The following is a 72,089-nucleotide window of genomic DNA, read 5'->3' on the forward strand; positions in this document are numbered from 1 at the left end:
AAAAGAAATAGAGTCGAAAATATTTTCGACGCGTTCCACTAGAAATCGAGCATGAAATTCGATAAGTGGTCGAGTCGCGTTTTCTGAAGATTACCGCACTCAGCTGCCCGCAGTTTCCTCAGTTCCATGGGGAAACTCAATTCAACTCAACTCAAGGAGTAACAAGCGACTATAAGTTTAGTTTGTTTATAGAATTGCTAGAAGTACTTGGCACTATTTGTATTTATGAATTACGCGACAATTTTACGAGTATGTTTGATTTTATTATGGGCCATTTCGGTTGATTTCGACCGAGGTGCCATTAAAAACATCGTAATGACTGTACTCAATGACGCCCTGCTTCATGTCAAGGAATTTCAAGTGGCATTCCAAGTGATAAATAAATAATTTCGAATATATTTTGTAGTTGATGTGGTTTTCATGTTCGGCTGTCTAGCAAATTTGAGACAGGTTCCAGAGTGAGTCACAGTCAAAGATAAGATAATATTCAAATATTAAAATGTGCTGCAAAGAAATTGGTATTATATCAGGTTGTTAGAAACAACTTCTATAGCATAAGAGAGGACATTTCTAATAAATAAATCAAAATTAATTCATTGAGTTGACGCAATTTTCCCTCCAGCGAAATTCATTCAAACAATTGCCCTTCTAAAAACGTAAATTTGTGCATTTAAAACTCTGTGATTCAATATTTTCTAGAGAAATAATATTCGATTCAGAAAAAGGAATTATTTAAAGAAATACTCGAATATTCTGTAGAATTGAAATGAACTATTCGTGGAATCATAAAAATGTATTAATATTGAGTAAAAGTAATACTCTGAAATTTATATTGAAATTAGCTAAATATTTCCTCATATTGTGATTTTGTTACCGATAAGGAAAATAATAAAATGTTATTTTAAGAATAGTAAGCAAAATAATACGCATTTCAAAAGATCTCACATTTTCCCCAATTTGTTGTATTGTATTCAAAAGAAAGAATATTTCTAGCCGTGGAGAAAAATCTAAATTATCCAAGATCTAATATTTATCTTTTCTTTTTTCCTTATATTTTTGAATATGCACACTTTATTTTTAACTAGTAAATATAATGTTTTAGTTTTATAATAACAGCCAGGAACGATAAGATATATAATTGCCTTCTGGCTTCTTGGAAATATTGATAATGTCGCTACAGTAATAATAACAATAATTTGCAGTTGTCCAATCTCCAACTACTTCCAACCATTCTCGCACAGAACTTTCCTCCACTCTTTGCCGTCTGCTCCTGGGTCGTATAAATAATTATTAATGTCGCTGTTCGCATTTCTCATGGTCTGCTTTGAGGACGTCTCACACTAGCAAAACGAAAATCGTTTCGAGTGGTTCTCTGGGTCCAGTAACTTAGTATTTTATACTTATTAAGATTATATGGTTAGCCACACACACACACTGCGCACACACATACAGCACTAAAGACACTAAGCACGACAAAAAGACATTAAACACGACAACGAAATAAAAAAACAAAACATTGGAAATTCCTTATCAGCACTTCCGCTTTTCGTGACCAATGTCTTGGCCTGTGCGTGTGTGTGTGTGTGTGTGCCGCACGTGCCTCCTTCTGAGTGTGTGTGTGTGTGTGTAGTATCAGTTTCGCACACACGCCTCGAGTTGGAGTCGTGAGTGTGGTCATGCAAAGGTTATAGAAATGGAAAAGCCAAGAAGCTTAGGCCAACATTGTGTATGAGTGTGTGTGTGCACCTGTCATTGGCATGGTGGTTGGCCCAAAAGACACGCCACACACAACACACAAGTCAACTATGTTGTAGCCAGTTTTGGTCTTGGCTATCCTGGTTATCCTTCATTATTCATAAATATGCAAATCGCACAAGTCGCAAGTCGCAAGTCGCAAAAGGAGTGTGTAATAAATTCTACAATGAAGGACGACTGCTTTTTGGCCACGTTAAGCATTTTTGGCATTTTGGCATTTGTGGCTTAGCGTGCCACATTTGTGCTCGCTCTGCTCACTGCTCTGCTCTGGGACATGTTTAACACTCAATCTGTGTGGCAACTCCCAGGCAATGGCAATGTGGCAAGAGAGGCGCATATGCCACATTACCTCCGAAACAAATTAAATCGTTTCGCATTCGAGTCGAACTGTGCAGGCAGCTCAAGCATAACCAGAAGCAATCGCAGCAGCAGCAGCAGCAGTAGAAGCAGATGAGGAAGGAGGAGGGGGAGAGAGAGGCTGAAGTCACAGAAGCAGCAGCAGCAATCACAGGACATATGCTCGATGCTCGTTAGGGGCTGATATGCGTGGCAAGCGGTGGGCGTTGCCGCACATACATACACTCAATTGTGTGTGTAATCTACGGAAACCACACACACACATTCAGAGATACACATATACACTCGCACAGACACACATATGTCTTGGGAATTTAATTTTGTGGCTGGCTTCTTCCCAGGATTGTCTGGACATAACGTGCGCCCGATTTAAAACAACATAAATCATAAATTTGCACCCCCTCAGCACAGCGCAGCTCCTTCGCCTCCCCCTCCACCCCTCTTGAAGCACTTCCATCTAATGCGCACAATCACAGCCAGAACACGATTTTCCAGGGAGGAGAGAATGCCTTGTGTTTGCCCAGCACAAAATGAGTTTCCTTTGACGAGTCCTCCACAAGAGCTGGTATCCTTTAGCTTGTCTACTGAGGTCCACAACTTGACTGCGCAAACAAGCGTATAAATTGAGTTGTAATTTTCTTACGAGAACATTGCCAGTGCTCTTCTGTTCCTTACTCTATGCATCCTTCTCTGTCTTCTCCACGTCGCCGGAAGTCTAGAAACTCCATGTTATTTAAATGATTCCACACATCGTTGTTGCCTTGGCAAATCATATTTCAGTTCCTGCTGTTCTCAGCACAATTCGACATGGTTTTTGGGTTTTCTGTTTAACATAATTGCAGTAAAGTCAAGGAAATTACCCAACTAGTTGCTAAACGAAGTCGCTGCACAAATTTTGGGAGTGTGGCATTTCAAGTTCCCGAGTTCCTTTGGATAGTTGTGGTTAATTTCGTTGTTTGTTTAGTTATTTTAAAAAAGGTTGATTCAGTAGAAATATTAAATACTTTCATACATTAAGCTTACATTCTTATATTAAAAAATAGTATTTTCCTATTCAAAATTATTGTATTTAAGTTAAGGAAATTACCCAACTAGTTGCTAAACGAAGTCGCTGCACAAATTTTGAGAGTGTGGCATCTCAAGTTCCTGAGTTCCTTTGGATAGTTGTGGCTAATTTCGTTGTTTGTTTAGTTATTTTATAAAGGGTTGATACAGTATAAATATCGAAAAGTATCATAACATTGCATATTGCGATGTAAGACTTATATTGTTATATTAAATTAAAGTATTTTCCTATTCAAAATTATTGTACCCAAGTCAAGGAAATATCTCGACTAATTTCTAATCGAATTCGCTGCACAAATTTTGAGAGTGTGTCATTTCAAGTTCCTGAGTTCCTTTGGATAGTTGTGGTTAATTTCGTTGTTTGTTTAGTTATTCTATAAAAGGTTCAGTGGAAATATTGAATACTTTCATACATTAGGCTTACATTCTTATATTATAATAGAGTATTTTCCTAATTATTGTGCCCAAGTCAAGGAAATCACCCAACTAGTTGCAAAACGAAGCCGCTGCACAAATTTTGACAGTGTGGCATATCAAGTTCCTGAGTTCCTTTGAATAGTTGTGGTTAATTTCGTTGTATGTTTAGTTATTCTATAAAAGGTTCACTAGAAATATTAAATACTATCATAACATTGCATAGTATTCTTATATTAAAAAAGAGTATTTTCCTATTCAAAATTATTGTACTTAAGTAAATTACCCAACTAGTTGCTAATCGAATTTGCTGCACAAATTTTGAGAGTGTGGCATATCAAGCTCCCGAGTTCCTTGGGACAGTTGCGGCTAATTTCGTTTTTCTTTTAATTTTATAAATGGTTGATTCAGTAAAAAATATCATATGTAGGTATAAGAGTTTAACTTTTCTTTCAGTGCAAATACGAAATGGTATCACAATAATCTATTTCCAAATATACAACATATTATTATATTATTAATGCAATTATTTCAAAAGAAATTCCAGGCTCGAAACATTCTTGTAGTGTACGAATTGACAATGTTTGAATTATGCATGCTTGGCACCTTCCTTGGAGCCTTTGAAGCCAATTTGATGTAGCGGATATTTGGGAATGTAATATTCCATGCGCTGATTGCGTCGCATTGCACACTCCTGATAATCCTTCCATTTGGAATACTTTTCGGGATCATGACACTCCTCGGATCTGCCTTCTTTGTAGATCTGTTGCCGGAGTGGATCCAACAAGGTTGGATGTTTATGCACCTCCGTATAGACATTGCGTCTCAGCCAATTTTGGACAGCCGGAACATTGTAGATTGTTGATCCCATGCAAACAGTCGAACGGGGACCACTGAAAATATGAAAAGAATAATTAATTAAAGGGCTTAAATTATATTTTTATAAAACATTAAGTTTTAAAACACTTTTGAGTTAAAGAATACTGTCTAAAAATTTCAAAACTCTACCTCTTACAATCTCAGAGTTCTAAGTCTTAATGTAAATGGACAGACAGACAGACAGACAAAGAATATCTAAAATTTGCTTTACTCACTCGGGATAGTAGTTGATGGATGCATTTGAATCGACGCGAATGCGTGGTATGGTGAACTGTGCATTGTTGAATCGTGTGTCGCCCCACAAATTGCCATAGGTGGCACCCCATACATGGTAAATCCAGTTGCCCATGTGATCCTTATGGAATTTCGGCACCGATATGGTAATCTCGTGACCCTTGGTGCCGCCAGTGTCAGTGCCATTGCCGCCAGTTCCACTGCCGCCTGCTCCACCGCCACCTGCTCCTGCATCTGTAGAATCATCGACTCCATTATCAGATGCTCCATCGGGAGGTTCATCCGTTTCCTCGCCTTCCCTCATCTGTGCCTGCGCCACAAATTCCATAAACTTGGTGGTCAGTGCCGGATGCACATGAACTCTCATCTTTTCTTTTGTCTTATCGAGCGTAGTGTTCTTTTGGACGACATTCAAGTTCTGATTGCTGGCCGCTGCATACAAATCTGGTTGCTTGCGCAAATCTTGAATGTGCACACCTGAAGGATGCGACTGAAGGGGCACAGCATCTGAGGACAACTCCAAGTGTGAGAGCTGAAAAAGAATTAAATAAAAAATAGATAATTAAGATAATTTACTTTAAGTGACTTACACTGACAACAATAAAGGCCGTGGCTAAAACATATATGAAATTTAGTTCAATCATATTTGGTTTACACTTAAAATTTGCGTTTGTTTTTTAATAGATAATCTCAGTACAAAAGTATACTTGTGATTTAAAATGTTTGATCTACTAAAATTGAACTCAACTGATTGTATAAAACTAGGTGTTATTTTACATATCTTACATTGAATGCTTTGCTTTGCTGACTTTATTATAAAACTTTCGAGATTTACAGTTTAATATTCGACTAATTGATGTACATAGGTGTTATTATGACGGTTAACGTGATCAAATGGTTTTCAATAATATTATATAATGAAAATATGTTTTTTTAGGTGCCAAAGATACTTGATGCTTACAGTGTTGAGTAACCTTCGCTTATCACTTTGTAGAACTTTTTTACCTTTTCTTATTTTCGTTAGCTATTAATTGATGTAATCCGCCAAGCTAATTAGCAATTCTCGTACAATGCAATTTCGCGCAACGATAGCTTAATAATGAGCTTACCAATCGAAAGCTTGAAGAGCATTACAAAAAAAATGTCCTTTGCTCAGTCTGCGCGAGCTTTCTGATGCAGAACTAATACAATTTTAACTAAGCCAATTTGCCAGGCCATCCACCAGCAACTGGCCAACTGGAGAGCAACTAAAGGTCTATCATCCAACAGGGTGGAGATGCAGTCAAAGTGGATGTGGAAACCACTTAAAGCCGCCAGAGAATGCAACTAAAATGCGTGCAAATTTGCTGGCCCTGGTGATGTAAATACAATAAAATTATGTGCACAATGTGAAATATATTATTTTATATACAATTGCGGTTTTTAATTAAAATACCCTGTAAATGGAGTTAGCTGGTTAGAGAAGCACTTTACATTCATTTGTTCCTCTATAAAAATATTAAAATTTTGGAAATTTGTATAATTACTGGATAATAGTTTTATCCAGTTATAGTTTTATGTTATTAAGAAATATTATATTTATAAAATGGTTGTATATAAATGTTCGATATTTATTTGATTTTTTCATTGAAGATAAATAGCAAACTTTTGCAATCTCATACCTAAAATAATAATAAAAAGTGTCAAATTCCACCTTAATTAATTTTGATTAATTTCCGTATTTTACAGGGTATCTATAGTCTGCCTTTCGCCATAATACTTTCACTGCTGCTTTCGTTGTGCCTCGAAATAGCAAAATGGCAGTTTACGCTTGTTTGGCATTTTGTGGCCACGCTGCTGCCATCGACTGCATGCCTCCTTTTCTCTTTCCCCCCCACACACATTCCTCCCCAGCCTTCTTTGCCACCCTCCCATTCGCCTTTGCACCTTTTACCTGCCCCAGCATCGAGTGGCATACTTGAGCATGTCTTTACATCTCTTTACGCTTGGCTATCGCTCAAAGTGCTCCACTTGCGGTGGGTGAATCTGGATACAAAATGGCAGCCTCTTTCAGGGTTGGGTACAGGGTATAGAGAGGGGGTAGAGTATGAGATTGAAGAGATGTCTAGGGTATTTGAAATGTGGAAGAAGTAAAACAGAGGGATAGAAAATTATAGTATTAATTATTTATGAAAAAAAAAAAACTTAAATTATAAACTTAAACTTAAATTATAAATGATATATTATAAAAAGAAATATAGATAAATTGTATGTAAAGTCTCTTAGTACATATGTATATAAAACATATTTTTAAGTTCTACAGTAAGAGTCATAACTGAATACAAGTAATTATGATTTAAACTAACTAAATAATATTAAGGCATATATATTCCTTGAAATAAATAGAACGAATATTTTACATTACTGAAACACAATATATGAAATTATTGTAATTATCAGAACACAGTTCAGAAAGAAAACCTGTGAACATTTAAGTAAAAAATGAGCAAACTTACAATTGAGATCCTTTTTAAGTGCTCAGAAAGTCAAGAGGATTTCTTCCAAAATCCTATCAGGTGAAGATAAAATAACACACACCATATATTATCAGAATAAAATCACAGAACACATGTTCGTCTTAAGACTAAACAGAGCCCAAGTACTCGGTAAAGTCCACAGAGTAAAGTTTGAATTCAATTATGCCTGAGCCGATAATAAGAAATTCTGAAGAAGGTCTGACATACTGAGATATAGTCAGGCAGACTAAGTGCAGACAAGAGAATAAGGGGCAAAATGAGGGAGTGTAGGGAGAGTAGGGAGAGTAGGGAACCCACATTGTAGAAGTAAGCTGTGAGCGAGCTCGTGTATCTTTTGTTTGTATTTTTAGACATTTATCTGGCTGGAGAATAACAACTTAGGATCTTGACTTTGTTTTGTCTGCTGGTCAGCTGAAAACATTCGCCACTAACTTGCTCGTTTACTCCCTTTTCCCGCTCCGCCCCTCTTCCTTAGCTTTATCTGCATCTGTTGTTGCGACTGCAGTTGTATCTGTATCTGTATCAGTTGCTGTCTGTATCTGTATCTGTATCTGTATCTGTATCTGTATCTGTATCTGTTGTTGGTGTCTGAAAATCGATCTGCAGACATGGAAATCGCGCAAAAGTCACGTAGTCAGCGAAACAGAACAGACAAGGGCCTAATAACCATATAGGGGCCATATAGACAACGTTAATGGGTCCAACGTGAGATTTATGCAGCGCAGCGCAGCGAAGAGCAGAGAAGAGCTCTCTTTAAACTCTCAAATTGCGATTTGATCGTTTCTTAAAAGGACTGAGGTCTGCCCACTGTACTGTGTGCCCACTGTACTTGAAATGTGTGTGTGTACCTGTGTTTGGCCGAGTGTAATCCAGTGAGCAATTAAAGTGTCACAAGTTCGGGACATGCAATATTTCACGACGCAATGCCCAAGATTATGAATATAAATGCAAATTAGGCACAGTTCGAGCAAGAAGAGGAAGAAGAAGCAGACTGGAGGAGGGGCAGCACCTCATTCGCCTGTCTGTTGTACTCAAGTGGGAGGGTGAAAAGTATGTAGAGGGTGCAGGTGGAGGGTTAGGGAGCGTGACAATCATTAAAAGTCAAGTCAACGTTGGTGCCTTCGTCGGTTGAACAATCACTGAAAATGACTAACGGTAACCACGATAGTCCACATCCGGGCCGCCGTAGCAATGTAGTGGCCAAAGAGGGGGGCAGAGCAGAGCAGAGAGTGCGGGGGTGGTTGATAGGGGTCAGCTTGTAAAGCTTTTACCTGTCGCCCAATGTACGTTGAAAGAAAATTACGCTCTTATCTCGCTTCCTGTCGTGACACAATTTTCTATCATAGCGAACTCAAGGACTCGAAGGACTCGCTGGACTCGCTGGACTCGTGTGTTCGCTATTTGCCTCGCCGCAAAAGACATAAAGTTATTATTGCTTTTAGCATTTGGAAGTCAGAGTTGGGAGTCGATGTCGGAGTTCTCTTGGATTCCAGCCCCAAAATGATAAATGTGTCCAGCGCACGTTTTGACCAACGTCATAATTTAGTCAACATTACATCATAGACTCGTCGCACAATATATATATATCGTATATTATATATACCTTAGCTGTGTATTGGCCTAGAAACTGAAAACCAACTTCAGACTTTCGAGACTTTCGAGGCTAAGACCCGGCAAATCTTGCATAATTAGATAGACCCGTCACATGCAAGCCCAAGGCGATTTTTATAGATTAGCGGGACAAACGAATAATTCTATGAATTTCATAAATACTAATTTGTTATTAAGTGTGCCTCCCCTTTCCCTCCCCCTCCCTTACAACATAACATATTTCACTAGTCTTCCATGTTCAACGTTGATGTAATGAGCAAGCGAATATCGAACTCAAAATCTACCGTACGTGACAAATTGAAAAAAGCGCATCAGTGAAGCGAAGTTAACTAGTGAGACCTGTGTGGAATCAAGCATAGAATATTGGACGACTTGGAACGACGACAGTTTTTTGTGTTGTGTTTTCTCTTCATTTTTTCCTTTTTGTTGTTGTTGTTGATGACTTCCTACGACAGCCACTAAAACCAGTGCAACAATAACAATGCTACTGCAAATGCTGCTCACTTTTACGAGAGTCAGTAAAAAACAAGTAAGTTGAAAAGGGTGCGAACGGGAATGTACGACTTGCAGATACTCTGCCACATGCTTGAATAGAAACTCGTATATTTAATAAATTTTTATAGATATTAAAATGGGAAGTTCTAATCTTTCTAGTAGACTGAAGAGAAGTTTTGAAACCAACTTCTTTTAACATTTTTATTTAATTCTAGATAAATGAATCATCTTAAATCTAACACTTACTTAATTACCATTATTTAGGTTATTTATTGTAAAATTTAAGTATGTTTTATATACAGTGAATCTAAAAATTTTATGCCTATTGAGCGACAGACATTGAAAAAGAAGAGTTGATTGCTTGATGCATTCATTCCATTATACCCTTTTGTATTTTTTCGTTTTTCAATAGGTATATGAACAGCGAGCAGCCATTTAGTAAAGTCTCTGAGTCTCTGAGCCAGACTCCCGCATCTCGAACTGATGTCAGCATGTCGTGCTGTTGCAACGTCAATGTCCCATGGTCAGCGACAGCAGCTCTGAGTGTTGTAAGTAATACTATCTAGACACGTGAAATGAGTTATCAACGCAACGTGCAAAACTCTCGTTTCAGCAGTGGTGAAAAAGTTATTTGCTGCGAAACAATTTCTACAGAATAAAAAATAAGTTTAGATTTTAGATATGGGTAATTCCATGGCGAAATTTGTCCCGTGCGAGACTATTTACAGTGCACTGCAGTGAAAATAACATAAGCTGAAACAATTTTAAAAATAAGTGAATGTTATTCTTAAAGCTCTAGATAAGCACTATATTTAGAGCTAAGATTAATTTTAGGAACTTTATCTGTTTTCCGATAAAATATATAATTTTAGTTGTGCAATTCAAATTTCATCTTAAGACATTTCAACATTCTTCGACCGATTGAAGCCTTGATGACACAATGCGGGCTGTACATTATAAAATCGAATAATGGGTGCTAATTATTAACTGCAGAATGACAAATCTTGAGTTTAGAACCGCAGCGTTAGAACCGCAGGATTAAGATTACGCTTTATGCAGGTTGCATATGTGATATATTGATATTCTTGCACAAATATGTGCAACCAATGTAGTCTCCGAATCTAAAAATATGATGGTTTCAAGCGAGATCTTGACCACTGTGCGTTGTCAAGAAAGCTACTGCTACTCACAGCTATACTCCAGATTTATGTGCATCGCAATGTTGTGAGTAGTCGGCTGAGAGATACCCTGTATCTAATAATAATTATTATTATATTGATCATAAAAGTCAATTATAATGTCTAATAGTCTATCTATATAAAATATGTTTAAATTCGAAAAATAATATAAATATATATAAATAAATTATTTGCAAATTTAAATAGTGGCATTTTATATCTGGAAGAATTATTGGAAATTTCTTATTGTTAGTCACGATTCACAGAATTTATTTTAGAGTGTAAATTTGGATAGCTGCCGTTATTAAGAAAAATGAAAATTAACTGAAGTCACCCTTTTAGTGATACGTTCCTTGTAAGGGGTATTAAAACTGATTACCATGACGCAGATCAGAAATATTCACTGACTGTTGTCGTTACGTTTACTGTTATTGCTGTTACTCTTGTTATTGTTTCCATTTTTAAACATTTTTTTGCACGCTCTGACCACGAGAATGGAGAACTGTCGACGTTGTTGTTGTTGTTGACGTTGTTGTTGCTGCTGCTGTGATTTCTGGTTGCCATTGTCACCCGACAGTCCCCAATTACCGCACACAGATGCTGTGGTCGCTTGGTCCCTATCCCTCTAGCTCCTTTCCCCTTAGCTGCTGCTGCTGCCCCTGGTAAAATGTCTATGCCTGAAGCACTCGCTCTTATGGCTCATAACTTTTCAGTTAATGAAGACATAAAACTCAGCATTGGAAGCTGCTGCCGCTGCTGCTGCTGTTGTTGCTGCTGTGGCAATAAAGCGACAGCAGAAACGAACTTGCCTGAGGTTTGTGCTATTGTTGTGTGTATGTGTGTGTGTGTTTGTTTGTTTGTTTGCTGTTGGCAGTCACAAGAAAGTTGCAGAGCACTGTGCAAGCAAGATACTCAGTGTCTGGCGTTATGTCAATGCTTTGCTATATATGTTATGTATGGTATATATTTGTTGGTATCTGTTATGTATCTGCCGAGTAAGATAAAGCGAGCAAGCGAAGAGAGCGAGGAGGCTGCTGATACGTATGTATATATATATATATGTATATGTGTATCCCTCTTATGTGCACATACCTTTTACCTATACTGAAACACGCCATTTTGAAGCAACGCTGCCAGTGTCGCTGCTGCTGCTGCCGCTGCCGCTGTCTCTGTCTCTGCCGACGTCGCTGCCTTGCTCGGCTGTCGCTATCAGCGCACATCAATGGACCAACGACAGTGGCGACATTTTGGAGCACATTACGCGCTGGTCAAAGTGTGCGAGCAGCACAGACAGCGCTGTGCGAGTGGGATGGCTGCATAGTGAAGAGATAAAAGAGAGCGCACTTGCAAAATGAGCAGCACCAGCAGCAGCAGAGCGTCAGCGTTTTGCGGCGACACAGAGATAGAGAGATATGATAACAGCAGACAGCAGGCGAGTCTATGCCACGCCTATCTGCGCTGTTTGCTGCGGGTTGCCGTCGGTAAAACGGGACATAGACATTTGATTAACTTGCGGCCAACCTAAACCCCTATCAAGGACTCGTTTGGCCGCAAGCATTGTCCTTGGTGAGGCCAACACAGTCACCGTCATCGTCATCGTCGTCGCCATCGTCGTCGTCGTCGTCTGCGTTGGCATTGCAACAGTTTGCGTCGTCGTTTGGCCTCTTAACACACTTCATTAATCAAAAAACACCAAAGGGCCAGCAAAAAAGTGCCTGCAAGCTCGTAAGCAATTCTAAATTCGCCGCATAACGGCGAATTGCGTGCAATGAATAACTGACAACAACTCTCTCTCACACTCACTCGCTTGCTCTCTCGCTCACGGCTGTCCATCGCAAAGCTCCACCTACCGTCGTAAAGCGCAGACGCGCAAAGCACACGCGCACTCAGCCAGCCAGCATGTGAGAGAGCGAGAGAGGCAACTTCGGGTCTCGGGTCTGGGAGCTCTGCGGCTGCCAACTGCGCTGGGTGCCAGTCGATGACGATGACAAACGAATGACAGACACTCTCATCGCTTCGCTTCGCACCGCTTCTGTTGTTGCTGTCGCTGTTGCTGTTGTTGTTGCTCTTGTTTTTGAGAGAGATAATGAACAAGAGATAAGAGACGACAGGCAGTGAGAACACACACAAGCGATGGCGATGGCTCTATAACAACAACAACAATAATAACTACAACCATCTGAATGCCCGCCAGTCAGAAACGTTCGTTTTTCGTTTTTGTGCGCGTGTGTGAGTAGCAATGACTCGATGAGTTGGTATGTGTGTGTTTGTGGCTAAGCGTGTTTGTGATTGTGTGCGTGTGTCTCTGACTCTGTACATGAGCTGGGCAGATGTTAGCTGCGCTGCTGCTGCTGCTGAGGGGGAGCAGAGGAAGCGCGCTTGCTGAAACTTTTGCGGTGCTGCAATTTACGATTACCTCATTCTGGCAATTGCATCTCTCTCTATATATATTTTCGTACAGACAAGCACAGCATATGTATATGTGTGTGTTTCTATGTGCATGTGCTTTATGTAATGTCAGACTGTTTTCCCTGATAATTAAATGTTCGCTAAATTATTTCATTTTACCGATGCAATACAGCTCTCTCTCCCTCCCTCCTTCTCTTAATAAACTCCCTATCAAACTTCAGTCGATGCCATTTTAGCGCTGTCTGCTGCCCCAGCTCTGAAATTAATGAGAATTTTCTTATGGCTCGTAATCTTAATGAAAGAGGCCTTCATTCAATCTACGTTGCAATGGCTATGTGTATAAGTATGTGTATGTGTATGCGTGGGTGTGTTTTATGTGTGTATATGTATGTAGTCATGCTTGTGCTTGGGTCTTAATTAAGGCAACATGTTTGAGGTCAATACGTTGCGACTGTGCTGAAGATTTGGCTTAGTAAATGTTTATGAAGCCTTCAGCACAATTATACTCAGAATGCAAGCCCATAAACTTATTAAGGAAATAGTACGTAAATATTTCTATTTAAATAATTACATGTGTATAATTAAATCAAATCATTTTAAAAAGTTTGGAGTTTAAAATAAAATATAATAAACAAAATAAAATAAAATGAAATATAAAATAAATGTAATATAATATAATAATTTAATAGAATATTATATAATAATAATCGTTTCTAATACATTTATAATACAATCTGTATATATTTACAAATGGAAAAAATATAACAAATGTTTTTTATATTGATTTATTAGTATTTCAGGAATTCCATAATATAATTTGGTATATAATAACAAAATTGCAAAAATATTTCTTTAAATAAATCTCAAATTAAACAGATTAATTTAGAATTGATTTCAAATAGAATTGCAATAAAGTAAATACTTTTCGTATTCTATAAATGGTTCTTTAAATGGTTCTTAATCATTTCCTTTTGCAAGCAGTTGAATGCTTTATTCGATTTCCGTTCTATAGCTGTTGAACAGATATGTATTAAGCATGTGTGCCGTCTGATTCTGATTTCTGCCATAATTAGCAGGAAAATGATTTCATTCGCCCTCGACATGACCTGAATGATGCCAACTGAATGATATACCAAGTATATATATTTAGTATATATGTTTGTAGTAGTGTGTAGTAGGTTCGAGAGTGCTTGTAAGTATTATAGGTCACCTTGAAATTGGCAAAATACGTGGATTGTAAGGCAAGATCAAGTGCATTTATAATTAGAACAATGGACTTCACACCACACCAATTCACTTTGAGTATTCTTTTTTTTGTTGAGTGGTGCAATATTACGTATACGCGCTGTGGCGCCCTGAGAATTATACACGAAAGCTTAGATAAACACTAATAAAACACATAGAAATTGTGAATATTAATAGGGCGCAACACATTTGGATAGCGAGTCATTTACAACAATTAAACGTACCATAAATTTGCCCAAAAAAAAAAAGAGAATAGCACAAACAACAACAACAACAACGCTGGCTATAAATACAAACAACAACACAAACAATTGGCAAGAGTTGAGCGTTGAAATCTTTGCATATTTTACGACATGGCAAAACAAATGTTTTTCCCTCGGCTGAGTTGGTTTTATTATGAGTTTTCTCGTAATACGAAAAAAATGCGAGCAATGCGCTGAAATTGGAGCGCAGACTGCATCAGGGCAGGTGATAGAGAGAAACCAACTCCACCTCTCCTCCCATCCTCTAGTATGTGGGGGATGTTCTATTGATTGCATAGCACTTGAAAAGCAAAGCAGAGCTAAAAAAGGGGCCACAACTTTTGTACTTATGACAAACGACTGACACGCGGCCTGCGCAAGCGACAAATGCAGCAGGCAAAAGTCAACTCCCATTCCTATTGCCACCCCCCCTACCCACACCCCCTGGGGAGGGGTGGTCCGTGTTGACCATTTGCCAGCCCATTGGGCCACTGCCAAATGGTCAGCGGGCTGTCTCGAGGGCTGTTCATTAGCCGTTGGGCCTGTTGTGGGCATGTGCATGGCTTGTCGGGCTTTACTAAGTGCCATAGGCATATAGATAGATGGTAAAGATAGCAAGGTTAAGCGAGGGGCGCCAGCACTTGAGGCTTGCCTCCTTGGGGGTCAAATGGCAAAGAAAAAGTACATACATTCGCTGTACAACTGTAGAAAAAGTTGAGCAACTTCAGTATGTAAATTTAATGGCAAACATTGTCCATGTTCTTGAGGAAATTCGTCAGTTTTAAAGTGCTAAATCGGATCACTTATTGCTTCGCTGTCGTAACTCGGCGAATATTCTAAAATTTGGCATAAAAGCAGGTAAAATACATTAGAAAAAAAGTATAGTATAAAACACTATCTTTTCATATAAAAAAATGTGTATAAATAGTTGGTATACACGATGAATAATCTATAAGAATTTCTCATAAATACTTATGTACTTAAATACGTACTGAAATTGCACTTTTAAGCTATTTTTTTTTTTTAATTATATTATGACTTTTATTCATTAAAAAAACGTATTATAATTCAATATTTAACAACAAATGTTCTCCAACATTATAATTTATTCAATATACAGATCTACAGATTGACATTCCTTAGAGATATGGCATTCATAGTGAAGGAGAAAAGAGAACAAGTAAGAAAAGTTATTTTTATAAAGTTAATAGGAATTTAAGGAATTTTTAAAGATTATTTGAGTTCATACATATTATAAGTTTATATTCAGTATGTGCTTGTACGTTGACATTTATATAAGAGAAAAATAATTTTTGTAGAAGTAGATTGATTTTATTGGTGTATTTGAATACACTTTATATAGGGTTTTCTTTGCTTATAAGATGGATAGTGTTAGTAAAAGAGAAAAGTTTTTATACCCGCTACCCATAGGGTAGAAGGGTATTATAATTTTGTGTCGGCAGGAAATGTATGTGACAAGTAGAAGGAGACATCTCCGACCCTGTAAAGTATATACATATATTCTTTATCAGCGTCAACAGCCCAAACGATGTAGCCATGTCCGTCTGTCCGTCTGTCTGTCTGGCTGTCTGTCCGTCTATCCGTAGGAAACACTGGATCTCAGAGACTATAAGAGATAGAGCTATAATTTTTTTTGACACCATTTGTTATGTTAGCACGCAGAGTAAGTTTGTTTATGCCACGCCCACTTCCGCCCCCGCAAATTGACAAAACTCGAATTTTAAAGATAGCGTCGCGAATTTTGGTATTTTGGTATTCCTGACGATTTGGTTGCGATCAGATAGTCATTGAAGAAATACTTTTGTATGTGCAAAAACGCCTTCGTACTAGGGGTCTTAGTTGCTTTGGCTAACAATCTGGTATATTGTGTCGTCTCTGGTATATTTTGAATATCGTACTAAATCGATATACAAAATATATCATTTGGTATATTTTTAGTATATTGCAGTATATTCGGTATATTTTGAGAATAATACCGCACTATTTAGTTTTTATTCAAAATGGGTAGCGGGTATCTCACAGTCGAGCACACCCGACTGTACTTACTTGTTTTAGTATAGATAGAGCTAGTGACATTATTCAGTATTTAGTCGCAGTTCACTCACCAAGCAACAGTTCGCTGACACAGTTGCCCCACTGACGCTGCGCTGCTTTGGTCGCTCTCTGTCTCTGCTAGCCACACGCTGCTGACCAATGGCCAATCACTGGAGCGAGTCCTGGAGTCCTGCCTGACTGCCTGCCTGTCTCTTAGTTGCGTGACTTGATTTGCATGAATTGCGTTGCCTTTCTTACAGCTCCAAGCAAAGCTTAGGAACACTAGAGCTATGCCGTGTCGTGCTTGGCGTTCTCATCAGCGTTAGTGTCCTTCCACACACACACACACACACTCACACATACACTTACAACACCTACGCGTGCCTTGGCTTGTGCTGTGTTTTATGTGGTTGGTGGTTGGGCTAGCTTTCGCTGGACTCAGTCTGACTGCCCCCTTCCCGCTGCACCGCCATAATTGCTATCGTAGTCGCTGCTGTCGCTCTATTGCGGTTGTCGTTGTCGTTTTAGTCGTCGCGTAGTCAGTCGCAATCAGCGGCAGCAAGCGCCGCCTGCTCACTAAAAAAAAAAGCAAAGTTTTGAATACGAGCGGCAGCAAAAAATAGCACAAAAAGCGAAAGAAAGAAACACAAAATAAAAAACAACAAAAACAAAAACAACTATTTGCAGCAGCAGCAGCTCCGCATAGACGAAATACTCGTAGTCTTAGTTCTCGTAGTCGGCGGCTTCGTCGACGTCGTTGCCATCGCCATCGTCGCCGCCACCGTCGTCGCCGTCGACGTTGTCGTCGTCAGTCGCGTCTGAGGAGCTTCAATGGGCAGGTGTGTGTGGCACACAGTCGGAGTCGCGCTCTCGTTGTTATTGTTGTGTTATCGTTTGTCTCTCTCGCCATCGCCATCGCTATCGCTATCGTTGTTGTTGTTATTATTGTTGTTATCGGTGTGCCTTAAGTTCGACTTGCAACTTGCAACCTGCAACTTGCGACTTTTGCGGCAAACGCGCTTCAACTCAGCACCGCTTTGGCAGCACCTTTTTTTTGCCGTCGGTCTTCACTTGTTGTTGCGCTAGTTCGTCAATATATATACACACAAACATATATATATCGTAGAGTTTTTCCAATCACACACGCCTCCCCATCTCCACCTCTCTCGGGGCACACGCCCTCTCCCGCCCTCGGCTCGCGACGCGTGTGCTTAAAGAACAAAAACATTGCCAAGAATTCTAGATGTATACATGTGTGTCTGTGTGTGTGTGTGCGAGAGTTTAAAGTCGTCCCTTCCCTCAAACAGCAATGAGAAGTGTTCGCCCCTCCGCCTCCATTTGTGGTATGCAAATTTAAATTGTGTCGCTTCAGTCGGTTTAATGTGGTGCGCTTGATTTAAGCTGTGATTTCTAATTGTGTGTGTATTCCACACACAACACATACACATATACACTCACACACTTAAAACACTCAGTGGGATCCTTTTAGTGTTATTTTCAATGTCAGTGGCTTGAACTTTTGAACTCTTCTTAACGGTTTTTGCTATGTGCTTCTCTTAAGTTTGTCAGCATTAATGACGTCACTGCTCGAGATTATCATGCGATCCAAAGCGATTGCCAAAAAGCTAAGTCAAGGTAAGATCTATAAAATACAATTTAGATAAATAGAACAGAATATTACAATTATACAAATAAAAATAAAATTAATACTGCAATACAAAATGTCAATTATACAAATTGCAATAATTTAATAATAATAATAATAATATTTTAATTGTCTAATATATTTCAGTGACATATAAATTAGGCTGTATATTAAAAAAATCGAAATACTTTGCCAAATATCCCATTATTAATACTCAGTAAATCGCATTTTCATAAGATCAAATTATATAATCTTAAGTAAACTAAAAAAAAAACGCACTTTAGATATTATATTTAGTTTGTATCTAAATTCTATTAAATTTTAATTTTCAATATTCATACAAATATAATTAATGTAATATGACTTTTTAAATAATTTATGAATATTTGATCATTTCATTATTTTTGATAAATTATATTAAACTTTTTGATATAATAAGTAGTTAAAGCAATACACATAAATTCAAGGGAATGTTTTATTATACAAATATTTAATATCTTGATGCTCTTATTATGAACTTTTTTTTTCAATTTAAGAACACCTTATCTCAAACAAAATTAATAGAAAAAGAAAAACTTTACCAAGGAATGGGAAATTATTTACTATCATCAAAGTAAATTACCCAGAATATTTTTTTACTTTAAAAATTTATGAATCAGAATCAGAACAGAACTGTAATATTTCTACCATTTTAATCAAATTTTTAAAGCGTTCAAATCCCTTGAGATAGTGTTGAGAAATACTTCAATATATTATATGTTATGTGATGCGGGCATTGAGTTAGATTATTTTTTGTTAGTAATAACACAAGTCAATATTCCAGAGAGACTCAGACTTGTTTTGTGCAGGTTCGACTTGGAGTTGACGTTAATCTAGATAAGTCAGCGACATCTGTTTCATGTACTAGCAAAGTTAATTTTACTTGATTCGGGACATTTTATTTGTGTTCGAGTTAAAATTTGGTTTTGTTGTTCGTTGTTTTCAGATAACAAACAACAAAAATGTTGCGACACACATTGCACATGTTAATTCTCAAAAGCTGTGACAAAATCATTTAGGGTTTTTATTTTAAGCACTCCAACAGATCCATTGCCAAGTCTCCTAATCGACTCTCTCGGTTTATCAGTGGAAACTTCCGAAAGCCATTTCGCAATACTTATTCATATAACGGACAAGATGAATTCATTTGAATACTGCTCTGTGGTGATAACTCGGTGCTCTGCTTTTGGATCGGATACTGATGACAAAGTGTCTGCAATCAACTGACATTGAAAACGTTGCTCAGCCGATAAGTCTGCGACTGTGAAAAGTTGCGAAACAGTCTTATTATAATTTTAATACATTATACAGTATATGTCGCACTTACTTAACGACAGACTCATGAATAATATTTTAGTATAGCGGCATTTATCTTTTTATTATGTCATGTGCCAGAATGAAATCCAGAGACTAGAACTGTTCTATGTTCTCATATGGGATACAAGGTTTCCGGCACAAGCTAAGTAGAAATACGAATATGTAGAGCCCGCTTCCTTTCGATATTCTGGAAATGATTCAATAAATACCCAAGCCCCAATAAAAAATGTGCCTGATTCCCTAGGGGCATGTGATGGCATTTAATGGCCATTTGTTAATGTTTTTAATGCGGGCTAATAACATATTCCATATTTCATAATGTCCAGATAAATAATCTTATATGTTAATATAAATATTTATATATGTATATATGCAGATCATGCGGTAAACATATGCTTCTAACCGCACTCAACTGCGGGCTTGAAATGAGTCAGTATTTTTTTAAGTCAATATTCTTTATAAAGATAGCATCTTTAACTAAGAATTTTAAATGGAATGTATTTATCTTGAGATCTATGCGGTTGAATAAGAGAGAGAAATATACACAACTAAGTAAAGTACTAAATATTTCCTTACGATCAAAGAAACCCCATTATATATTTTTATCAACCCTTAACTTACATACGATCTTAATGAAACTTTCAGCGTTTGAATACAACTTCAAAATATTGAAGTCTGCCAAGAAAAAATTTATAAAATTTTAAAAATGTAATTTTGAAAGACTTTTTCATTCACTAACCAAACGATAATAGGGGATGTAGAGCGAAACTTCTCAATTGTAGTACCCTAGGCTAAAGTTTACTATACCCGATTTTGACCACTTGACAATCGCAAGGTAAAAAGTCCCCAAATGGTTTTGAACTTATGTATTCCTTGTCATCGGACCGTATCGTTATATCAATTAGAGCGATACTTCGGGGCATTTGGTATCAGCGGTTTTATTGCCTGTGAATCGATTGTATTAAGAGCTATTAAAATATTTTCTAAAACCCGCTATCATATCATTCAATTAGGCAAGAAATAGCTCTATATATATAGCATCATAAAACATAAAACATTTCGTGGCTGATAATGTGTGAGTGTGAAGACAGCAAATGAGTTTCTAGTTTAAACTATGAGTCTGAGTACTACATTTACACCTACTGAGTATTCGTATTCGTATTCGTTGTAGTATTCAATGCGTTTGTTGTTGCCCAACGCACATTAGAGGGCCCCATAAATATATCAAAATAAAAGTGTCGCCTTCATAATATTTACAACTCGAGTGCAGATAATGATTAGAAGACGCCAAGAGCCAGATAGACCTGATAGACCCCGACATATGTATATTCGCAGTAGACAATGCCACAATTCTTTTTACTCTCTCATTCTCTCACTCTCTTTTCGAACATTTTTTGGCACCCTGGCATAGAGATAAACGCCAGATAAGCTGCGGATCAAGATTACGGTTGCGTACTCGCGACTTATCAGTCAGTGCTATGCTTTTATATAGACGCCTATTTTTATAGCCACTGCTATCAAAAAGCATGGATGCTCCATAAACTTGATTAGATCCTCCAAGTGTGCACGTGTTAGTGTGTTAGTTTCTTTTAGTTCGATTTTTCCTGACTTGAAGCTTGGCTACCTTATTGAGAAGGGGGGGCCCTTAAAAGCTGACAATGTCTGTGCTGGCGATGAAACTGAAACTGAAACTGGGTTAAGCAATCAACAATTGGAGGTTGTTTGGAGCACTCGTATTTCCTCTGCTAGATGATATCGTCTCGGTTCAGTTTTGTTTCTTTTTTTTTATTGTATTGTTGCCCCATCGCTAGACCAGCTCCGGCACCTGATATATTTATGAATTTACAATAGCCGAATTATTCTTCCAATTTCGACAATTTATTACCGAAATACATTGAACATTTATTTGCCTGATTCAACTCGCACTCCAAAAAAAAAAAAATAGAAGTAAAAAAAAGAGGCAACACAGAGACCTTTTACTGTCAAAAGCAAAAGTGTTTTCCTAAGTGTGTGTGCGAGTGTGGCAGATAAAAATTGAAAAACATTGTCTTGATAGAAGAAAAGATAGCCACGAGGCAGACCCTGCGTATGCGTTATATATACGACCACCACCACCATCATCAATTATATGGATGGCCATAAAGTTAAGCACCTTCTAAACTGGCCATAATCAATCGGCTTTCTGTCATCGACCATTCTGTCACTCCCGAGTCTTCAACTCGGTCAGTCAGTCAGACATTCCAAGTCAGAGTTCGCTGATGTTAAATATACCATATACATATATAATTCACTTGTAACGCGCCCTCGTGGGGGGTTTTCTTCTTCTTTTATCTTTCGACCTAGTACGCGTTTTATATATACATACTATATATATATCGTATTATAGTATAATTATATCGTTTGTGTGGTGAGTAGTTCACTAAGATAATTGCGTGGCCCTCCGACAAGATCGCATCGCGTTTGTGTATGTGTGTGTGAGTGTGTGTGTGTGAGTTACTGGGAAATGTTTGTTATTGTATACGCATAAATATAACTATCATATATGGGGCTTTGCTTTATGGACGCTACTGTCACTCTCTTGTCATTGGACCATTGTTTATGAGTGTGGGACTTTTGTCTTTATTTACAGTTACACATTACACGACAGATACTCGACTCTGATACGACCCGCATATTGATATATAGCACGATCCAATCTTGAGTAAGGTCTGTCATAGCAAGTGGATACAAAGAGTTTCGTTGCATCCTAGCTCAGTTTTTGATGTCTCTGAAGAATGTCTTGGTATTTGGGGAACTTCCCCTTATCTTGGAGACTAGGAAGTCGTAAAATCATATTCATTCATAAACTAGTGAGACATTGATAAGTGCAATTTATTAGTTTGTAATTGGCAACAAACTTGCCAATATAACTTGCCAACTTTCTTTCTAATTGCGGGGTATTTCAGTGTCTTCTATATACATACATATATATATATATTACTGAATTATTATAGTGTCGTTGATGGTTATCGATTTACAAATTGTTTACAATGGTGTCTCATAATCAGATACATTGTCATTTGTCTGCGACAGGGTTTACAGGGTATTAAGCTAGAGGGTAGTAAAGTTCAGACAAGTAAATTATTAAAAATTATAGACTTTTCTATTTTTTTCGTTCTCTACAAAAATGATTAATAATCCTATTTAAAGGAATCTGCTTTTAAATTAACGTTCACGTATTGATATCCTTCAATGTATTGTATTTATAGCTAATGTTTGCCTGCAGGGTAATTCAAAGTCGTCCCACTGTATTTGGTTTTGCTGTTTAATCGTTAATGTGTTTATTTTCATATTAGAAAATAGATAGTAAGTGGATTGCTTGCATGCACGACAACGACAACGACGACGAGTCAACTAGCTGGCTATAAAGCAACAACAGCAAGAACAACAAAAACGATAACAACTTCGATGACAGCGACAACAATAACAACAACAACAGCAACATTAATTGCCGAGTGCATAGTACACTTCATAAGTACAGAAAAAGCGATCAGCGTGAAATAGAGAGCACAAAAGGAACAAACGCGTCGTCAGGGTGGTGGGAGTTAATGAGTGAGTGCAAGAAATTGTACGAGAGAACGATAGAGAGTGAGAGAGTCAAGTGCTCATATTTTATGTGTTGTCCCCGTTTAACACCCACCGCCTGCCTGCCAGCTCAGCCGCTGTCTCGCTCCATCGCTCGCACAGCCTGTGGACGACGTGCTGCCAACTCGTATTATTTTGTTTTTGTTTTTGTGTTTTCTTCTAGTTGTTGTTGTTGTTGCCGTTGCTCCCAATTTAAAAAGAACATTTGCTGTCGCCGTTGCTGAGCACGAAAGGCAGCGCAGCTTCGAGTATTTGTCGATATCATAGGCACTTCACTAGAGCAATGTGTATTTAGTAGAATTTTGGAGGCTTCAGTAAATATATTTTATTTCACTCTATGATTATACAAAAGAAATGAAAAGAAGTTTGTCACCGCGTAACACTCTTCCACTCCCATTCACTCACTTGCAGTCTCCTTACTCGTTCACTCGCCAGATCTTTGCTCCTCAAATTTCGAGTGGGTGCGCGTGTGACTCTATCGTTTGTTTGTGTGTGTGTGTGTGTGTGAGTATCGAAGCGCCGTCGGCTCACTTAAGCGACCTCTGTAAGAGCAAAGTTTAATAGCCGTGGAGCCAGTGAATCGAAGACTCGTAAAATATAATATGTGATCAGTACGGTGTGTGTATTTGTGTGTGTGATAAATGAGCTAAATTCGCAAAGTAAACGAAAATCAAAATTTAAAGCGGTTTTCTCACGCCAATTAAAAACAAAAGCAAAAATCAACAAAATTCACCCAAAAAAAAAAGGAAAAGAAAATGCAGTAAAATATTGCAAAGAAAGGGTTACAAGTGAGTGACATTTTCAATTATTTTGCGCAACCTCAAAGCGGACAGGGTGCGAAGCAGATGTGCCGAAGAGACAACTGCAGAGCAAATGCATCTTCTTCCTGTGTGAGGGACGCGTGCCGTCTAAGCAAGACAAAAAAAAAAAGGGGGAGAGACAGTGAGAGAGCGCGAATGAGAGTAAGATTGCAGCTTTGAGATGCGTATTAAGTTACGTGTTCCACGCCTACTCTCAGCAAATGCAATCGCATCATCTGCCCAGGCTGCACATCTCTCCTTCGTTCGCTCTCCCTCTCTCATTCGCATTGACCTCGTTATAATTATAGTGAGCAGACTACTTCAGTTTGACTTGAGTTGTGAGTTCAACATTCTTGCTTCTCTCTTCGTATTTTACTTTTCTTTTTTTTTTGGGCAAAAGAAGGGACAACTTCCGTTCCGCAAATAACAAAAGAGAATGGAAATAGCAGAAACAGGAGCAGCCGTCGAAGTTGAAGTTGAAGTCGTGGCATGTCAATAAGACACACAACAATTGAAAAATATATAACGTAAGGTTTACAAGATCAGTCAAGGCAGATATCACCACTCTATAACACTGCCAGTTGTAGTTCCATTCGAACAATAAACCAACGACGACTTTTGATTTCTTCAAGAACTTTTTTTTTTTTTTTGGTTATTCGTCTTTTGCAAAAAGGGGGCCTGAGTTTTGAGTACTGAGCATGAGTGTATGCTAAAATCACAGCTTTTGTGCTCTGAAGAACCATTGTCCTTGTGCAGACAGTTAAAGTCAAAGATCAGCCATCCAGCTGAGTTAATTATAGACGACAGCCAAAGTCGCAGTCTGAGACTGAGAGACAGAATTCACTGCTTCTCTTGTTCTTCTCTCTTGAGTCAAGGAAGTGTTCAAGTTCATTCCGAAGAAGTTTCCGAGATGAAGGGGGCAAGTGGCTTGATGCCCGAGGACATTTGTAGGCCGCACAGTTGGACATTTGGCGCGTAAAAATCAAAACACAAAAGTAATGCGTATTCTATTAAACTAACAGCAGTTAACCTAGACAATTGAGTATCACATTTGAGGGTTCAAGGATGTTAAAATCATAGAAGGTTAATATTATGATATAAAGGTGCCAATTGAAATTCGATAAAGACGAGGCAAATAAGCTATTTCTATTTGTGTATCAGTAGAAATGTTTAAGTTCAATTAGAAAAGAAAGCAGTTTTTCACTTTATTAAACTATTTATACCTGCTGAAAATCTAGTATATTTTGACCTCTGTGGTATATTTCGAATGCAGTACTACATCGATATACCAAGTATGGTTTTCGGTATTTTAACATATTTGCGGTATATTGTTTGGTATATTTTAAGTATTATACCGCACTGTTTTGCTTTTATTGATATTGAATTAATATAAATTAGCCAGCTAATGTTTAAGATAAAAAAGTTATACTTTATAGATTTTTCAATACGTTTCCTGTTTTTAGTTGTGAAAGAGATTTTTATTTTATATTCTAAAATCTTTTTAGACTTCGAATAAGCCATTTTGAATATCAACATTTTCCTAAGATATTTTTAGATTTATCACAAAATATTTTTGTTATTAATCAATTTAGATCACAAAACATTCCTCTCAAAATGTTTATAGTTAATTACTAAATATTAACAATCTGATTTTGTAATGTAATAAATCATTTTTGAATAGCACAAAATTTGAAATATGACTCTTCAAGAAATTGAATTACTGCATAGTAAATTTGTAAATTTAAATGAATACAAGAAAATAGATCGGTAAATATATTTAGCTACATCGTTAGGTTCTGAGCACACCAATTTCTAGACATCATAAATATTTTTCGACAATGGCAAGACGCTCCTATCCCTATAATAACTTAACTATTTTCCACTAATGCACAGCTATCTTCTCATGGCCAGTTATCATCAACAAATTTATTGCCCTGGGTACAAAACAAAATCAAAGCAAGGCAATTGCCTAGAAATATATTTGATATATTCAACATATTCAATAATTTCATTTGAATGCATGTAACATACAAATTTGACTTTTGAGGCGTGTTTGCTGATGAATTATGTGAGTCTATCTATATATATGTGAGTGCGAAAGCGACGACCCCAGACCAAAGCGAAATGCAAATAAAGGACTAACAATCCTTTCTATCTATCTATCTATATAACACAGAAAAAAAAGAGTCACTGCGTGTTAAATTATGTGACAAGGGCGCAACGTTGTTGATTATGTTGTTTTAATTTAACGCTATTAGAACCTCAGAAGCGCCAGAAAAGGGTCTGTTCGTGACCCTTGCAACCCTGCAACCCTTAATGTCTGTGTATATCTGCGTGTGTGTGTGTTTGTGCCCTCATGATAATGATATTACCAAAGTTGCGACGTGCGCCTAATTGACTGCTGCTGTTTGACAAACGCAAATAGATAGAGATACAGATACAAATACAGATAGAGATACCTTTTGGAGTCGGTTAGAGATACAGATACCTTTTGACACCTTTTGTCGCATTCATATTTCATGTTCACTTTTTATATTTTATCACTTTTGCGTAAGTTATGAGGGGGCTTGCCCTTAAGTGGCGTATTCCTCATGCAAATAAATAACAAGTTCATAAATTTATTGCTAATCGAATTAAATTTGTTTTGGGAATGCCAAAGGATTCTAGATTCAGCGTTGTCGCATTTCAAAAGAAATCTAAAAAAAAAGAAAACAATTTTAATTAATACTCGAGATAATTTTATCAGCTTGGTTTTTTCTGCAATAATTATTTTATGCGGGTTTAGAGCAAATAAATTTTATTTAAAAAAAAAAAAAAGAGAAGAAATTCCATAACAATTATCAGCGCGTGTTAATAATAATGCGAAAAGGGATCACGTCATTGAGCACTTGGGGGAATCAGAATCCGAATCAGTATCAGAATCAGAACATTAATTTTTTTTTGCTTTGCGCTGCCATTAGGCACCCTCATAAAGCTCAGGAAGCTATTAAAGTCCGGCGATAGTGAAGTCCAGTTGGGGCCAGCAAAAATATTCAGGAAACTAATGTTGATGTGACTAAAAGTCTTTACTGAAATGTCATACAGAGGTCAACAAAGTTATTAATTAGCTGCACAATGATATAAAAATAAAATTATAGTTGATACAAGAAAATTTAAGTTTTTAATAAATGAAATTATGTATGAAATCAGAAAAATATATTCTCATTATTAGTATGAAATAAGAAAAGTTAAATACTTTCAATATTTTGTGTAATTCATTATGAGATTCAATTTTAAAATTTTAAACGAAATTCGAAAAAAAAAATATTTTCATTATTAATAGCAACATTATGAAATCTTTTCTAATTTTTTATAGGCACCAATTTTATTAAGATCTATTGACAAATCTTTGTAAAATTTATCAATATGAAACAATCAATTTTTTCTTAAATATTTAATTAACAAAAAAATAATAAAACAATTAACTATTTTTTTGGAAAGGCACAAAGAAATTTCTTATAATTTATTTTGCAAGCTATGGTATTTTTGTAGTACTATAGCAATATACCAAATATAATCTTTAGTATATTTTTTTGTATTTTGCGTTATATTAATTTGGTATATTTTAAAATTAATACCGCACGGAATTATTTTTATTTAAAATAAGTAGCGGGAATCTTTGAATCTTACTTGTTTTTCATATTTCCTTTAAAATTTTAAATAAATAAATTTATTTATTGACTTACAAATTAATTTCTGATGTTCAAAGAACTATTTAAAAATAATGTCTACACATTTTCAACCGTATTTCATTAAATTTATTACGTGTAGAAATCCTTAACGAGTTGTTAATTGTTTAAGCCAGCCCAACAAATCAGTTTGCAAACACTTCCTTTCCTCTTTAATGCTGCAGCACGTTGAAAACCGCACAGTTTGTGTGTTCAGTGTGTGTGTGCTGTGTGTGTGTGTGTTGTATACGTGTGTGTGTGTTGTGTATGTGTTTGTGTCGGAAACTTTGTCGACAGATACAAAATTAAGTTGCAAACAAAAGCCAACAGCCAAAAATCAACCTTGTACATAGCCTAACCACAGTCACACAAACTCGCTTGCTCTCTCTCTCTTTCATTCTCCTTCTCTCTCTCTTACACAGAGGGAATATTTGTTTGTTGGGGGACGCAGAAGTGGGAAAAAAAAGCGCAACAGAAAATGCGAGCAAAGTGAAAAGGCGCCGCAGGCCAAAAAGGCAAAAAGCAACGCAGTCGCTTTCAATTATTGCCATGAGTTTTTGTGGCCAATACACACACACACACACACACACCCGCATACACATACACACGCACACACACACACAGAGCCATTAGGCTAATGTGCGCTTATTGCGCACGCTTTGGAAGAGCAGGAGACGCAACAGAGACGCAGGTGGCAAGTGGCAAGAGGCAAGTGGCAAGAGGCAAGTGGCAAGTGGCAGGTGGCAAACCAACCCCGCACACACACAAGGAAGGGCAACCGCAAGCCAGAAACTTGCCACTGTCTGACTGCAAAAAGGTGACGCGAGTTTGGGGCAAGCAACTGGATGGGAAAGAGGGCCAAGGGGAGCGGGGGGAAGGGTGGCTGGGCGTATTGCTTGTGGCCCCATAATAGTCGCAGCGAAACCGCAAACAAGCTGTGCGCTAGAAAGAGAGACGAAGAGAGAGAGAGAGTGAGAGCGAGAGCTAACAGAGCAGCAGCCAACAGCAGAGTATCTGAGTATCTCTCAGTTTGTGTATCTACAGCTAAGTGTGTGTGTGTGTGTGTGTGTGCATAATGAATGCGAAGATGTGCACGCCCTATTATCCTGCGCTGGCTCCTCCCTCTCAGCCAAATATAGCTTGGCTGCTGCTGCTTCTCATCACGATGCGAATGTCGTGTATCTGTGAGATACATAGAGAACACAGAACTGTCGCTGCCGCTGCCGCAGCTGCTGCTGCTGCATTCTGATAGGAAAACAGTGTGTAGGTAAATAGCAAATATATAATATACACACTTGTATATACACTTATATCTCCCTCTGTGTGTGTGTGTGTGTGTGTTTGCTATCCTTTTGTGGCCAGGCAGACAACAACAGCAACGACAACAAGGGTAACAACAAACAGCAGGACTTCAACTTGCGCCTCGGGCGCAATTCGAATCAGAAGCAATTCGGCAGCTGATGAAAACGATGATGAAGAAGTTGATGATGATGATGATGATGTTGCTGCTTACAGAGCTGACACAGATTCAAAGAGCGAAGCAGAGAGCGAGAGCAGCGAGAGAGAGAGAGAGCAGCGAGAGAGCGGACGCTGCACAACTGCAGGGTAGTCAGATACAGCTTCAGATACAGATACAGATACATTTACAGCTACAGATACTGAGTCTGTCAATGCCGCACGCTCTCGCTCTCATTATTTTCATCCCCTGCTGCGCTTAAGCACTGTCAGCAGCTCGATCATCATCATCGTCATCTTCATCATTATTTTGTGTGGCATCCTTGCGACCAACACCACCACCAACTGAAGCAACAGCAGGAACAGCAACCAACCAAAGAGACGCCTCTCGGTTGCCAGTTCCACTTACACACATTTCACATTTCAGTTGCAGTCAGAATCATCATCACTTCACTTCAGTCAGTTCGTTCGCTCGCAATCGGAATCACAGTTTGGTTTCATTTCATTTCTTTTTTTTTTCTTCGTGTTGTCGTCGTCCGTCTGTCGCTGCCTGCGCTGACGTCGTCGTCGCAGTCGCTGTCGCTGTCGCTGTCGAGGTTTTTGCGCTATCGCTGTGAACAGCGCTGTCAGCGTCACGTATCCGTTCGGTACTCAGTCTTGTGAAGACAACCGGCAGATAGAGACGACACCAAATCAAATCCAATCACAAATAAAACCGAATTCGAAAATCATCTAACCAAGGAATATCTGCTCTAAAGTATTACGCATACGCAACGTGTGCCACAATTAAAAAAAAAAAAAAAAGACATTGATCTCATCAAATCGCTTTTACGCTCTCTTTCTGCCATGTCGCGTCGCGTTGTTGTCTCGCTCTTGTGTTGCATATGATTTGCTGTTTTTATTATTATTTTTATTTACTTGAAACACTTTTTTGCATTGTGATAACTTTGGAAGAGAAACGTGAAACGAAGACGTTTGTTAACTTTGTAAAAATTGAACGGCTTCAAAATGATATTCGATCGTTATGTTATATCAGGTTGGTTACTCTCTAAATGGATAATCTCTCTATGTGTGTGTGTGTTTGTGTGTTTTCGCTGTTATCAGTTGCAGTTTTGTGTTACCAGTTGTGGATGTTGCCACAAATAGTTGCAGCAGACACCGACTTGACTTGTCTAACATAGATTGCAACACAACTGTTTCAGTAAATTGATTCTTGTGTGTGAGTGCAGACGTCTAAGAGTGTTTAAAATTTAAACTTGCTGTGAAGATTGTGAAACAAAAAACCATGCAGAAATGACTTACAAACTCAGTGATGTCTCCATCATAGAAACTATTCAATAAAGATAAAGATTCCTTCAAATACTGTGCAATATAAGTTGCCAATTAAAGTGCACTACAAAATTTGAATAATTCATGTTTGTGATTGTCACTTTGAGCATTTAAAATGCATCAAATTGTCATAAATCAATTCTATATCAGTATTTAATATTTAAAAGAATAGCTACAATAGATACAGTTCATTTTTGTTTCATATGAACTTCACAATGAATTGTATTATATATTATATAATTTATAAAGAACACATCAGTTTTACTTTATGCAGTTGCCAACAACTAAAAGCAATTGAATTGATAATGAACACTAATGGTTTTTTATATTACCAATTGCAAAAATATCAAGGAGTAAAATATATTTTAAAATCTTTTAAATTAATATATATATATTGCAGTAGATACAATGTATTTTAGTTTTATATTGACTACAAAAGTGTTTATATACAATTTATAAACAAGACATGAACAAGACTTTAGGCACTTGCCAACAGCTAAAAGTAAATGTGTTACAGCAATTCATTTTATTTAGTTATTATTATTATTACTGTATTAGAAATTTCTTTTTCAAATGATAGAATTTATTTTGGCTTTATATTGACTTCCAAATTGAATTTATAAGTAACGATTAAACATAATAGTTAGACAACAATTCACTTCATTCGAAGGCATTATCTAATTCTTCGAACTATTTGATTTTGCCTTCAATCCTTTTAGATTTATCACACACAAAGTTGTTATCACCAAAAGTTGCCTGCAAAACTTTTGATTTGCCTTTTCTACAAACACCTTTAATGCCCAAATGAGTCACAAGTCAGTTAGTAAAACTTTATGATGGCAAAGCGCAGCTTCCCAACAAATTCCTTAAATATAATTAACTAAGCTAATTAATAGAATAGAAGCACAAAGAAAGAAACATGTGTGTGATTAAAATGAGTGCATAAATAAAACTAAAAGTGAATAGTCATGAAGAATGGAAAGTGTGGAAGCAACTTAATTGAAATTGTTGAGGGCGGCTCTTGAGAACACTTCAAATAAAATGTAAAACAAATTCTCGAATGGTTGCGAAAGACGCCGTCGGAGGATCACAAGTTGAACTAGAGGAACTAAAGATACAGTTCGATGGGCAAATAGCGTGTGCCAAGGAAGTGCGAAAGTTGTCAGGTTGTTGAGGATTTGTGTTTGGTTATTTGGCTATTTGGTTACTCGACCACCTTCCATTGTTTGTGTTGAGTGCGGCGCATTTCTATGGCCAGATACTTATCACGAACATCATCAGGGTTTTTGTTACTGCCTATTTAACTATTAACTGTTGCTGAGTAGTCACACACTCACACTCTCACACACTCACACACACTCATACTCACACTCATGAGTGTTGAGTGTTGACTGCTCGATATCTTTTTCGGGTTTTTCGTCTATTTTTCCGTTTACTCGGTTTCGTTTTCGTTTTCGTTTGCGACGCTTATCGGCAAATACTTCTGCCAGAGACTGGAACTATATATATATATATATGTGTAGTTTGTAAGTTGTCATATTTTGTCTAACAGCTCAAATTACGATTTAGTTTCAAGTGTTTAAAGAAGGCGGTAGGTACAAGCCTTAGACAACAATCGCAATCACAACAACAACAACAACAACAACAACAACAACAAGAATAGACAAATATAAATAAATAATCGACGCGTAATTTGTTGCAACTTTTTTTCGGTATTGTATCTCTTTTAGTATTCGGGACAAGTGTTTTCTTGTTTATCTCCTTCACTTGAATTTAGGGTCTAGTCATCGTAGTCATCGGGTCTTTAGAAGGGTAAATAGAGAGGCAATAGTTGAGCAATTTTATAAAGAATTAAATGGTTAAACGTTTCAATGAAGAACTCGAAAATGTTATTCGTATTTTATCATTATAATTTCCTAAGAAGTCATTACAAAGAAATATGAATACGAGTATACTAATTTAATTTAATATGATTTCATTATTATAAAGCAACATAATTATATAATTACAAAGCAACACAAATGTAAAGACATACTATACATGATTATGATATTGTAGTAATTAATTACAAGAAAATAGAAATAATTGAAAAAAGTTCTAAAATCAAGATTTTGGTCGAAGTTCGTCAAGAATGAAAATCTGAAATCTCTTCTTGTTTTCAAGATTTGATATTATATTAGACCAAGTTTCTATTAATAAGTGGAAAATATTTTACAGTTTTAAGGCTACAAATCTTATTACAAGATTATAAAAATATTACTTTATATTTTGTATAGTTGTTTTTTTTATTATTTTTTAGTGTTGTACTGGTCTTTTTTCCTTGTGGAGTCCTTAAAATTTGAAGAATTATTGAATTTTCAAAACAATTGTAGAAGATTTTAGATTATTTGGAAATTTCTGAAACTCATTTCTTTCTTAAATGCAACGAAAGAATAACAATTAATGGGGTTTAATTAGCTGATTTAATATTTCAACAAAATTATCAATAATTACTTTTTGAATACAAACATTTGGCACAATATTTCAAAAGTTATACATTTTATTTTGTATAATATTCTTATGATATTAAGAAGGTCTTAGAAAATTGTATAATGCATTAATTTTCTATGATAGGAACATGATTTTATTCTTTCATTCAATGTATAGATAAAATGAATGAAATTTTGAAACTCGAATTTCGAACATGTTAATAAATCATTAATATATGGGAAGCTGATCTGGTATATCTCATATATATCTATCGTGGTGTTAAATGTCAGGTTGGAATGAATGTCTAGTCTGGTTTCGGGGGAATCCATTTGGCGTGTCTATTTATTTGATAAGCAACAGCTGAGCAAGTCACATCTTTCAAAATAAATAGAAAACAAATGCGATATGTATATATGTACATAAATACATTTGTATATAGCGAGTGAATAAACAATCAAATATTTCGAATAGTTACAATAAGAGAAAGAGACAAGGAATTTGAATTTGAAATTGAAATCAATTCAATACAATAAGACATTGTTTGCACAGGCTGCGCAGGTAATGCGATCTACAGGTGAGCTTTATAGCACACATCCACATACCTGAGTACAGTGGACACTCCCAGGCAAGAGATAGATGATCGTTTTGATAGCAGTGTGACGAGTGTTGAATGAGTTGAATGTGTTGTGTGTGAGTTGGATTTTTGAATGACAATTTCAAGTGCAAAATCGCAGAGATAGAGACTGAAACAGCAAATTAAACAATGTGATGACAACACAGATATCAAAGCACTATACTATATCTATATATATACAAGTATATATTGTTGTTGTCATGAGATAGCTGACAGCTGTGAACTGTTAACGGGAAGCACTTTCTATTTTTGTTGAATGGCGCTGACAACTTTTTGTTCGTGATTAGGATTAAGTTCAAAGTCGAAAATCGAAAACTACTAATCGAAAATTCTTTTCTTTCGTAGGCTCCAACGGTGACAACGGCGACTACGATCCGAGCGTGGTGCGGCATCATCATCACCATCATCATCATTTGGATCTGAGTGCAACGACGACGCATCACGGTTCAACAGGATTCTCGGGATTGCCGCCGGCGCATTTAGCTGCCACACTTGGCAGCCCAAGTTCATCGGGTGGTCGCCCCGATTCGGATTCATTTGTTGCTCGCCACCTGCCACCGACGATATCGCCCCCCTCGCCCACATCGTCGACCAGCAGCAGCAACATGCAACGCCAGCAACAGCAACAACAGCAACGTCACTTGCGTCCCAATTCATCAGCCGCTGCTGCCGTCGCCGCCTCGGCTGCTGCCTCACTTTCAGCCTCCAGAGCGGGACTCGAACATCTGCTGAGCGATGAGCACGCAGAGCGTCTGCTGATCGATATGGCGCGACTCCGCGAGCCCGTCTCCAATCTCGATATTCGTGATAATGGCGTCTTTGCCAAGACTTATCTGCCCCGCGGCACCCGCTACGGACCCTTTCCCATGCATCTCTGCCAGCAGCCCAGCGAACGGCATTTGGCCTGGGAGGTGAGTTCCAAGTTTATACTTAATTATCTGCTTTTAGATACTGTATCTTTGAAGGTTTTCATTTACTCAAGCGTATCTTAAAAATATTGCAATTGAATTTGAATTGAAAGGATAATTTCACATACTGCTAGATACTTAGATAATGTATCTTTACTTTGCCAAAAGGTGTATTCAAGAAGTGCATACTCAATTGAATTAGTATCTTTTATATTTATTGAGTTTATAATTCACTTAAAACATTCTTACATTCTGTAAGAAACTGATACTTAGATAGTGTATCTTTAATGGGTTTGATTTGCTGAGAGGTATCTGAAAATATTGCATTCAATTGAAACTCTATAGAACTCACATTATTAGTTAAGTGATTTGATTGGCTCAAGCGCATCTTTAAATATTGCAATTGAATTTGAATTCTGTAGGATTGATTTTATTGAGTCACATACATATGTTGATACATAGATATTGTATCTTTACTTGCCAAAAGATGTATTTTCAAGTATTGCATGCGCAATTGAATTAGTATCTAGCATCTTTTATATTTATTGAGTTTATAATTCACTTAAAATATTCTTACATTGTTTAAGATACTGATACTAAGATACTGTATCTTTAATGGGTTTGCTTTGTCAAAAGGTTTATTAAAGTATTGCATTAGCAGTTGATTTAGTATCTTTTATTTTAATTGAGTGCTGAATTCCATGTGCATTTATCAATTATAACATTCCTACATTCTGTAAGATACTGTATCTTTAATGGATTTGCTTTGCCAGATAGTATATTTAAATACTGCATTAACAATTGTATAAGTATCCTTTATCTTTTATATTAACTCAGTGTATAATTCCACTTTCATTTAGCAGTTATTACTAAAGAATATTGATTGAAATATAATGTATCTTACACTGATTTTCTTTGTCAATCAACAATTCCAAATATTAGCTTAGTAATTGAAAGTTATTTCGCTACCAAATTTAAAAGTTTCTCTTTTCCTTACCATTTTTTATATTTGACATATTTGTGCATTCTCGAAGCACATATTCAAAATGTGTGTTTATTGAGTGAAGTATTTCTCTAAGTTAAGTTGAAATATCAACTTCCAAATGTTGCTGTATATTGTAGCTAAATCTAGTTCATAGAATTATAATCTATCTTAGAATTATAATCTTATCTTGCATGTTTATACTCTGTTGAAGATCATTTGCAAATGTGTATTCATTGATAGAAAAGTTGCTTTAAATTTCAAAATCGTTTAATATTAATTTGTTGAAATGTTTATCTCTTTATTTATTAAAGAGTTCTTAATGGCTTTACTAAAATTATCTTAATTACCGTCTTTTCCAAGAACAGCTTTAAATGTGAATTTATGAAGCAATCTATTTCGTTGTTTTAATGCCACTTGCATTATAAATGTCCACAACTGTCAATGAATCTTTTGCAGAGTGTTAATCAGCCTATGTCTAATTCTAAGAATCCTGTAGCTTATCTTCTAAAAAATATGTGCAAAACAATTGATAATACTATCTATATCATACTTGTGCAATGCATTTGGTTTTCAATAGACTAGAATCTAGACGCCAGATAATTCAAAAGCAATTTCAGTTTCAAAGCAAAAGAAGGAGTTTAAAAATTTATTGTTTATGGTAGTATTAAAATGCAATTTTATTCGGCATTGATTATTTTTTTGAATTTGTAAAATATAATTTATATAACTGGCTTTTTTCAGAAAGATCTTTAATTGCATAAGTGTTAGTAACTATCTCTGATTAAATATTAAATTGTAGATTGTTTGCTTTACTCTGGTGGTAAAATTGAATCAAACTTCGTTGCTCAATTAAAGAGTTCTCACTGATATCTCGAATAATTGCCAATTCAATTATGTTAGCCGCGACATTATCCTTTCCCATATGTCCACATTTTTATATATTTTTGCCTGCTATTTTTCATCTCCGATTTCATTTCGATTTTGGGAAATTTAATCCTATCAAAGCTGCGCGCGAAAATTGCACGAAAATTGCGTTTTTGCAATGAAAATGAAATGCAATTTTTCCGGGAGGTTTTTCGGTAGGAGAATGGTAGGAAAATCAAACGATTGGAAATGGATTTGATTAGAGCACGGGGATATTTGCGGCTCGCTACGCACAATTGTCAGTCAAATGTGCCTAATCCTTGGCCAGAGCTAATTTCCTGGTCACATCCACAAAGTGCACCCTAAATGAGGCTTAAGTTGAGGCCCAAAAACTCGGCTCCGTTCGCTGTGAGATGATTCCAATTAGTTTAGGGGAAACCCTTCGATTGATTGTCAGTCAGTCAGTCAACTGACACTTTTCGACCAGGCAGAAGGTCCAAAGAGAGAGGACAGAGGCAGACAGGCTGACAGACAATCCAATCAAATTATCGCGCCTAGTTCTGTTGACAATTGTCACAGGATAGCTGATTCTACCTAGTCCTAGAGATCGTTGTCCCTTCTTTCTATCTGTTGTGGCATTCAGGTATTGCAACAATATTGTTGTTGTTGCTATTTGATTTGCCACTCGAGCCAACTGAATTTTTGCCAATGTGTCAGTCCTCAGTCCTTGGCTGATCCCTTCCTTATTTCTTTATTTTTTTTGCTGCTCTGGATGATCCTCAAATCAAGCGCACTTTTCGCATTCACATTTCCGTTTTGACAGATACATTGGCCCTATAGCTCTGTATCTGTATCTTCAACTCTCACTGTATCTGTATCTGTATCTGTATCTGTATCTCGTGTCTGCATCTGTATCTGTGTCTGCCGCAATTTGAAGCCCGTTCTCTAGGTGTGAACCCAACACTTTTCGAGATTATCTCTGGCGCGTAAATATTTTTCTTGCCCATTGACTGTGTCATGTTTTTGCTCCTGCTGCTGTTGCTGCTGCTGTGGCCTCTTTTTTCATCTTTTTTTTTAATAACAATAATAAAAACATATGAATGGCGAGGACAACCTGGACATGTTTGTCTTGTCACATGTGTGTTCCTTACAATTCAAAGATTAGCTTCACACACACTCTCTCTCTCTCTCATATGTTTTTATTATTCCCCCCGCCAGTAAGTAGTCTTGTTATGTATCTATTGGATATCCTTATGATCTTATCTTTAGTGGCTGCCTCATATTGCACAGATATTTCCGTTATCCTGTCATCTCAGTCTCAGTCTCCGGCTCAGCTAATGCTAATCTCCTCACTTCTCCGGTTCCTCTGCAGATTTGTACGTCATGTTTGTAGTTCTGCCATAAAACATGACAGTCTTTTATTGAGTTGTTTTTTTTCGGCAAGGATTATTTGCAGTTTTGAGGTGATTTAATGTTATGCAATTGATTGAGCAAATGAAAAAAGATTTTCAGTTTAGTTTTCTAGCAACAAATCTTAAATATTTGCCACAAAATATATAATGCAGTTTTTAAATGAAAATTAAATATAAATATTTAAAAAAAAATATATACCTTTTTTCGGTTAACATTTCTATTTACATTAAAAGTGTCAAATATACAAATACATTTTTTTAAATTTCGTATTTCAACAACTTTGCTACTTTCGAAAAGTAAAGAAATAATGAATTTTCCTTAATGATCAACCCTTTTGCAAAGCATCAGTATAACGATCTCCGTCTTATACTACAATTAATTTCCGTTCACTCTTATACAAGTGTACTACTACTACTCGTATAATTGCTAGCGGCTTTCTTTCTCTACTCTTCCACTTGAATCATCAGTCGCTCCACATACACACACTTGACCACTCACTCACACATACACACATACACTTATACACATTTGCAAACATGCAGTTTGCAGTCATGTGTAAACCGCAACTTGAGTTTAATTTTATAAAATATACTTGCATATTTGCATGCGATTGTGTGTGTGTGTGTGTGTGTGTGTGCTCTCATATAATTCTTTGCATACGCCACGGCGCCGAGCACTCGAAGCGTTGTTAACTTAATTTTTGGAGCGTGCACAAACATATGCTCTCATCCCGCAGCCTCTAGCCTCCCCCTCTGCCCAGAGTCTGCAGACTCTCCCACTCAAACACACACACACTCATACATATGTGCAGACGCACGCCACTTAATGAAACTGAAAAAATAGAAGAAGCACACAACAAAAAAAAACAACTGTAAAACGCCGTTTTTCCATATGACTTGACAGACAAGAGGCTGACGACGGCGACGTCGCAACGGCATACGCAAAGTCATTCAGCTGTTGTTGCTTTTGTTATTGCTTTGCCCAGTTTCGAGTTGTTGCTCTTGTTGTAGTTGTAATTATTGAGGTGGCTGCCGCTGCTTCCGTTGGCGTCACAGCGTCTAAGGCGTATTGCTCATTTCGCTGTTGTTGCTGTTGTTGTTGTAGTTGGGTTGCCAAACCGCAGTCGGTGATTTGTGTAAATTATGCGTATTTAGTTGCGCCCGCCATGTTGTTGTTGCTGTTGTTGTTGTTGTAACGGCGCTGCTTTTATTTTGCATACAAAATCTGTAGGCGGCTGCTCGCCATTCATATTGCTTTGTATTTGACCTTGACTAGGGCAGACGCACGCTAAGTGCAAAAGGGATAGAAAGAGTATTTTCTTTGAATGAAATAGTTTCTTTGTGAATTACTATTGAGTGAATAAGAAGTGTAAAAAAAATATGCAGCAATAATACAGTTATTGAGCTCAACAAATTTCTAAATAAAATTTCCTTTCATGTATTAACACTTTGTTGTCTTTGGCAATACTAATAAATAATAATAATAATATATCTTGCTACCTTTTTACAATTCTACTACCTTTTGACAACTGTAGTTTACACTTCTTACTCCACTTTTACAAATAGCAGCGCTCTTGCGCGCAGTTGTCGCTGCTAAGAGGTTTGTGTCTCAGCTAAGGCACGCCACTTAGCACTGTTAGCACAGTTATGCGAGACAGCTTGCCAACAGATGGCGCCAGCAGTCGCATAAAACATCTCGCAATTGAAGTTTAATTCAAAAAATGGAATTTATCAATTAACAAATGTTTTAATTTAATTCGTTTTAGGTAATTGCTGGACCGCTGTTTCATGGCTGGCTCGAGCCCTCAGCGGATGTGGCCACATGGCTGAAAAAAATACGCGCCGTGCAAATCGATGAAATCGAAGAGGCTAATTTAAGGAACTTTATCATTGCCGGCTATGTGAGTGCAACACCATTAATATAATAATTTTTTGGGTTTTTTATAATTAAAAATGTAATTTTTTTTAATAGCTGTGGTACGAGACGAAGCGGGACGTGAATGCAGGCGCTGAAATTGTGGTCGATGCACGTCCGAAAAGTCCCTACGATATCAGTGACAGTTTTCCTGGCGCCGGAGTGGGGGGAGGTGCGGCGGCGGCTGCCGCAGCAGCAGCAGCGGTGGCAACAGTAGCCAACAACAACAATAGCAGTAGTAACAACAACAACAACAACAATAGCTTATTAAGCAACGATGATCGCAGTGATCGAGATAATGGTAAGTCCAGAAATATAAAGTATATATGTTATGCTGGTGGCAGACAGCTGTGGCATGCAGCAATTTGTGGCACGGTCAGCAGTGGGTAGGGGCACGGTTATGCTGACAATGAAGCTGGCACGAGCCTTGCAACATGATATCATCATCAACAACAACAACAACATCATCAGCATCAGCATCGGAAGTGTCAACAGCATCGCAGGATCATAAGGGAGAGCAAGGAGAAGGGACAGCAGAGGAAGGGGCAACCTTTTGTTTAGGGGTTAATTCACACCCTTGTGTGTGTGTGTGTGGCAAGGCAATTTGTGTGTGTGACGCATGCGCCTTGCACCAATCTGTGGCAACACCGCACATGTTTTCATTTGTTATTAAAATGTTTGATAATTTCATTAGAGATCCATCAAGCGGGCTGTGCCTACCCTTCTCCCCCCCCTCTCTTTCTCTCATTCGCTGTAAAATGGCACACGCTTCATTTAAGCCTAATCCATTGTGAGAGGGTTGCCGCATGTTGCAAGCAAGCAAGCGATCGTGTTTGATTATAAACATGTGGGATTTATGCACGTCTCATTTAGCCATTTCCAGCCAAGGATTTAACTATTTTTCTATACCCTGCTTCCCCTTCCCCCTTCCCCTTTCCCTTTCCCTTCTCGTTCTGCCTTTTGTGTTTGGCTTTTCAGCTTTTTATCACGCGTCAAATCATTTTTGAGCGAAAGACTTTTCATAATTTTTATATTTTGCTTTTAATGCCAGCTTTAAAATTTGAATACGTAATTGATCCTGCGTCCTCAAACGTTACAATTTCTCAATTAAAACCATATTTATATAGCATAGTTTTATTTGGCATCGCATCTGGCGCAATTTCCCACAACTCTGCAACTCTTGAGAGTTGACTTTCAGCGTTTCGTTCTTTCGTTCGTAACGTATTTCTGGCCAAATTTTCACTCAGCCAAGTCACGGCCTGTTGGCCACACACGAATGCTTCGAAGTTCGGTAAGACACAAGGCTAGCCAGGACCTTCAGCCTTCAGGGTTAAGAGGGTAGCTAAAGGGGCCAAGTATGCTATGTGTGTTTGTGTGGTTGAATTGGTAACAAACGACTTGGTAAATTGTTAAGCATGAGTTCTGACCGTTACAATTTCCACTTCAACTGAATAAAATTATCTCGCAGACAAGTCAAAAAGTAACGGATAAGAAAAATAAATAAAAGAGGCACATTTCATATAACATTGAAAGAGAACCAAAGATATTTTGTGTATAAAAAAGTAAATTTGCTGGCAAAAAAAGACAAAATATATAACCAAATATTCAAAATATGAATTTAAAATTTCGAATCTAAAATAGAAAGATAACTATTTTATGCATTTATGATATTAAAGCAAGGGCATAAATTCCATTTAAATCCAATTCAATAAATCTTCTAAAATAATTCGTAAAATTGTATTGAAAACAATGATATAATTTTACAAGATTTCAATGAAGGTGCCTAGAATATATTTTGTTAAAATTGAAAGTGACTTTGCATATATTTTATACATCATATATATATTTAGCAGTTCAAAGATAAAAATTAATAGAAAGCGATAATTTAATATAAATAATTGAAAAATTATTTAGAAAGCAATAAATTGGGATCATCACGCTTTAAATAAGCAGCTTTTTCTAGCAAATTTTTGGAAAAATGCAGCAAAGTTCAATTTATGGCATTATAACTGTATTATTCTCATATTTACAAACTGACCATCAAATATTAAACATTTTTCATGAAATTCTGAAATTAAAAATAGTTGAGCTAAGAGTAGCTACAAGAACAAATTGTACTTCATCATTATTAAAAAGAATAGACAAATTAATTTTCTTGGTTAAAAAGTAATTAAACAAAATTATAAAGGCAACTAATAATAATGTTGAGAAATAGAAAACCATAGAAAACTTGGAAATATTTAAAAAACAAGTGAGAAAGTTGCAGTCGAGTGTGCTCGACTGTGAGATACCCGCTTCCTAATTTGAGTGCGGTATTATTCTCAATATACCAACAAAAAAATACTACAAATACACCGAATGCTATTTTTGTATTTTGAGTAAAAGCAAAACAGTGCGGTATTTTCATAAATTATACCAAATCAATGTACTAAAAAATACTACAAATATACCGAAAACTATTTTTGTATTTTGAGTAAAAGCGAAATAGTGCGGTATCATTCTAAAATCTTACCAAATCAATATACCAAAAAATACTACAAATATACCGAAGGCTTTTTTGAGTAAAAGCGGTTGCATTCCTTCTTTTTACCAATAAATACTAAAATTTATTAAGGAATATTTGTGGTATATCGAATTAAAAAATATACCATAGGGTACAAAATATACCAGATTGCCAGCCAAAGCGCGTCCAATAATATGATGAGTTTATTTTGTAATTATTAAGTAACACAGAAATAAATTCCAATTCGATCAGCGACAGTAGCAAAACTTTTATGACTTGTTCAACTTCTTTAAGTCTTAGTTTATGTGGCCATTCAGAGCAGAAATGACAAAACAGAGCATAGCACACAGCCACCACAGCATTGATCACAGCCACAGCACAGCACAGCCACAGCAAAGAGCAGAGCATAGATCAGAGCTCAGAAGAAACAAAAGAGTCGTAAGGCTAAAGCCAGAAAGCACTTTTGAGATGGCTTTCAGCTTAGTGCGCTGTGCGGTGTGACTTCAATGGACCAATCAAAGCCAGCAAAACAATTGAATTCAGACGACGACGACGACGATTCGAGTGTGTTTGATTCAATTCGAATTCGAGGGAGCACACGCCAAGAGCTAAAAGAGTTACCAATAAAAAAAAAAGCACGACCAAGCCCAAAAAAGATACACACACACACACTCACACATACAGTGACACATTGTCGCCAACAAAGCTGATAGATGATTAATGAGCTGGCATGTTATGCCCAGAGTTACCAAACTAACAAACTACGAAAAAACGAATCGTAAAAAACGAAAACCGAAACTGAAGCTGAAATTGTAATTGAAACTTTGCCAAGTCGCATTCGCGTTGCGTCTTCTGGCTAAATGATCATCGTGGTGTCAATTTGGGCATCATTAGGAGTGTGTTTCTAGTTTTTTATGATAGATAAAACCGAAGCCGAACCCTTTTTTTTTACGAGCTGCTGCCAAATCGATTAGCAGGCGGATCTAACTTTGATTTTAACCAGCAGCAGCAGCAGCGGCAGTTGTAAGGTGTAAATAATTCAATCAATCATTTGTCAACAGTTTTCGGCTTCCGTTTGTCGAATTTTCAGGGTCAGCAAATAATAGTCAGAGAGAGAGAGAGAGAGAGAGAGAGAGAGAGAGAGAGAGAGAGAGAGAGAGAGAGAGAGAGACATACTTGAGCTACCATCTACAATCCTGATTGCAAAACTCTGAAATGTCCATTGAATTTCAGTAAATCAATCTACAAGTTGCAACATCGACAGCTGCAACAGCAACATCGATTGGTGAAAGGCGTGAAAGGATTGAGAATTGAGTTGCAGTTGTTGTTGTTGTTGTTGTTAGCCCCTCTGGGACAACGTTGATAAGGTGGCAAGTGTGATTTCCAACTTGATGTATTGCTTGCAAAAAAATGCGAGAAATTTCAGCAATGCTTCTTTATTGTAGCATATAAAAGAAAAGAGTTTCAAATAGTTTTCATGGCATTTTAGTTGCAATTAGCGTATAGGAAAATAGTCTTCGGATTATTCAAATGAACTTCGAGATAATTGAAGCAGTTAAGTTAGTTAACATTTACAACCTTGGAAAATTCTCCAATTGATTCCTATTTACAATTAGTTTTACGAGACTGGGGCAATAGAAAACGAAGTACTTGGAAAGAAAGAGACTCGATGGCTTTAGTAGCTAGCATTCCCTTCTTTTAGTTATTATATTATGTTATATACTAATTAAACACGTGAATAAATAAATAAATGGAAAGCAAGACAAGAATTTGAAATATTTGCAGTTAACCATTTAATGAAAAGGTTATAGCTGGAGTTTAATAAATAAATATAAATTTTATTTAAGGCTAGAGTTAAAAAAATAAATATGTTTTTTATTTAATCAGTTGATGAAAGTTGTAGATTGAACAAAAAGAATGTAGTAGTAGCAGTCTTATTTCAATAATAATATGTTTATATAATTCTAAAGCTGTTTCGACTTTATTTTTGTAACAAAAAAATATAACTAATTGTGTACAAAATATTTGCATCAAAATGAATGAAAGTTTTTATTGATTTTTGTTCTAAGAAATGAAGTGAAAATTAAGATGCAAGGCAAAGCTTTCGGATAATCTTTTATCTATCTTTGTTTATTTAAATTCTTTTTTATTGCAATAGAAATAATAGTATTTTTTTTACTTTTTTAATTTTATTAAATTAAAATATAACTAATTGTGTACAAAATATTTGAATCTTCAAAATATATCAATTAGTACAGTTTAAAGTAGAAGCTATTTGAGTCCTTTCCTTTTCTTCTTATTATTATTATTTTATTGAAATAACATACAATTCCTTATTGCTATAAGATTAGCCAAAGGTCTCCAGGCTAAAGAGTTCTTTCTTACCTATTTTTTGTCTACTTGATAGTTAATCTTACTTTTTTAATTCACTAATTTCAATTAGAAAATAAATTTCAATACTTTTCGTTATGTTTGGGTTAAATTTGTTTTCAGTTCTTAGCAACTTTCTTTCTCAAGTCTCTGAAAATTTGATTAGTTGTATTTTAAATGCACTTATATTAATAAAAATGTTTTTACTTTTAGCTCAAATTCTTTTAGTTTCATAAATTTATAGTAGCTATTTTGTGTTATATTTCAAATTTAATAATTTCAGTATAAATTTCAATGCTTTTTGTTCAATTATAATATAACCAGGGAATTAAGTTTAGATTACACTTTTTTAAGTTTTTAGCAACGTTCTTCCTTTCTCTGAAAATTTGGTTAGTTGTATTTGAAATTTACTTATTTAACTAAAAATGTTATTACTTTTAGTTCAAATTCTCTTAGTTAAAAGATATTTTAAGTTATATTTTAAATTTAATAATTTCAGTACTTTACTTTGAGTTCAAATTCTTTCAACGGCATAAATTTAAAGTCGAAACTATTTGGAGTTGCCTTTTGAAAACTTTCTCAGGCTATTATGCTTATCAGTGGGCCAGCTGACGCCTGTTTAGGGCAGCAAAGTTGTCTCCTACGAGAACCTCTTTGACCCTCCCAGAGCCTCCTAGATCCTCCCTCTTTAGGAGTGCAATATCCCACGCTTTTTCCTTACGTGGGAATCTTTCTTTGTTGTCCCTTTGCTGTCGCTTTCTCGCTTTTCTGCTTCTCATTTTCGAGCATATTGCACACGCTGAAAATTAACTTTTGACCCGCAATTATGCAGACAGAAGCAGAGCAGAATATATATTCATCATCAAGAGTCACCCCTAAGGAGAGAGGGCGAGGAGGAGAGGAGAGGGGAAGGGAGAGGAGTGTGGGCTGCCTTGAGAGGCAACACCTGTGTGTTGTGTTTTATGTTTTGTGTGTGTGTTTGGTAAGGTGCTATATGACTTTTTCGAAATGGAAATCAGTCCAACGGAACCGAAGCTAACCGCGAGCCAAGAGCTCGACCCTTGTGCACTGATGTCCCCCTCCTGACATCCCTTTCCCTCACTCCCTCTTTGCAGCGATGAATGGATGTGTTTGCATGCATAATCTTTGGTCATTGTCATCCCTTAGGTTGCATTCTTGGCCAGCAGCGGGTTAAGGGCTGAGGCCAACGCACACCTGTGTGAGCAGAGGCTAGAGTGTGTGTGTATGTGTGTGTGTGTGAGTGTGTGTGTCACCTGGTGGTTGTCCAAGTGCCGCCAAGTGCCAAGAGACAACAACGACGACGACGTTTCTCGTTTCTCGATAGTCATTTCCCCTCGGAATTGTCATTGGGCTTGTGTACTTGGCACCCCCGCGACCCCTACAGCACCGTGTAGAGAGGGAAGAGAGGGGAGAGGGGTGTGTGTGTGTGTGTGCTTTACTTTCATTTCGAAACAATTATCTATTCAACGTCAAGCCAGACTACGATACTGCGATATGAGTGCACACGATTTGGTTGCTGCTACCAATTTTGTGTTAAGTGTTTGCGTGCTTACCACTATCTATGCAAGTGTATCTGTATCTGTGTGTATGTGTGTGTGTGTGTTAGCTGGTCATATGCCAGTGCGTCCTGTGTCCGAGTCGAGTCCTTTGGCCCGCTGCAGATTGTTAGCGAGCAAACAAAACATTAGCTCGGGGGCATAATGCGAACAGAGTAACACACTTGTTCCTCAAACGCGAAGCCGAACGGTTGTGTCAAGTGCTCAAGTTCTCAACTATATCCTCTTTGAACTCTTCCAACAATCATCTCATATACATATATCATCTCGAACAAAAAGTGAACATCAACTTTGTGCTGTGTCAAGTGAAGCAACATTTGCTAGTGTGAGTGCCGTGTGTAAAGCTGCTGAGGATCCACCTCAAAGTGGAGTCTTTAGTTTAAATCAAGGAAGAAGAATAAGTTGAATTAAACGGATTTTAGATAGCTAATCTTAAATCTTCATATCTTCAGCTCAAAAAGTACTCTTTAATCCATCTCAAAGTGAAGTCAATTGAAGCCAATTTTATTTTAAATCAAGGAAAAAGAATGAAGATTCCAGTTTAATTAAAAGTATCTTCGTATCTTCAGATTAATAATTAGTCTCTAAACCACCTCAAAGTGGAGTCTTCAATTTCAATTCAATTGAAGCCAATTTTATTTTAAAACAAGGAAGAAGAAAGAAGATTTACATTTAATTTAAAGTATTTGAGATAGCTAATTTGAAATCTTCGTATCTTTCGATTAGAAAGTAGTCTTTAATCCACCTCAAAGTGGAGTCTTCTATTGAAACCGATTTTATTTTAAATCAAGGAAGAATGAAGATTCCAGTTCAATTAAAAGTATTTTAGATAGCTAATCTTAACTCTTCATATCTTCAGATTATAAAGTAGTCTTTAATCCACCTCAAAGTGGAGTCTTCAATTGAAGAAGATTTTAGTTGAATTTAAAGTATTTGAGATAGTTAATCTTAAATCATAATATCTTTAAATTAAATAGTTTTTTAATTTTTTTAATAATATTTTTAATAATATTATAAAGAAATCAGCGAATTCAAAAAGAAATTCCAAAATGAAAATGAAGTTTTTCATGTTGTAAGGATCATCTTAAAATACATTTTGCGTCATTACAAAGATCAGTTCTCTATTTAATTAAAAATTTTATAAAATGTCTTCTTCTATCTTCAATGCAAAGAACAGTCTTCAAATTGTATTATTTCTAGATTCTCTATTTCAATATTTCTGGAACTAAAAGTCACAATTTTTTATGGAATATTGAATTCTTAAATGGAGTTCAGCTTGTAAAAAATCGAAATTTCTCAGAAGAATTCTAATTTCAAGCAGAACAATTTTCGTAGAGAATTCTTCAAGAATTTGTAATTTTAGAAAATAAAAGAAATAGAAAAAGAATAAACACAAAAGAAGAAAAGAAATTTTAGAAATTTTTCAATTCAAACAGAATTATATACCAAACATTATCTTTATGTTCTATATCGATATAATTCTCTTTCTCTCCCACTTTACAACAATGTCTTGAAAATATAATAATACCAAAAAACGTCGACATGAAGTTTTCTCCAATTATTATTATTATAGCATTACAATATTCTAAATATAACTCTTGATATTGTCTATTTCAGGTTCCCATTATAGCGGTGACGAGTACAGCAAGGAGAAGAAGGGCGATAACGATTTCACAGACGACGAAAACGGTTTCGATATACGCTGTGAGGTCTGTGATAATGTCTATACGGATTTAGAACGGTAAGTTAGTGAATCGATTAAACTACTTATAGCTTATAGAGATAACTGTTCGATAAACTCTATAGAAGAGAATGTCTTGAAAATTGCTTTGGCATTTCAACAATAATCGCAATCAAATTTCGTAGCACAAACCAAAAACACAAAAACAAAAAAAAAAAACAACAATAAATGGTCGAAAACAAGCTGCCAATTAGCTTCCAACTTACCCATAGAATTATGGGTGTGCTTCTCTCAAGCTGTTGGGCGTGGGGGCGGGGCAGCAAATGGAGAGTGGGGGGAGGGGGAAGGGGCAACTATTCCCAATTGTGGCTAAATGCTGCTCGTCGTCGGCGATCTTAATTAAAAGTTGATAGCGATAATACAATATTTAGTGTGGCCAATAAAGTGGCCCATTAAATTGGCCAAAACGCCAAGCTCAACGAATCAAGTTAACCAGTTGAAAGTGAGAGTTAGCCATCATTTGAACTGGCTAATTTCAAGATACGAACGAGTCTCTTATTGATTTTTTTATTTTTATCATTTTATTCACTCAAGTTCGGAGTCTTTGAGGCATTTCCAGTAGCGTCGATTTCTTTGATGGGATTTCCATAAATGTAATTAAAAGCGGTTTTTTTTTGAAAGATCGTAAAATGTTCGATTTAGTTGGTAACAATATAGTAATTTGCCTTTTAAAGTGTTGCTTATATTATTGATTTTATTATAAAAAATAGAACAAAAAGTACAGCAGCATTTTTTTGGAAAATAGTTAATTGTATGCAACTTTATATTAAATTTAAGTGTATAAATGAATCAATACCATATAATTAATATACTTAATATATATTAATAGAATTTCTAAAAACGAATATTTTAAATGTTTACATAAGATCTTAAAAATCTTAAATAATGAGAAGAAGAGACATTTAAGAGATTGATTGAGATTAGCTCTTTAAAAAGAAGATTGTGATAATCTTAAAACAATATATCCAATTTAAAACATTCTTTATAATCTTCAAAAAAAAATTCAGAAATTTCAAGAAAACCATTTATTAAACTAGCTGCTTTTAGTACAAGAAAGTAATGATAAATTAAGAACAAATTCAGGAAAAGACAAAGAAAAATAAATATGTGGAAATATTAAACGTTTGAATCTAGTTCTTTATAAAGTAGTTTGCTACAATTTGAAGATCTTAAGCATCATAATTACTTCAACAAATATAATGATGTGAGTAGAAAAGACATTTAAGAGATTGATTGAGATTAGATCTTTATAAAGAAGATTGTCTCAATCGAACTCTTTATATCTTCTTTATAATCTTAAGTAATATTCGGAAATATCAAGAAAACCATTTATTAAAATTGTTGCTTTTATTCCAAGGATGTGATGATAAATTAAAAAAAAGTCAGGAATAGAATAAGATAAAGAAATATGTGGAAATATTAAACTACTGATTCTAGTTCTTTATAAAGTAGTTTGCTACACTCGAGCTCTACATATCAAATTGATTTAATTTGCCGCCTTTCAAGGGAAATCCTCAGTTGCATCTGTTACACGAACAACTATTATTATTCCACTTTCCATGGGAGGATTTCGAGATCTTTAATCAAGACACAATTGCTGCAGTTAATGCAAAACTTTTGTACAATATTTACAAATATTTTACACCAACAACAATAGCAACAAATATTACTACAACAACAACAAGAACAAGAACAACACGCGAGTTTTGTTTCTATTTGCGTTCCAAGTGCTAAAGTGCGCTTTTGATTTGAATTTGATTTCGAGTGTTGTGTGTAGAGGAGAAGGAGTGGAAAGTAAAAAGGGGATGAGGAAGAGGAAGAGGAGCAGGAGAGAGATGTGGGTGGTCAATACGGCGACAGTTATCGGTCAACTGCGTGTGTGTGTGTGTGTGTTAGTGTGTGATTTATTGAATTTTAGATGAGAAACTCACTCGAGTGAAAGGAGAAGCTATAACGGACCTGCCTGCGTGTCTCTTTTCTCTCTCCCTCTCTGACTCTGCTGTCCATCAGGCTTTTGCAATTTTATCTGATGTTGAACATGCATAGCTAGTGCTCTTGTTGTTGTTGTTGTTGTAAGCAAACAAACGCCCACACTTCAAATGCTGTCTCTGGGTGCCGTCAACTCTTCCATGTCGATGACAACAAAAACAAAATCACAAACAACAACGAAATACGAGTGGAAAAAAAAAAGGGAAAATGCTAAAAATGTGGCCGCCTTTTGTCGACGTTGCTCCTCCCACACGTTCCATGCGATAATCATCGCACAATCAAGGACAACAGCAAGAGAGTGAAGAGAGCGCGCGTGTAGAGTGTAGAGTTGGGGAGATTCGAGTGCTGTGTGTGTGCGAGTGTGTGCGTGTGTGGAGGACACTCATTGGCCGCAGCTGTTGAAAAAAGAGAGTGAGAGAGCGTTGAGAGATCGCTTATCTGTCAGGCGCATATTAAATATTGAACATCATTTGACTAATTGACGCCAGCGAGCTCTTTGCTTTTGCTTTTGCTTTTTGTTTGCCTTTGATTTTGCTTTTGCTTTTGCCTTTTGGGCGTCACCCGCAGTTGGACAACAAACAAAGCGCTTGGTTTTAGAAGGCGTGTGAACTGACGCACTTGACTTGCTCTGATTGAGGCTGTCGATTGTCCGTCTGTGAGTTTGTCCGACTGTCGCAACGGCTAATTTCATTTTTTTTACTGATGACAGCCACAGCGATAAACAAAACAAAAAGCAATAAACCATAAAAACCATTATGTCCTTAACCATAATTTGAATTGCCTTCCATTTCGTTTATTCTACAATATATTTTCTTCTCTTTCAGTCTGGATGATCATTTGGTTGGCGCACATCATTTCAAGCGTGGAGAATTCGCCTGCGAACTTTGTGGCCAACGATTTTGCCATCGTCCTTTGCTAATCAAACACGGAGCTATCGCCCACAACAATATCCGGAAATATTCCTGCGAAAACTGTTCCAAGGTAAGACGAATGAAAACTGTTATTTTTATGATTATACGATTATCGAAATGGGATTAGGAAAAAAGTTAATATATGACTGCTATTTTTATGATTACTATATATGACTATCAAAATGAAATTACGAAGTTAATATAGAACTGCTATTTTTATGTTTAAATGATTATTAAAATGGGATTAGAAAGAAAGTTAATATGGGAGAAGCTTAAAAGAAAAATAGAATAGAATTTTATCTAAAAATCAAAGGAAGAATTAAGCAGTGTTTTTTTTAGATTGGAAACAAGTTAATATTATTGGGAATGCAAACAAATGTTTGGGTTTCAAAATGGGAAAACTGTAAATATAAAAATGTCCAACGATTGCAAAAATTTTATGAATGTAAGAGAAAGAATTTAAGAACGCTGAGATTAGATGTTAACTATACAAACTTTTAAAAATTAATATTTACGGATTTCTAAAAATTCATATTTATTTAATGATATTTCTGTTTGGAATTTATTTAAACTTGGAATCAAATTCAATAATCAGAGATATGGTAACTTTTCTGTTGTTATAATATCATTATTTCGCATAATTTCTGTTTTATTTGGCGATTTTTCCTCGCAATTTCAATGAAAGCTGTTTTCGACCTTTTAAAACACTTGAACTTGAAACCCAACAATGAATTGTTGTCTACATTTAGAACAAACTTTGCGAAGAATATCCGAAGCTCTTAAGATCGTGTTAGGAGAGGGGCAGCGGCAGTACCTTAAATGAAATGATCGTATCATTAATTATTGTATCAGGTCGCTGTGGTATTTTTTTTTTTTGTTATTTTTTTTTTTGGCAGGCAGCCAAAGACTTTTGATTTCAAGCAGATCAATAGCCGCAGGCGCTTCAACTTGGCATTAAGTAAATATAAAATATGCAAAAAAACGTATCGAAGAAACCTCTTTGGTTACTTGTCTTTTGCCAGTTGCGCCCCCTTTAGCCCCCCTCCCCGCTCACCGTTTTTTGGATGGTGCCGCACGCGCTGGGTTAATACGAAATTAGGGCGTGTACTCATCCAAAACACTTAAGAGACCATTTCGGCCGTAATGAAGAAACTTTGTTACCAACTCGTTCAAGCAGCAGCAGCTGCTGTTGCAGTTGTTGTTGTAACTGTTGTTGTTGTAGCGGTTGTTGTTGTTGTTCATCTTCGCGCTGCATTTGAATGCCAATGTTAAATTAAAGGGCCACAGAAGAGACAGAGAGCTTGAAAGTCTTATAGATAGATAGATAGCTATAGATCGATTCGTTACAGGCCTCTTCGTCTTCGTCTTCGTCTGCGTCTTCGTCTGCGTCTTCGGCACTTCGTCATTGTCATCGACGAGTTGGACATGTTGCAAAGATGTTTTAATGGCATGTTGATTACAATCTTGTGGTCTGTCTCTTTTTTCCTCCTCTAGAGGCTTTTCTTTTTCTCGTCTTTTTTTTTGATATTCGATTTTCCCTTTTCTGTTGCATTTCAAACGGTATTTCAATCGATTCAACGTCTCGTTGCATTACAGTTAGTTTACTTAGCGCTCTGTAATTGTTTCGGTGGCATGTAAGTAGCACGCATTGTGGTGGGGCATGCCACACACCTCCTCTCCTCTCGCCCTCCCTTCTCACTCCCACTACTCGGACAGCGACATAAACGGGAGCTGGCCGAGACTACAAACAAATGATGATCGATCTTGCCTGCCTGCCTGCCTACATAAAAGGGCAATACTTTCGCTGAGGTCCAAAACAAAAAAAAAAAAAAATAAAAACCAAATAAAATCAAATACGGCGGAAAAAAATCGAAAACGGGGTCTGAGCTCAGCTGTCAGCTTTGTTTGTTTTCAAGCAGCAGTCCAAGTTTAAAGCGTTTCAAAAGGGATTTGCCACGGATCTAGCATGTTTTCCATTTCGGATTTTGGCTTAGCTGCACTTCACTTCACTCCACATCGCACCTCGTTTGGCGGGGCTAAGTGAGCTCAACTCTTCTCTCTCTTCAGTGTGAGGCTGTAAAGTAGCCGATACTCAAGTAAATTCGTCATGATCCATTGCTGCTAGGAGGAGTAAAGGCGATACATATGTATATGTTCAACTTATTCTCTTAACAGTGCTCTCTGCGCAGCTTTGTTTTTGTAAGTGCTGCATCCCACAAAAACAATTACACATGCTCTTAAAAATAGGTCAATGTAAAATGCAAAAACAATATGGCGATAACTGTAGAACTTATGCTCTTCTCATTTTTCTTTAGGTAAAGAGAGCAACTTCTGCTCAGTGCTCTCCTGGTAGCTTTGTTTTTGTAATTGCAACACACACAACGTAATATACTAAGTCAAGCACTCAAAAACAAATTCGACAGCAAAGAGAAAATGAAAAAAACAAAAACAAATTAGAGCTTCTAAAACATGCATACAAAAACAAATGCGAGCTTCCGACTTCTTATGTCCCAAAGCTTTGCAAAAACAATTGCTTATGCGTTGTTGTTGTCGCGCTAATGCGATAGTAATTTTGTTGTTGGCTGTTTTGCATGTTTCCACTTGTGCAGAGATTTTGTTTTTGCAAACGAATATTTGCTACTGTAATAGCAAATAAAAGTGCCTATTAACAAGGAGCGCAAATAATTTAGCTACAGTTTTTAAACATTTTTAATTACTTCGCAGACATTGTGTGTATTTTGTATAGAGTCGTAACATGTTTTAGTTGGACAGTTGGCCAACTGGTTGTTGGCTTTTAACCAGTTTGGTCTTCTGCCAGCTCTAGATCTCCTTTCATTGCCCTACTGCAGACGCCTTGGTCTGACCCCACGTACGATCCTAACGCCACAGACAACAGCATCAACTAAAATAGCAGCAACAACTCGCAAGTACAGCAACAACAACAACAACGACAACATCACAGCACTTCGCAGACAATCGCATTCCAAAGGCCAACCTTTGCGAGCTTCAAGCACACAGAGCTCGTCTCTATTGCTCTCTCGCTTCCTCTGCCTGTTGCTCTCGTTGTTCACTCTGTCGCCTTCGCTGCCTCGGCTGCCTTTGCTGCCTGCATGCCAAAACACCTACACTTTATCCATGAGTCTTCAACTATTGCTGTTACCGTTGTTGTTGTCGTTGTTGTTGTTATTGTTGCTGTAACACCATCGTCGTCGCCGTCGTCGTCGTCGACGTTGTTGTTGTTGTTGCCGTTGTCTTTTGTGGCGTTTTTCGCCTTTTTGGAGAGTAGTTGAATCTAATCCATTTGATGTAGTTATAGCACGAGCTATTCTTGTGTGTGTCGCCGTTTGTCTTCAGTCCTCCTCAGTCGCCGCCTCGCTCACTCTCCACTCTCCTCTCTCCACTCTTCTCTCGTGCTCAAACAACAAAAGAGAGACAGAGGCTGACTCGATCATCGTTTGATATGAATTCGTAGCGCATTATGACAGCATGATTAGGCATAACAGTTTCGTAAAAGGCAGCGCAGCTCGGATCAACGCAGCGCAGCGCAGCGCGGGTGGAGGCTCTGACCGAAAATCAAGTTTGAAGTGGATACTGAAAAACTGGCTGTGCCTAGCGCACCCCTCTCTTCCCTTTCTCTGTCTCTCTTACGTACCCATCACTGTCCATGCCTTGGCTGGGGTTAACTTGTCTTGGGCCTGTGCCTGCGTCGCTGTTTCTGTTTCTGTTTCTGTCTCTGTGTCTGTGTCTGGGCCAAATGAACGGCTCGATCTGTCATTGCGTTAACCCCCCAAAAGGTATACAAAAAAGCGCTTTAGCTGTGAATTTGCCTAGGCGTGAACTGCAGTCGCAGTCACTGTGATCGAAACTGTGATTTTAGTTCGGAAGAGCTTTCATATTTTCTCATAGAATTTTAATGCCTTAAAAGCTTTCTGTATTTTTCTTGTAATTTATTTTCTTATACTTCCTTTAAGTCCAGAAGCTCTTTTTATTATTAAGCTCACTTTATTATGTGGTATGGTAATTGTAGGAAATGTTAATTTGCTTAACATTTCTTGGGGGCTTTATTTAAGTACATTACATTACATTTAAGTGCTTGCTAAGAGAGCTCAAATTTCTTACTATATTCTTATTGCAGCTGTGAGTTTAATAGCAAATTAATTACATTTTTACTTTATTGTAACCTGCAGCAAATATTGATCTCATTTGCTATATTGGCATTTATAGATTGTGGTTGAAAGAATTACAATACTATCGAGAAGGAAATATATAATTTTTAAATTCAAGTATTTTATTCTGTTAGCATGAATTCAGTTTTATTTGCATTCACAGTTTTTTGTTGTTGTGGTTGGTGAACAAATCACAATATTTCTAGAGCAGCGCTGTTCACGCTTTTGGCTGTGAATCGAAGAAGGACAGGGAGAGGGTGGTGAGGGGGGAGGGATGGTCAGGCTACGACAATTGTAGCAATTGATGTTAATAATTGACGAAGGTGTTGCTGCCGTCGCCGTCGTCTTTGCTCTGCTGCTGCTGCTGCTAGTGGGTGGAGTTGTAGTTGTAGTTGTTGCTCTTGTTGTTGTTGTTGTGCTGCCTTTGCGTAATCTTATAGAAGGGGGGAGCATTGTCTACCTAGAGTTGAACCGAGCACTCGCTACAGATCCGTTTAGCGGCAGCAGCAGATGATTGATTAATTTCAGTTTCATTTCATTTGGCAGCGTAACGAGAGCAAAGTCAGTCTTAAATCTCAACCTCACACACACTCATAGATTATTGATCATTGTTATTTACTTCTCTCTCTCTCTCTGTCTCTCTCCGACTCTGTCTTTTGCAGGTATTCTGTGACCCATCGAATCTACAGCGTCATATTCGCGCCTATCACGTTGGAGCTCGCAGTCATCCGTGTCCGGAGTGCGGCAAGACATTTGCCACCTCGTCGGGGCTGAAGCAACATCAGCACATCCACTCATCGGTCAAGCCCTTTGTCTGCGAAGTCTGCTTCAAGGCGTACACGCAATTCTCGAACCTCTGTCGCCATCGTCGCATGCACGCCGATTGTCGTGTTCAAATCAATTGCAAGAAGTGCAACACCAGCTTCAATTCGGTCACTTCGTTGTCCAAGCACAAGAAATTCTGCGACACCACCGACACCTTTCGCAGTCATCATCATTCCCAATCGCGTCTGCATCATTCGCATCATCATCATCATCATCATCACCAGCAGCAGCAGCAACAGCAGCAACAACAACAACAACCGCCACCTTTGATCTTGCCACCTGGTGCTCATCAGCGTCTTGCCGCAGCTGCCGCCGCCGCCTCCAACAGCAGCCACAGCAACACTAACAGCAACAACAACAACAACTCTAATCCCAACCCTAACTCGAGCAGCGATTCAGCAAGTTCAGCAAACATGGCCACGCCACCAAATCATCTTTTTATGATGCGTCCGAGCTCCTCGTTCTTTGCCAGCTTTCCACACTACGGCCTGCCCAACTTCTTTACACCCGGCCTGCAGCAGGCGGGCAACTTTCCGCTGCCGCACATGTTTCCCAATCATCCGCAGCTGGCGGAAATGGGTCGTGGTATAGGACCGCTCATGTTCCCCAATGCCGCCTTCCAGCAGCAGCTGCAGGCTGCGATGAACATCAAGGCGGAGGACTCGCCATCGCGGCTCAAACGTGATTCCAGTTCACCGGAGCAGCGGAAACTGATCAAGTCCGAGACGCAGGTCAGTGACGAGGAAGAGGAGGAGGAAGTTGAAGATGAGCTGCTGGAGCATGAAGTGGAACAGGATGCGGAACTACAGCTGAAGGCGGCAGCCAAGCTGAAGCTGGATTCAAGCAAGATTAAAAGAGAAGGAACATTGCATGAGGATGAGGAGGAGGAAGAGAATGATCCGGACAATGATAGAGTAAGTTTCCAACTTGATCAGAAAAGATCCACTTGAAGAGGTTACTAATTCTCCCTTTTATTCTCGACAGAAATCCATTGACATTGTCAGCACTCCGCCGCCCGTCGATGGCGATTCCGAGCCGGAAGCTGAGCCGGAGAAAAGCAGCGCTGAGTTGCCCCTGGACTTGTCCATTGCCAGTCGCAAGCGTCGCAGCTCCGCCAGCCTCAACTATATGCCGCTCACGAGTCGCACGCCCACGCCCGAGTTGGAGCAACCGCCTCCGGCGAAGCTGGCCAAGCACAGCAACAACAACAGCAACAACACCAGCTCAGTGGAATCGTCGTCCACCTCACGGCTCTCCTACAAGGGCAGCAGTCCAACGCACAGCGCCAGCGCCTCGCCAGCACCGCACAGCACTCCCTCGCCTCCGATCAGCACCGGGGGGGAGCTGAGCAGCATGTCGGAGAGTGCGGCAGCGGCCACAGCATCCGCATCCGCATCCGCAACCGCAGCTGCAGCCGCTGCCGTCTCTGCGTTGGCTTGTCCACGTCCTCAGATGCATCCGCATCTGCTGTTGGAGGAGCTGTATCGCAATCGTTTCTCAGCGCCATCGTTTCCTTTTTTAGGCCAAATGGGCGGACGGCCAGGTATTGAGTCGCCACTTGCTGGAGCGTTTGCTCCCTGCAGCAGCGTCTCACGTCATCTGTCGTGTCCGCCCGAGCACACTTTCCGCAAAGCGTTGCGTGCCGCCGGCCTTTCAGCCGCTTGTCCCCCCATCGCCGCCAGCCACAGCAGCAGCGGAGGTGGAGGTGGAGGAGGACGCTTAAAGGATCGCTACACGTGCAGGTTTTGTGGGAAAGTGTTTCCGCGTTCCGCGAACCTCACGCGACATCTGCGCACACACACCGGAGAGCAACCGTACAAGTGTGAGTACTGCGATCGCTCGTTCAGCATCTCGTCGAATCTGCAGCGTCATGTGCGCAACATCCACAACAAGGAGCGTCCCTTCAAGTGCGAGATCTGTGATCGCAGCTTTGGCCAGCAGACGAATCTCGATCGGCATGTGAAGAAACACGAAGCGGATGCCGCTGGCTTCGAGTATCACGATTCGCCCAGTTCCAATGAGGCCAAGGAGCGCGATGAGGCCTGCTTCGACGATATTCGTTCGTTCATGAAGGGCGTGTACACGCCCACAAGTCTAGGGGGTGCCGATGGCGATACGGAGGAATATGCGGGCAGTGATGATCAGTTGTCGGTGTCGACGCGACAATCGGTTAATTTCGACAAGGAATTGCTGGTCAACAATAACAACAACAACACTGACAACAACCACAATAGCAACAGCAATAGCAGCAGCAACCACAACAGCAGCAGCAACAACAACAACAATAATCCCACAGCTCTGAGCGAAACGATCGCAGTGAGCACCTAAGAAAGTCAGAAAGAAAAAAAATCAAACAGGGAATTTCCCTGCTACTAAAAACTTACTTTAAACTTTTACTTAAGCGTGTGCCTCCAAGAGGGAAAAACTAATCGTTAAGTAGTTCGCATTTTCCTTCTAGATACTTATTTATCAATGTAACTAACATAAATTCAACAACAACAAAAAATACTAAAAAAAACTTTGAAAAAAAAAAAAAATTTAACTACTCGTAGCTATGCAATCAATGGAAAAAGACGGTGAAGTAAACACAAGAAAAACTACAAAAAAAAAGATATATATATAAAAATATACAAAAACTAAAACTTAATCAAATCACGTTTCGATAAACTTTATAAACTCTGTACACAACTGGATCATATATATAATTAAATTGTAGACTAGCCTCGATATACACTCGATATGATCTTATATTATACATAGTTATTATTATTACCAAATAAGTTGTGCTGTAAATTGTGGAGCGTATGTAAAAATTATATATAAGGCATCAGGGGGAAGAGGAATACACTATACCATAAATCGGGTATTCGATTGGATATTTTGAGTGTTGAGCGCAAGTCGCATTCACTTCAATCTGTAGGCTATGCGAATAAGTTTCAATATTTTTTAGTGCTAATTATTGCAATTCTCAATACAAATCTTACAACATTTTATAACATTTACTTAACGTTTAACTATATATATAAATAATTATTATATATGTATATGTCTGTACATGTATGCGAAGGCAAATGAGAGATCGTTATGGAACATTTAAAAAAATCAATAAATAAAACAATCACATTAAAAATAAAAGCGTTTGTCCTTTTACTCAAACAAAATGAATAAATATAAATAAATAAATATACTAGGTTTGGTACATACTATTTCTACCACATAGTATATTTTATAGTATTTTTACAACATAGTATAAATATACTATGTATGGTACATACTATTTATACTACATAGTATATTTTATAGTATTTTTACTACATAGTATATTTCAAAGTACTATTTATGCTACTTAGTATATTTTATATGGTACATACTATTTACACTACATAGTATATTTTATAGTATTTATTGAGGGTTATACTAAATATACTGAAAATATACTATGTATGGTACATAAATATATAAGTAAAAAGTACTATATATGCTACTTAGTATATTTTATACCATATGAAACAATTTCAGATAAATATATTTCTCCTCTCAAAATTATTTATATTTAATGTCATTCAAATAAGAAAATCATTGCGCATTTTCTAAGACAATAATTTTCAGATGAGGTATTTCAAATCTCTATATAAATACCTATACTTTTAGTGCTCTCTTTTAAGATCTCCTCAATTCTGCAGCTGCCCAGAGATATAGTTGTTAAACTGTAACAAATAACTTAATTGAGGTGGTTTCATAATATCATCATTTATTTGGCAACAAAACCACATTTCTCTGAGCACTTAATAAAGCCATTAAAACGCTCATCGACTGTAAATGAGCGCATAAAAGAAGACTTTATACAGCCATCAATCCTGGCAGCGCCCAAAACATCATTTCCAAACGCATTTGCCTACGAACCTCAACTCAAAACTGAAACTGGCTTTATTATTAATCATTCGCATCAAAGCGCCAAAAAAAAGAAGAAAGAAACGAGTGAAAAAAGAGAATAAGATAATAAAAAAACGAGAAGGAAACGAAGAAAAGAAATAAGTTGAAACTTATAGGTTTTTAATATACCGAACCCAGAGCGCTATTCATTCATCTATTCAGCTATCTATCTGGTCTGCGTATCTCAATATATATCTGTGTATCTAGCCAGCCAACCCAGCAACCAACCAACCATCCATCCATCCATCCATCGATCTATCCATCCAGCAGGCAGCTAGTCATCTAAGCCAAGCCATCCATCTGCTCTGAATGCAAAGGCGTGATCGGCAATGCGAGTTAATTACCCTTCCGGTTTAGAGTGTGTTACGCCTTCGGCGAAATGCGGTTAAGACTATGAACTACCAATACCAATATCTATATGTATATAGCAATTCCAATACTAATAACATTTACCTGTGTTACCAATACTTTTCGTTCAGTTTTTTGCTTTTTGTTTCTATTTCTTTGTTTTTTCCTAAACTGAATTTTAAGTTGTATTAGCCAAACGCCGCATTGGCATCAATCATTATTTCTTGTATTTATACCCGTTACCCATAGGCTAGAAGGGTATTATAAGTTTGTGATGGGAGGAAATGTATGTACCAGGTAGAAGGAGGCATGCATTTTCGACACTTTAAAGTATATACATTATTGATCAGCTTCAACAGGTGAGATGATCTAACCACGTCCGTCTGTCTGTCTGTCCGTCTGTCCGTATGAAACATTAGATCTCAGAGACTATAAGAGATAGAGCTATAATTTTTTTCGACAGCATTTGTTATGTTTGCACGCATATCAAGATTATTTAAAATATTTGCCACACCCACTTCCGCGCCCAAAAATGCACAAAACTTAAATAACAAGCCTAATTTTAAAGCTAGAGTCGCAAATTTTTGTATTTGCAAATATAGCTATATCTTTGTGATTCCTTAAAATTTGGTAGCAATCAGATAAAAATTGTCGAAGTTCTTAAAAAAATACTTTTGTATGGGGTCTTAGTTGCTTTGGCTGACAATCTGGTATATTGTGTGTATATTATATTGTGTATATATTGTATATTTATATACCAAATACACCATTCGGTATATTTCTAACATTTTGTAGTATTTTTGTGTATATTTTGAGAATAATACCGCAATATTTTGCTTTTATTCAAAATACGTAGCGGGTATCTCACAGTCGAGCACACTCGACTGTAGCTTTTTTACTTGTTTCTTTTTTTTCAACCTGTGCACAAGGCACCACCTCGAGAGTCAGACTCAGACAAAAGATCAGTCGAAATAGCTGCGGTTCGGTCACTTTCGATTATGCGAAATACATTTGGCAGTCGGTAGCCAAAATAATAATCTTCGGGCCAGCTCAGTCCTGCTCCCCTTGCACCTTCTCCACCCTTCGCTTCTTATTGGCGCGTGGTTGGCCCTGACCACAGCCAACTTCCACAATTGTGGCACAATTCGAACGCAAAACTGGCCAAATTATGTTAAATTTGTGTAGAAAACAGTAGATAATTGGTAATTGCCTTCATTCCACAATGTGGCTATGCCCTCCCCTACTCCCCTCTCTCTGCGCTTCTCATTAGTTTTTGCGAAGGCTTAGAATCTAGATGTTGGATTAGTTACTCGCTTTTTTGTGGCCTTTGGGCGTTAATTGAAGAAGGCATAATTTGAGCCACACAAAATATTCAAGCAGTCGAGCTAATTGACCAACATATTACCCACAATATGTTGGTCAATTAGTTGGTCTGCTTGATGACTTGGTCAATGGCATTTTGGTCTGAAATATTGCGAAATTATAAACTATAAATAGTTATTTGATAGGTTGGTCAAAAATTTGTTCAAATAATTGATGAGTTCGAATTGAATTGGGCGAATTTTCATTTAATTGGTAAACAAAGAGAAGGTCTTAAGTTTCTGGGTGGTCTAAAGAAGATGTAATTAAGTCTTCAGTAAGTTTAGATCTATTGATATTTGCTTTATGTTTATAAATGTTGTAATATATTATGCAAATACGTTTCTTTTTATATTCAAATAATTTAAACTTTATTTTATATTTACAATGTCAGGCTTCCATTAAGCTAAGCTAATAAACCTCCATCTATTGACTAGAATTTTAACTTTAATAGACAAATTAAAAGCTCTCTACTGGCAACTTCCTTACGGTTATTGTACTATCATCCCATTAATTAGCAAGTTAGAAGTAAGAACTCAGCGCTATATACGACATTGCCTGATATTCAATCATAGTACTACAACACAACAATAGATGGCCCAGGAAGTAGGCACTCAAAAGTTCTTTTCACGCTTTGTCTCCACTTGCACTTTTCAATTGTCGTCAGTTCTAACTTCAACTCGATAGTGTGGCCACGTGCTCGGAAACGCAGTGAAAAACATTTAAATATGCAATAATAAAGTGAAGTTGTTGTTAGTGTTAAAAAATATTATAATTGTTGTGCAAAATGTGTAACCTATTACAAAGAAAAACAATTGCAAATGCAAAAGAATTTTTTCATGTTTCGACAAACGGTAAAAGCGTGCGTTCGTCTCTTTCGTCTTCCTTAATGCGCGCGTGTGTGTATGTGTGCGAAAGAGTTGAGCAAAGAGCACGACAACTCCACAGCAAAATGCATATTACGTCTTTATCCGTTTTTTTTCTTGTGACAAATTTTTGTGCTGGTGTTTAGTGAATTTGATACAGCAACATGTTGCTGGCAACATATACTAAATGTTGCGTAAAGGAATGAAAGCATAAACATGTTGCAGGTTACCAATGAAGGATTTTTAACGGTTGGATATACTTGGTAAGTTTCCTATTGCATTTTATTTGTTGTAGTGTTTCTATGCGAGTCTATGCGAAATTTAATTAATTTAGCATACTCATACTGCCTTAATCATAGCATTGAGCATATATTGAAATATTGAAATATTTGTAACTAGAATCTATTGCTGATAACTAATATTAATAAACGTTATGTTGATATTTTATATTTTAAAACCTTATTATGTTCAATGCATTTTGCACATGCAGTCAATATTCAAGTTAGAAATGACAAATTTAACTTAATCCAAAGTTAAACGAATCCTATTTAAAATTGAATATCCATTAATAATATTAGTATCTATACTCCGCCTTGAGTGAACTTATTTAGTGCTCATAACGTGTCTTACAAATGAGTTTTTAAATATTTATAGTTTCTTGAAGTTTTCATAAAAATGTTGTTGCTCTCATTCCCATCATTAAATCGATGCTCTGGGGCATCATTAAATAGCCCTAAAGCTTCCACAAATGAATGGCAATTGATGATCCTCGCAGATCGTAACCTTTATTCCAATTTCTCGTGTTTTTTTTTTATTGAGCACCAGGCAAAGAACGAAGAAGGAATGTTTTGCAATTGCGAGTTACTAGCACTAATACTTTTCAGTTTTGCTTCCATCTATAATTGAGTCTCTATTCAGGTCACTCACACCTCTCTATGGCTGATTATAGAGTGGATGCCACAAGCTGTTACAGCTCCTGCTGCCATTTGCTGCTGGGTTGGATGTGGGGCATGTGCTGCACATCGTATAAATGTGCCACAGCCCCAAAATCAAAAATGCACTTTATGATAACGAGCTGACTTTAAGCATCTACGTCTAAGTCGAAGTCGAAGTCTTCTGGCCCTTGCCCAGTTTATAGATGGACTGAGACTAAGCAACTGTTGATTATGTGCCGCTTACACAAATGGCCCAGTTACACGCCCCAGCAGCAGCAGCTGCAGCCCCAAATGTGGCAACATCTGAGTCAAAGCGAAGCGATGTCGAAGCAGGGCCAACAAAACTGCAAACTGCGCATCAATGCGAAGGCACATTAGGCGAGTGTAGCGAGAACCGTTAAACGCTGCCAGACTGAAACTTGTATCTTGTGGTGACTTTCGAAAGGTTCCCCCCCTCCAACTACATCCCCTCCCTTGTCACGCTTGTAAACGGATGCAAATGTAGACACAAGCCAAAGGCGCCCAAAGGTGGCCCAAAGTCTAAGCAGAGGGACAGAGAGAAGGCTGTGTTGACTGTCGATTGTAGATTGTTGTGTGTGTGGAGAGTGTGGAGACCGTTGCTGTCTGGACTGTGTCTGTCTGTCTGTCCGTCCGCTGTCTGTCCGCTGCTCTGGCTGCAAGCTAATGGCACAATTATGGCAACCAAATCAATGCTGGCAACGGAAGACGTGAATTGCGAACTGCCATGGAATCTAGCCGAAGGATATCACGCGTATCCCATTGATCCATGAAGAGACCTACTATGGCTCTATACTATATATAGCCCTCTTGGCGGCAACAATCGGAGCGCAGAGCTGATGTTGTTGATGTTGCAGCAGTGGCAGCCACAGTTCAGTTCAGCGTCTAACTGTTGTTCATAACTTGCCTGAGTGATTGGGCAGAGAGTGCTGCACATTTTTTTCCGTTTCTTTCTTCTTGTTGTTGCTGCTGTTGTTGTTGCTGTTGTTGTTGTTTTTCCTCTTCTAGTTGTTGTGGTTGCAACTGCAACTGCAACCAGGGGGCAATCAGTCAGCAGATGTTTTCATTTCCTACAAACGAACTAAGTGAGCACCCAAAGCACCCAAAGGTACCACAAGCGACCAAAACCAAAACGCTCGGCTGCCGCTGCCGCAGATGTTGTTGCCTGTTGCACGTTGCACGCTGCCGCTTGCCGCTGCTTCGCTGTCTCGGCATTTGTGGCACAGTTTCGTGTAGCAAATTGCGCACAGTGGGCCGGCCCCAGGTCCCCCCTGGTATTGAGTACTCGCGATCGCCCATCGCCTCCCCAGCCCCTCTTCTCCTCTCCTCGTCTGTGGCCCTCTTTCTCCGTCCCTCGTTGGCTCGCTTCCTTTGTCAGCTTTGCAGATGGAATCAAATATTGTGCAAACTACAACAAGAGCGACGTCGTCGTCGTTCAAGTCCAAACTGCAGGGGGAACAGATTTCCGACCCATTGCTTCTTCAGAGCATCAGCGAGTCAAAGCAAATACCCTGTAAATGTGAGCGGTGAGGTATGTTGAAGTAGCACGCTGTTTGTCATTTTAAAATTCTTGAATGCAAATTAGTCGTATAGTAGAAGAAGTTACATAAATCTTTAAAATAATACTTAAGTTTACATAGTTTACTCATTAAGTTCTATTAAAAAAATTAAAAAAAAAAAAAAACTAAAGTCCTAACATCTAAAGCCATCGATTAAGGTTTCTTTATACAATATTTTGATATATTTCGAATTATAATGATTACATAACTTTAAGTTCAATTAAACAATAATCATCATAACTTTGTTGCGTCTATTTTCATTTTATATTTAATATTAATTTGATTTGAAATTAAAAAAGCCAATTTTGATGCTTTTACTTTTTACTAATTTAAATATTGTTAAAGACAACCCCAAATATATTAGTTTCCAGTGGGAAATATTTTAAAAATATTTAAAACTACCACAGAATAGATATAAATTGTCAATTTATTATTTCTCTCTTCAAATATTAAAATAAATATTTAGTATATTTATTTTGGCAATTAGTAATCTAAATTTTTCATATTTAATTTTTAATTAAACGGAATTTTTGTATGTTTATATATAGTTATAATATGAAAGCTTAACTTATTTAGTTGCATAGATTGTCAAAATAAGGAAAAGTTTATTATAATAAATAATAATAACATCTCTGGTATAATCTGTACTTTTAAAAACTTGCTAAAAAGTAAATAACAAAACAAACAAAAAATAGTTCTAATATATACTATAATATATAATAAGTATTTTTTTTAACTACTTTTTAGCAAGTTTTTATAAGTTTTAAGTTTTTTAGCAAGTATATATAATTATATTATAAGTATTTTTTTTAACTAGTTTTTAGCAAGTTTTTATAAGTTTTAAGTTTTTTAGCAAGTTTTTAAAAGTATAGATACAAAATTCTTACTAAATTAATATTCAAGTTGAGTTCACTACATTTTACTGTGTAGGATATCTTTTAGTCATGCTCATCACAGTCATTAGTCGCCTAGCTGTTGACTCTGCTGTGTCTGTCTGTCCGTCCGTCTGTCCGTCTGTCCGTGTCATGCGCCTGGCACACGGCCTGTAACTAAATCACACTAATCAAGCCCCAAGTGCTGCTCCAGCATCAGTTTCAGCATCAGCTTCAGCTTCAGCTTCAGCTTTTGCTTTAGCTGCAGTTGCAGTTTCAGCTACAGTTCCAGCTAGAGAGCTTGAGCTTGTGTTTAAGTCGATGCTGCCGAGTAGTTCGAGTACAGTTCATAGGAGCTGTCGGAGCTCTCAGCTATCAGTTGAAGCTGAAACTTAGGCTGAATCTGAAACTGAAGCGCTGCTCGTGCCGCTTGTCGTCGCCCCCCGAGACGCGTCGAGTGATCACTGAAATTGGCAAATCAAAGCAATTGATACATTAAATTACAATGCAGACGATTTGTTCACGATTCCACGCCTCATGTTTTCATTGCTATTCCTTGTGATTGTTGTAGAAGTTTGTTGTAGAAGTTGCTGTTCTGGTTTTGTTTTTGTTTTTTCTCTTTTGAGCTCCATCCACGCAATGCAACAAATTTATCACCAGACGTCGTCGTTGTCGTTGTTGTTGCTGTTGTTGTCGTCTCTTTGCTGGTGTCATCGTCAATGTGGCAGCTTTTGCCAAAATGCCATGCCACAAAAAAAAAGACACCACACACACACGAACACACATGTGCAACAGAATGTGTCTTTTGGGGCCAACACACGCCATTCAACACCCATTACCAAGAGCCTGAATTGTTTGCTTTGGGTTTCTCTGTTGTCTTCGAGCTTGAGCTGGAACTGGATGCGTGGGCTTAAATTATGTTGGAAATGTCATCGTAAGATTCAACACGACAACAAGGGATGACATAAATTTCCACCAACATCATGTTGCCACATGAGCGACGCGACTCCAGCGCCACACTCGCATCCATGCCATCAAAAATGGCAATAGCTCTCGCTCTCGCTTTTGTTGTTGTTAATATTGTTGTTGTTTCCAAACTAGAGTATGCATGTTGGCCAAGTTAAGGTTGTGCCGCTTGTGCCGTTTGCCAGTCGGTGCAGCTTCATCTCCATCTCTGTCTCGGTCTTCGTCTTCAACTCCACACACATCATTGCTCTATCAGTTGAGATCTCAGCGATTGCGCGCCAAAGCCAAAGCCAAAGGAGGAGGCGGTCTCCAAGACGACAACGACGACGACGACACCGATGAGGGACATAAGGCAGTTGCATATCTAGGAATATGCATGTGGCAAGCAGCCCCAGGAGGGTCGCTTGAAGCTTGCAACGGTTTCTGCAGTTTGAAAATAGAGTCACTATTACTATATTTGAGTTCATTTTCACTTTTGCAATTGAATCAAGAAAATATGAAATGAAAGCGGAGCTAGCAAAGGAATTGTTTTCAATTTGGTGTGACATTTTGGTTTATATTTACTCTCTTAGTACTCTCTTCTCTATTAAATGTAGTATTAAATACTAAATAAAATAAAAAAACAATATTTATTCGATCTTTTCGATGTTAACAAACATTTGCTATAGAATATAAGTTATTTATTTGTTATTATTTGTCATTTATAATTAATGTCTGCGCACAAAATAATTGGATTTACATTCCATACTTATTTGACTTCACATAAATAAAATAAACTGGTTCTTGCAGTAAGGATTTCGTATAAAATGTATGTAGTTTTAAAGCTGGTTAATATGATATCAAACTGGGAACATTGAATTTGATAACTTTTCGATCTTAAAATAAGACCTTTTAGTCTGAAATCAAAATCATGATTTAATAAATTTCTCAACCTAAGAATCTTGTTTCAAGATTTGATATCAAATTGGCAAATTTGAATTTAAAATATATTCGATCTTATAATAAGATCTTTTAATCTTAAAACAAAATCTTTATTTTAGATTTTGTTCAATTTTAGAAATTTGTTTCAAGATAAAACATTCGTGAAACAAAATTTGAATCTTAAAATGAGATTTTCAAAATGTAAAGATGCAAACTTAGACTATATATATTATTTTTAAGATTTTTTCAACCTAATTTCAGAAATATTTTTTATTAAAAAGTTCTTAAATCAAGATTTGCAATCTATTTTTTAATATAGATTTTTTTTCTCCCGGTGTAATAATAATAATAAAAATGTATTAAGAAAACTTGTGCATTAAAATTACACAAAACGTTTCAAAATATGATTTTTCAAATCTCATAATGTGGCATTCATTTTATTTGTGTGCATATTTAGTGATCAAATATTTATATATTTAGACGTCAGCATATTTGACATTAAAACTTAAATTTGGCAAGAACTAATTTGATAATTAGTTATTCTTTAACTAAATTTTTAATTCAAATTACGAAGCTATAGAATTTTATCATTTCCAACTAAGCTGTTTATAGATAAGTAAATACATAAGCTAGCTAATTTTTATAAATTATTGATACTATTGAAGAGTGACTCTTGTTATAATTATTATTATTTTAAAGGTAAAGGTTTATAATTAAAATTAATACTAACACTATTTGTAAAGCAATGACAGCTGAAGAGCTTAAATGACTCTTGTTAACTAGTGATTTATTTATAAATTTCTTATGGCATATATTCTGATTCTCAACTCAACAATTTGATTAGAAGCTGTCTCAAGCTGCAAACGTTACAATCGCCCCATTCGTCAGCATCATCATCATTATCATCATCAACATCAACATGCATGTGGCCTTATGTAGTACAATATCTGGGCAACAAACAAAACGAAAACGGATCAAAAATACACACAAAGAGAGCTCTAGTTGCCTCTCCCCCCGAGACTCCAAAGTGCAACTCCCTCTGAGTGTCTGTGTACCTTAGCCTCCATCTGCGACTCCATCAGCATCTCCGCTTGGCTGCTTTGGCTGCTCTCTGGCTGTCGCTGCAAAGGTGTTTTGCAATTTAACTGGCAACGCCGCAGCACCCAAAATGCATCAGCCTGGGATGTGGTTGTGGATCTATCTAAGATCCAGCTTTGACTCTGTCTCTGTCTCTGGCTCGTTTCTTTCGCTGTGTGGTTTGCAAGGAAGATGGGGGAAGGCAGCTCAGAGAGTGGGGGGAGGGAGGAGGAGATGGGGAACGGGAACGGGATCGTAGCGAGCTCCACTTCACATGCCACATGGCAACATAAGTAGGCGCGTGGCATTCGTGTGTTGTTGTTACTATTATTGTTGTCGATTATTGTTGTCGTCGTCGTCGTCGTTGCTGTTGTTGTTGTTGTTGTTGCCAGACATATAACAACAACGTAAAATGACAATAAAATGCAGGCAGAAAAACAGCAACAACAACAACAAAAAGAAAAGCAAAATAAAAATAGGCGAATGCCAAATCCAAATTGAATGCAAATGAAAGCCACAAACTATGCTAAATTCCTGAAATCGCATCGCATTGGCAATTTGTGCTTTCCTTTCCAACCGACTGCCCAAGTATCTGTGTATCTTAGTATCTTTGTATCTCAAGCAATGCATCTGTATCTTTTGCCTGTTTATGTAGTACCCAAAATGTGGTGCTCTCGAAGGCCTCGTTCTTTCTTTATTTAGTTAGTTAAAGTTGCGCCCCGACTTCGACTTCGACTTCGAGTTCGACTTGGACTCGCAAGTTGGAGTACTTATCCAACGCTGTCTTCGATGATTGCCCAGTGTTCGGATTGTGGAGGCTTCTTCTTCGATTGCAATTGGGTTGCCTGCACTTATCATATGCACTCCATGTTATGTCTGTCCACTACTTTTATGGACCGATGCCGATGCCGAGAACTAACTAACTTACCTAATGAACATAGCTGTAAACGATACTCGAAATTGCTTTCTACATCTCTCGATGTTGCTCTTGAAGCTCTTTTAGCAACTCTCTTCAACGATTGCCCGATTGCTGCGATTGCTGCAATTGCAATCGCAAATGATTGCGAATAAACTCAAAGTCGATAAAAGGGCAATTATGGTTGATCTCGCAGTTCACTTTGCAAATCTTGTTTCATTATTTATTAAACTTTTATTAATGCCAAGGAATTTCGTTTACATTTGTTCTCTTATGGCCAAAGATAAATATTATAGAATTGTATTCGATTGTCGATTGAACATGTGGTTTTTGTAGACTAGACTAGTTGGCATATTTATGTATAAACAATTTACAGTGAAAAAAACGTAAACTGAAGCAATTTTAACAATATGTAAAGATTATTCTAATAGCTATAGATCAGCACTATATTTCGATTTAAGATGAATTTTATAAACTTTTTCTGTTTAATGATCAAATTTATTCTTTTTTGGCTTTTAGCCCATTTCTCAATTATTTTAAAACAGAAAAGTTTATTCACAATCATTCTTAGCTCATTTTAAAGTGCTAATTAAGAGCTATAAAATTAATCTTTACTCAAAAATCTTTACTCAACTTTAGATACTGATGAGCGTAACATTTTTTCTAGAGAATAATCCATATAGAATATATTTTTAAACTGACGTACATTAAAATTTAATGTATCAAACATTTTATTTAAGTATTTTATTTCAATTTTGTTTTAGTAATTTTGTAAATCAGCAACATATTTCCTAAAACAAGCTTTTTAAATATATTACAACTAGTTTTATATATTAAATGCAAAACTTTAACTTAAATTGTCCATAAAAATTATCTGATAAAGATATGTATTATCTATTTTGCATTATACTGAATTATTATATTATACATTATACTGAATTATTATATTATTCTGAATTTGAAATGTGTTAGATAATTAGTCCAATAAAAATTTCCAATTGCAAAAATTTTGCTCACTTCCGTAAAATCTAATAAAATATAGTTTGGAAATATTACAATTTTAATAATATATTTTAATCTTTGTTTGTTTTCTATACTTTGTAAAGTAATATTTACATTTCAGTTATATTCTTTAGTTACATTAAAGTCCATAAAGATGATTCGACCCATTGAAATTTCCCATTTGCCATAAAATCCGTGCTGGAAATAAATACGGTTTTATTACAATTATTTCTACCTATTACAACTTGAGCTAAAAATACAAATTGCAAATATATATTTCTAAAGAAAAACTTGTTGGAAAGTGAACTGATTTGAGTATGGAATTCATCAGTGTCATAGGGCCAAGCAAAACAGCAAACACTGAGCAGTGAACAGGCAGCAAACAACAGACACACATTCGAATATGCAAATGGAGTTGACCAAGTTCCTGCATCCGTTTAGTGACTGGGGTCGCCCACACCCTAAAAGCCCAGTTAACAAAACCTGGTTAATTGCAAATGCTCACTTTGTTTTTGCCACTTTCCGGCTATGTCAACGGATTTTCAACTCCCCCATTCGAATCAAATTCAGAGTCCGAGTCTGACACATTTCGCTCGGCACGCAAAATGATATAAATCATTTGTACGTTGTCGGATTTCATGTCGAAATACCCATTAAATAGCATTTCTACATAAATTGAGAGGGTCATAAATAAATTGCAAAAAAGTATATAGTGTATATAGAAACTAACAAAAAAAAAAAAACCGAAAGCCGGAAAAAACTCTATATATGAGAATGTATATTGATATAGTAATTTTGTATTATTTTTATATTTTTTCATTGCGAGAAAAAACAACAACTCATCATTGAAGCGGTCAGTCGGCAACAAATGGCAAATACAACGCCTAGTTACGGATATTTCTATAAATATATATATCTGTATCTGTAACTGTTGATATGTATGTGTGTGTATGTGTGTGTGTATTGGCAACATATTGCGGCGGCACCTAATATAGCAAAACAAATTTAATTTAAATTACAGGCGTGGTCGCTTGGCCGCACTCAAAGCTCTCATTGTGCACTGCCAGTTGTTGTTGCTGTTGTTGTTGTTGTTGCTGTTTGATGTTGTTGTTGTTCATAAAATATGCAATAATCTACCACTGAGGCGCGCAATATACTTAGATAAAGTTTAGAGGTCGACTTTGACTTTCTAATTTATTTATGCGACGTCGTGTTTGCTTTGCTTTTTTTTTCCTTGGCCAGAACTTTGAATGTGATGCGTTTGGTCAACAAGTTGACTTGACGATAACAGTTCGAACAGCTTCCATATTACTGATTAAGCAACTATTAATCCAGATAACAAGTTCGACTAACTAGATGACTAAGCAAACTTGATAGAACCCAGCAACAGACAGACATAAAGACAAAGCCTGTCCACAGGCAACACCCAATTTCAACAATTGCTGTAAGTTGCCCCTTGTTGTGGCTGTTGTCGGCTGCCGTGTTGCAGCTGAAGTTGCAGTTACGAGAGTCGAGAGTCGAGACCACCAAGGAACACGCCCAAACAAGTCGCACAGCTGTGTGGCACGGATCGCAATTGCCACATAGACGCCTTCAGAATTAGAATCTTATTCAATTTGCCTGCCGATGGCAATTCATAAGCAACAAAAAAAACAAAGCAGAACAACTTTTAATTAG

General features: G+C 37.1%; 2 protein-coding genes across 7 annotated transcripts; one reads left to right on the forward strand and one right to left on the reverse strand.

Annotated features, from left to right (window-relative positions):
• Positions 1-4,024: 4,024 nt before the first annotated feature.
• Positions 4,025-5,469, reverse strand: LOC133850222 (uncharacterized). Of its 2 annotated transcripts, none has more exons than XM_062286260.1 (3): positions 5,301-5,469; positions 4,686-5,236; positions 4,025-4,484 (listed from the first exon to the last, which is right to left on the reverse strand). In XM_062286260.1, exons 1-3 carry the CDS (start codon positions 5,346-5,348, stop codon positions 4,181-4,183), a joined length of 903 nt encoding a protein of 300 aa, XP_062142244.1. In that variant the 5' UTR covers positions 5,349-5,469; the 3' UTR covers positions 4,025-4,180. The 2 variants fall into 2 exon arrangements, with proteins under 2 accessions (XP_062142244.1, XP_062142243.1); XM_062286259.1 differs by having other exon boundaries at positions 5,295-5,468.
• An 11,708-nt stretch (positions 5,470-17,177) lies between these two features.
• On the forward strand, positions 17,178-58,292 carry LOC133839602 (transcription factor hamlet). 5 transcript variants are annotated; one of them, XM_062271224.1, is made up of 8 exons: positions 17,178-18,090; positions 33,820-34,385; positions 39,410-39,544; positions 39,616-39,859; positions 47,626-47,749; positions 50,563-50,719; positions 55,478-56,554; positions 56,625-58,292. In XM_062271224.1, the coding sequence occupies exons 1-8, from the start codon at positions 18,030-18,032 to the stop codon at positions 57,966-57,968; spliced, it is 3,708 nt and encodes a 1,235-aa protein (XP_062127208.1). In that variant the 5' UTR covers positions 17,178-18,029; the 3' UTR covers positions 57,969-58,292. The 5 variants fall into 5 exon arrangements, with proteins under 5 accessions (XP_062127208.1, XP_062127237.1, XP_062127216.1 ...); XM_062271253.1 differs by lacking the exon at positions 17,178-18,090 and adding an exon at positions 23,684-23,868; XM_062271232.1 differs by lacking the exon at positions 17,178-18,090 and adding an exon at positions 29,533-30,078.
• The last annotated feature ends 13,797 nt before the right edge of the window (positions 58,293-72,089 follow it).

Source organism: Drosophila sulfurigaster, chromosome 2L, assembly GCF_023558435.1.
Source record: "Drosophila sulfurigaster albostrigata strain 15112-1811.04 chromosome 2L, ASM2355843v2, whole genome shotgun sequence".
Lineage (NCBI taxonomy): Eukaryota > Metazoa > Arthropoda > Insecta > Diptera > Drosophilidae > Drosophila > Drosophila sulfurigaster.

Excerpts from the sequence above, each read along its gene's own strand:
- LOC133839602 (XM_062271224.1), top strand. The coding sequence starts at position 18,030 with ATGACGTCACTGCTCGAGATTATCATGCGATCCAAAGCGATTGCCAAA. Across the intron at positions 39,860-47,625 it reads TCGCAGTGATCGAGATAATG|GTTCCCATTATAGCGGTGAC; the intron begins GTAAGTCCAGAA and ends TGTCTATTTCAG. Across the intron at positions 50,720-55,477 it reads CCTGCGAAAACTGTTCCAAG|GTATTCTGTGACCCATCGAA; the intron begins GTAAGACGAATG and ends TGTCTTTTGCAG.
- LOC133850222 (XM_062286259.1), bottom strand. The coding sequence starts at position 5,348 with ATGATTGAACTAAATTTCATATATGTTTTAGCCACGGCCTTTATTGTT. Across the intron at positions 5,237-5,294 it reads CGGCCTTTATTGTTGTCAGT|CTCTCACACTTGGAGTTGTC; the intron begins GTAAGTCACTTA and ends ATTCTTTTTCAG. Across the intron at positions 4,485-4,685 it reads TCCATCAACTACTATCCCGA|TGGTCCCCGTTCGACTGTTT; the intron begins GTGAGTAAAGCA and ends TCATATTTTCAG.